At 41.1% G+C, this 72,089-nt stretch overlaps 3 protein-coding genes and 1 long non-coding RNA gene across 7 annotated transcripts; 3 read left to right on the top strand and 1 right to left on the bottom strand.

Annotated features, from left to right (window-relative positions):
• The first annotated feature begins 1,406 nt into the window (after nt 1-1,406).
• On the top strand, nt 1,407-16,254 carry LOC111265996 (ATP-binding cassette sub-family C member 8). Of its 3 annotated transcripts, none has more exons than XM_086970763.1 (22): nt 1,407-2,191; nt 3,910-3,983; nt 4,386-4,497; nt 4,781-4,948; nt 5,080-5,169; nt 5,485-5,622; nt 6,047-6,207; nt 6,684-6,771; nt 7,035-7,169; nt 7,497-7,659; nt 7,802-8,088; nt 8,208-8,455; nt 8,703-9,156; nt 9,651-9,903; nt 10,999-11,112; nt 11,658-12,078; nt 12,271-12,519; nt 12,762-13,045; nt 13,308-13,645; nt 14,100-14,388; nt 14,774-14,970; nt 15,503-15,624. In XM_086970763.1, the coding sequence occupies exons 1-22, from the start codon at nt 1,529-1,531 to the stop codon at nt 15,533-15,535; spliced, it is 4,959 nt and encodes a 1,652-aa protein (XP_086826889.1). In that variant the 5' UTR covers nt 1,407-1,528; the 3' UTR covers nt 15,536-15,624. The 3 variants fall into 3 exon arrangements, with proteins under 3 accessions (XP_086826889.1, XP_022698850.1, XP_086826890.1); XM_022843115.2 differs by having other exon boundaries at nt 1,408-2,191; nt 15,563-16,254; XM_086970764.1 differs by having other exon boundaries at nt 1,408-2,191; nt 7,976-8,088; nt 15,563-16,254.
• A 1,389-nt stretch (nt 16,255-17,643) lies between these two features.
• Mcm7 (minichromosome maintenance 7) lies at nt 17,644-21,046 on the bottom strand. The gene is made up of 2 exons (XM_022843138.2): nt 20,880-21,046; nt 17,644-20,209 (listed from the first exon to the last, which is right to left on the bottom strand). The coding sequence occupies exons 1-2, from the start codon at nt 20,926-20,928 to the stop codon at nt 18,060-18,062; spliced, it is 2,199 nt and encodes a 732-aa protein (XP_022698873.1). The 5' UTR covers nt 20,929-21,046; the 3' UTR covers nt 17,644-18,059.
• Nucleotides 21,047-22,854: 1,808 nt separating this feature from the next.
• Nucleotides 22,855-32,831, top strand: Nadsyn (NAD synthetase). 2 transcript variants are annotated; one of them, XM_022843153.2, is made up of 13 exons: nt 22,855-23,414; nt 23,741-23,801; nt 25,215-25,308; nt 25,575-25,705; nt 26,058-26,234; nt 26,664-26,910; nt 27,497-27,729; nt 27,845-27,968; nt 28,174-28,390; nt 28,761-29,090; nt 29,471-29,679; nt 30,266-30,384; nt 31,363-32,831. In XM_022843153.2, exons 1-12 carry the CDS (start codon nt 23,330-23,332, stop codon nt 30,377-30,379), a joined length of 2,022 nt encoding a protein of 673 aa, XP_022698888.1. In that variant the 5' UTR covers nt 22,855-23,329; the 3' UTR covers nt 30,380-30,384; nt 31,363-32,831. The 2 variants fall into 2 exon arrangements, with proteins under 2 accessions (XP_022698888.1, XP_022698881.1); XM_022843146.2 differs by having other exon boundaries at nt 22,858-23,414; nt 30,134-30,384.
• Nucleotides 32,832-66,034: 33,203 nt separating this feature from the next.
• LOC147753907 (uncharacterized) lies at nt 66,035-68,676 on the top strand. Its single transcript, XR_015313255.1, has 3 exons — nt 66,035-66,138; nt 66,497-66,750; nt 67,386-68,676. It is a non-coding gene; the product is annotated as an uncharacterized LOC147753907 (long non-coding RNA).
• Nucleotides 68,677-72,089: the final 3,413 nt, after the last annotated feature.

A 72,089-nucleotide genomic window follows, 5' to 3' on the forward strand; every position in this document is an offset into this window, starting at 1 on the left:
AACGTAGAGAGGGCTTGAGATGGTAAAACGATGCAAATAAATCATGATAATTAAAAATAGTTAAATTAGATAGTGGGATTAAGGCTAAGCGACATTTTGCACTGTAGTGAGTATCAAAGCAATCGTAACTATTATATATATATATATATATATATATATATATATATATATATATATATGTTACCTTGTCGAAAAAAGTAGATAAAATATAGATATTTTATCTTTTTTTTTTCAACAAGATAACAATTTTTTCCAACAAAAAGCATTCAGAAGCTGATTAGACACTATAAGCATTGTGGGCCATTGGCGTGCGATTGCTACGACTAAGTAAGTTAGATTTTCTTGGGCTACTCTGATTATTCCATGCAGGTAGTGCTTTTTCTTTACCAAGCGAGATATCGAAGACGCAGAATGATTCTATCTGCTGCTGTTTACCTGAGACATCGTTTCGAAGCTCTATATTTTTCGACACTGGAATTTGCAATCTAGAATGTAATAAGTGTCACCTACACCTCAAAGGAAATTTTTAGCTGAAAAGAGCTAGATTATTACACCGCAAGCTGGCCAAGTTGCTCACTATCAATGTGGTTGTGGAAAAAAGACGCGAAGGGCTATCAGGAACGTACAGCTTTATATTTTTGTAATGCAGTCGCACTCACTGTGATATTTCGGTCAGCTCCCTTCTAAATGACTCGTGACAGCGAAATTGAGCTAAATACACTAGAACATAGGAACGTCACTAGCGGTGTTTGGCTTCTCATGATATACGCATGCGATTTCTTCAAACTAGTACGGTTCAGCTTTAACGCTTAGATCGAGCGCATTCCTAACCTGAATAAACCTTAAAGCACGATACCATACTATAAAAAAAAATATTCCAACCTATTACGCTTACTGTGGACAGTAATTTTACACTTTACAGCATTTTCATCATTTCAATATTATGAAGCATGTAAAAATTCCTAAGACTTGCCTCAAATGGCAATAAATTGCGACAAGAATGTCTGTCGCTATAACGTATGGCTTAGATTTATATTTTGTGGGGAATGGTATTCTCTATGAGAAAGCTCTGTTTCCTATTTGAGTATAATGTTATAGCTCATTTTCTAACGACATTATTCGCCATCGACGTTTTGTCTAGGGGAGAGTCACTTTTCAATCTCTCAGGGGCAGCCTGCACCGAACATCTCATTTCTGTCTTTCAGTACGAAAATCTTAGTCGATTCATTCGACGTTTTTTATGCTTGCAACCATGATTGCTTAGTTGTGCTGCTCGCATATCACAACCAGGATGGCAGGGTGCAAACACGTGCAGACATTTGTTTTGCGTACGCTTTAAGAACGCGTTCACCGCTGTTTTCGGTTGAAGGTTTTCTCCGTATACTTCTCGTACACACATCATTCGTGCAAGGGCTGGCATGCATCTGTGTTTGGGTGGCTAAACCATTCTAACAACTGTAATTGCCGAGGTGGTTTATGCAGTTCGCGCCCAGCGAAAGTGGGTTGGAATTATTTTCGTGAATGTGCAATGGACTGGAATCCAAATGATAATGGGCAACCCTCTAAAATTATCAATGGGACTGATCAAACGTCCACGTCAGTGTTTTGGCCTACCGGAGAATCAAGTAGTGGTGGCAAAGCTCTATCTCAGCAGTTTCTTCTTCTATGTGCTCACAGTCATGTACGTGAGTGCGTGTCGAATCTCGCTCTATCAGGGGTTCATGTCGTGTTGTCTTTAACTGTCCTGGCATTCTGGGCCTTTGCGACAACCTTATATAAAAAAAAAGAGCACTCGGGTCGGCTATTCCCGCTACATCGGGCTCGGTGGCTGCTTACGTTGCTGCTGATCGGATTGCATCTTATCGAATTGGGTGACACGGTCTTACTCACAAGTTATAAAAGTAGCGAGCCTCATTACGGAATTCATATGATGCTCCATGCAGGAGGCGCGCTTCTTGGCTGCGCGGCCAGTCTCTTGATGTTCGCACTCTGTGAGCGAACCCATCGCTGGAGACATCTTAGCCTACTTATAATCTACTGGTTGTTTAGCTTTTCGGGCCAATTGTTCAAACTGTTGGCGTTAACTGATAAAGGAGCGAACTGGAAGCATTTGTGCGTTCAGTACACGTTGGTATCGGCCGCGCTCACCTTCATATTGCTAATGCTAGAGTTGGTCGTCTTTTTTATGCAGGTGAGTTTATCTGCAGATTTTCGCTTGATATATATGTATACGTGAAATGTATGATGCGAGTTCAGCTTCAAAATGTACGAAGTAGAAATGTATCTTACCCAACGCTGCCCTTTATCTCGTGCTGTATTACGTGTTACAACACTTTTCTTTTTATTTGGGAAAGAGTTTTTAATGTTTATAGGACTAGAGGAGAAAAGGCACAGATTTTAAGGCATGCTTTTAATAATCCGTCTAAAAGGACTGAATGGGAAAGTCTTAGTAGTATCAATGGGCGTGCTAGTCCTAGTCTCACTCATAATTTTGAATCTTCAAATGCAAGAGCCTCAATTCAATGTTCTTCCTCTCCACAATGTTCAAATAGTATTTTATTAACGTTACCATAAAATGTCTGGTAATTGCACTAACTTGAATCGCAATTTCTTGTTTCTCGTTATCAGCGGCCGTGCACACTGCTTACAATTTCATTTTTTTGACATCGAATTTTCATAGTCTTTGTAGATGAACTCTTCAGCATAACTATTAGCATATTGTTTCTTCGATTTGAGGAGTCCATTAAAACGGTTCATTTAGAATATTTCATGGAACCCTACATGTTTGCAATATTCAAGATGAGTGGACTGTCAGGGCAATAATATTCACCAAAAGAAAGATAGGGTACAGCTGTCTTTTTTATTAGTTGCCAAATTGGCGCATTGCGAAGCTTTCGACACTAATGCTTGCCCACTCTTAAATTTCCTGCAAAACTTTTCCCGTTCAGTTCACTAAAGACCATAGTTTGACAGAAAATACGTTTCTAGCATTGTTAGGTAGGGCCAATGGCCATTCCACATTTACGTAAAACACACAATTCTGTGGAGAGATTTCTTCAGCCAAACAAAACGAAAATGATCAGTTGTTAATAAAGTGAGTACAGCTGATCAAGAAACCAATCGCACATTAGAATTTCTGGTTGAAGCTCGCGTGTCAAGTGAGTTCATAATGGTATCGAAAAATTACAATACTGAAATCAATTCAAATGAATCTGTTTCGTGCATTAAACAACAGTGCAGAGCTACGAGAATTTTAGAAACAAACAAAAATGTTCGTGATCGAAACTCCGATCTGTTGTTGAATCAGTCATAACTTGTTCGTTCAAGCACGGATGTCACACATGGGTCATCGGAAGACAGATTTTTTTTCTAGAAGAGTGCGAGGGCCGGTCGCGAGTAATGGACCAACATTAATGAGAATTCTATAGCAAATAAGTTGTTTTAGCAAAAAAATCTTGTACAATATAGTATGCTCCTATTTATGATCATGTCTAAAATAGGATTCTACTGTGTATGGCAACTTTTTAGTAATGAAACATTAATTCAAGGGACGACAGCTGTTTCTCAAACGGTAAATAGAAGAATAACAAAGTTTTCATATACATAGTTATTATAGCATGAAGTAAAACCTCGATCCAAGTTCTCAGATACAAAGTCGCATGCTGAATGATAAAGTGTATCGCAGCAGTTCAAATCACTATGCGTTTTAAGGGCATAGTATAGCTCTGCAATATACAATTTGGCATTTTTCAAAGGGTTCATATCAAAACAATGTTTGAATTTAAACCTATGCTAGGCCTTGCGTTCTTCCTACTTTCTGCAATTTAGAAATACTACCAATGTCAAAAATTATTGTTAACCAATATAGGGACGTGTGCAGTGAAGACCGATCTAATATTTACTTTGCAGAGACGAGAGGCTAACCGCAGCCATGCAAGGATTGAGCCTATGGATAACATCCCATGGGAGAAAATCACTTACAGGTAAAGTTACGAGCGTGAGCGAATTGCATACGATATGACTCTTTCTGCAAACGCAAATTCATTATTATTATTTATTACATTATATATTATAAAGTACGCATACATATCGGACTTTCCTCTAGGACATGTCAAAGAGTGAATGAATTACTGCTCTTGCTTATTTGCTGTCCCGAAGGTATGCAGTATGAATGAAGTGATCAGGGATATATATATATATATATATATACTAAAGTCACGTGGCTTGTCTTTACAAAAAAAAATCAATTTTTAAATGTAGAGATCTGTACTATTGTTTGTATTGATGCATTTGGACGTTAGAGGTTGCGGTTTGGCACCTAAGCGGTAATTCTATTCTGCCCTATTACTACTAGTTCGTTACATTTTTATGTTCGTGATATCTAGGTATTCGCTGGCTCCGTTTTTCAGTCAAGTGACCTTCTCATGGGTACTACCACTCCTCTGTAAAGGCTTTCTTGCCCCACTGACGCAGAAAAATTTAGGCATACCAGCTCCAGTAAGTATAAAATTGGTTATTTTTCTTAATAAACTAAGGTAACAGATAGATTTAAGCCGTTTTATCTGCTACTAAATAAACGAAGTCAAACTAAACAAACTTCAGTATTAAGCATTGAATAATTAGCGTCGATGAAAGATTTCAGTGCCATCAGATTCATTAAATAATATGTTTTTTTTTGCATCCAGCTAACGAACATTAGGCTCGAAGTTTACACGAGCCTGTGGACTCACCAGTCCGCATATAAAGCTTAAATTATACCAGTTTGTTATGACCCTTTTAGGACCACCAAAATGTGCATCTGCACAGCCACTTCGATCGAAACTTGCAGAAAGAATTCGAGCGGCTGCGTCAAGCAAAGTTAAGCGGTGAGGTCACGTCACGAATCAGCCTATGGCGAGTATACCTGAAAACATATTGGCAGAGGTACTTCTTTGCGATTTTGCTCAAGGTACGAACTTATCCGAATCCTTTTGTAATTTTCAATTAAAATCTAGTTCATATTTTTGGGCTGTAGATAGAGAATTTTCGTGACTGAGCGATGATCCCGACATAAACACTCTTTAGTATGTATTTTCACAGGTGTGCGGCGATATTTTGGCGTTGGTTGGACCGTTTTCAATTAAGTATATTATCAAGTTTATTGACTCTGAGCGCTACAGACTACCTGATGTAAGTTAAATGCGATCACTGTTTGAATCAAGACATCTATAATATCGAAAAAGTCCTCATTTATGATCGAAGTGAATCCTTATTCTTAGCGTTCCTCTCAGGCTATGCTATAGACTTCCGATATGGAGACTACCAGACTATTGTTTTTTCTTCTTATTGCTCTTTACACCCAGACACACAGATATTCGCAATAGTTGTGCTACTCGAATGTCCATATGATCACTTATGTACAATCAAGTACGGTCAGTGTTGATTTTCCTTGTGAAAAAGGTTATTCCCTTATATAAAACCTATGTACGTCTGTTGTGTCAGCAGCACGAATTGCTGACGGTGTTTGATCTCTTCGAAAATGGCTACCTTTTGGCGGTCGCTGTTCTCTTGTCCACCCTAGCCCAGTCCACGTTTGCTAACAACTTCCAGCACATTGTTGCCATGGAGGGCGTGCACATTCAGGTCAGTCGGTAGCACATGTGGGATCTAAGCGTATGGAAGATAAAGTTCAATCAAGGGAATGGAATACAATATGCGCTAACATATTTGATTATATGTATCTTTGCATATTGTACATTGATGTATGTACATTGAGCGTAATCAAATATTGAAAAGTATTATATCAGTTAAATGCAGATGTAGTTACTACATTGACACGTACCTTAAAGTTTTGTCCTCCCTAAATAAGTGAACATAATACCATATCAGTTGAAGAGTCGTCCTGTAAGAGTAGTCATGTTAGCTCAATACTAATAAAATAAGCATTAGCTTCTGAACAACCCAGAGGAAGACCTACATGTACCATAGGTAAGCTGTCATACGAAGCTCTGTAATAAGAACTGTCCATTTAATTGGAGAGCATTTTTTTGGTTTCATCTAACCGCAGTCAGCATTGCGTACGGCTGTTTATTCAAAAACTCTGCGTCTCCGTCTACAAAGAGAGGAAGTTGGGGATACGGATTCTGGAGGCGTCATCGACTTTTCTCACGAATCTCAAGAAAGCAAATGGAATCCAGAGCAAAAAGGTCAACCATATATATCGATTGGGTAAGTGTAGTATATAAATAATTTATCAGTCTATAGATTATGCCACCTTATAACGTGTAGAACGCGGTTAGTTAGCGACGAGCAAATCGCGAGAACAAGTTAGTAGAGCGGTAATAATACCACCATATTACCGATAGTAATAATGCCAAGTATTTATTTTAGTGTATATTCACTGAAAGAGATTATTTCTACGCTGTGGGCCCACTAATAATAGATCAGAAGCTAAAAAAAAATTATAACGAATTGTTCCTTGAAACCAACCAATGATCATCAACAGAGAGCACAGTGCAGAGCTTTAGCCTTTCAATCGCAAGTTCTGTAATAGGAACCGTTTACTTTTCTGTATCAATTTTTCGATGGCATATGAGTGCCTTCATCGGTCAAAAATTAATAATTAAGTCAACCTACCAAAAAGGTGAGACAGTCAAATGATAAGAATGGTTTTACTTATATTAATTACCTACATAAATTGATAGGGCAATCGTGAATCATATGACGACGGATTGTGCCCAGGTTATGCTGATATTCACGAATGCCCACTACCTGTGGATGTTGCCCTTGAAGGTAAATGTGCAAATTATACTATTAGGAAATTTATTTGAGACACCAAGACTTGCAATATATATATATATATATATATATATATATATATATATATAGTTTACAAATTTGGGTGTATAGAGTAACAATTAGCTTTTCAAATATTTGACGCCTATCGTCATTTTAAGATTGAATTACCATTACTAAAACAATGTTTGCACTTTATGATATTTTAAAACACTTTCTGTTTTATCTGTTCTTTAAACACCCCCTGTTTCTCATATCAGGTTGGGCTTATACTCTATTTAATCTATGATGTTCTTGGAGTTTCTGCCCTTTTTGCGTCGACTATACTGCTGGCTGTTGCTCCAGTACAATATACAATATCACGAACCATGAGCCACCTCCAGACACGCACCATGGTAGGTTTAAAGTTATGAGTACCGTGCGCTCTGGCGACACATGTCATATTATGTTGCGCTCTGTCGCAAAACTATATATATATATTGTACCTTTATGCGGCATTTAATGTTAATGCATGTATATATATTAACGGTAAGCTTCTTGTTACAATATTCAATTGAGTCAATGCGCTCGGTTGATCAAACGCAACAGGTTCATGTTGTTGGAAAACTGTTTGACAACAAGATGTCGTTAAATTCGGTCAAATAAATAAAGTTATGATTAAAAAATAAATACATAAATAAAGATGTAAAGGAGCTTCATTTATTTTCTTTTATATTTTGAAGACAATTTCTGACGAAAGAATGAAAAAGACAACAGAGCTCATTCAGGGTCTCAAGCTTCTAAAAATTCTTGGATGGGAGCAGACCTTCGTTACGAAAATTCAAGAAATTCGCTCCCTTGAAAGGCAGCTCCTTCAGAAGGACGCATTTTGCGCTGCCATGAACAGTGAGTAGCGTTTTTTTTAATTAGAATTTTCTCTGACCCCCATAATCATACAGTAAGTCATTGCGGAATACTCATATGATTAGGTCTCCAAATGATCTAGAAGATTGTCACGATTTTCATTATTTGTTGTGATTGACTGCAGCGTTCCTGACAATGCTATCATCGGTTCTGGTTCCCCTCATATCGTTCGCTTTGTACACATGGCTGGGGGGTCACCCGTTAGAAGCCGGCGCAATATTCGCTTCTCTATCATTATTCAACCAACTTACTTTGCCGCTATTCATTGTTCCGTTTGCTATTCCCGTTTTAATCTCAGCTGCTGTATCGACGCGACGTCTTGAGGAGTTCCTTAGTCGACCGGAAATAGAGACTGCTGCACCGTGGAGTCCGGGGGAACCTAAAGCGTACCAGGAGTTAATATTGGCACAGGTAAAAACAACTATGCTTGATTGAATCGATACATTTATGTAAGACATGAACAGACTAGACAATCCTTGCTAGATAAGCCGACCTCTCATAATTACGTTCTAATGGTGTCGATTCTGTAGAATGATGACGCAGATACAGTAACGACTTACGCTGACAGCACTGGACCAACCACCCGAAATTTCGTCAGCATCACAGGTGGCACTTTGGAGTGGAGCAAGGGCTCTGAGGTACTAGGAGATCTCAATCTGAAGCTTCCTGCTAGTAAGTTCACAGTCATCGCAGGAACTTGCGGATCCGGAAAAACGACCCTGCTCAGTGCAATATTAGGCGAGCTCGAAATGGCTAGAGGCAACATTGAATGGCTAGAGTAAGTATGAAAAGAGCTTTATCATGATCTGTGCCTGCAAAATAGGTAAGAAGGTATTTTTATTATATATATATATATATATATATATACATATAATTAATTATTAGTAGGTCATTTGATTACACCAGTTCTTGGACATATTTTTAGCAAACAAAATAATCGCTATTAAAAGAAGCATATATTTTAAAGAAAAATATGCAATACGAAATTAGAGCATTGTATCTATGCCTGTATACATAATTTACAGCAAAAGGATGACCTTCGTTGCATATGTTCCACAAAAGCCTTGGCTTATTAATACGACACTGCGAGAGAACATTACCTTTGGGGCACCGTATGACTATCGGCGCTACTGGAAGGTCATTGAGGCATGCGCACTTGAGGCGGACCTTGATGCGTTACCTGGGAAAGATCTAACCGAAATCGGCGAAAGAGGCGCAAATCTTTCTGGTGGTCAAAGACAGAGAATTGCAATTGCGCGTGCTGTCTATTCGGAGGCACGACTTGTTGTTCTCGATGATCCACTTAGTGCGTTAGACGCCCATGTTGCTCGAACGGTCTTCGAGAATGCCATTCTTAAGCTACTCGTTAAAAAGCGCAGGACCGTGGTAATGGTAACCCAGAAGAAAGATCTATTACCACACGCTGATCATCTGGTGTTGTTGCATAGGCGTAGAATATGTGCCCAAGGAATGTATGAGGTAAACAAGGAAAATGCACGCAAAGATGTTGATTTCACTTTCTACCAGCCTTTAGTAGTACTAACTGAAAGCTCGTGCATATTTTGCGTTTTTTGACCTGTTAGCTACAGTAGGTTAGGTATATCGTATGCTATCCCTGACAGCTTAGTGGATAACACGTTTTTCTGTTAATCTTGGGAACAAACGATGGCCTAGGTTCGAATACGGACGTAAACATACACCATTTGCTGGAATGTTTCACAACGATGCCCAGGACGCACAAAAAAATTTCTCAGGCACATAGCATCACGTCAGTTGGGATAATATAGGATGAGCTTAATAAAAGCTTAAAAATGCGACATATTATACGATTCGAGTCAGGTTTGTCAACCCTATTACCAGAGCTAAGGTATTTCCTACTATGTTAACCAAATGCATCCAAGTGATTTATGTATGATAATGTTTTGAGCTTTTTTGTATGGCTTTTTGTTATGGACTGCTGATTATCGCTTAAGGAAATTCGTGTAAAGAAACCAGAAATGTTTGAGATGCTTGACTCTGAAGGTGATTCAGAGCCATTGCCTCCACCTGTGGCGCCTCGACGGGACTCATTGAGGGCTCGTTCACGTTCCAAGCGAAGAATGTCGTTGACGGAATCAATGGAAAGAAACCTCGACACTGTTTACCACATACCCCGGCGAATGCAGGAATATGACCAGGGCAACGTGAACGTACTCGACCATGCAAGTTGCGAAGCAAATCGTCCTGGTACCGTAGCGAAAACACAACATATGATCATCTATTCGTTAGCTTGTTTGTATTGTTTCCTATGTATGTATGCTTATATGCATATAATCATATTAGCGTCAAATCGACAAAATAGCTAGTTGCTGAATCATTTTTTTTGTGAATTCAACAATCTGGGTGAAATATCATGAATAAAAAGTACATAAATAAAACTTCCTCCAACGATAAATATGATTGGTTATGGGATCAAGTTAGAAAATTGAGAAAGGTAGTAAATTTGCGCGCAGTGCATTCAGCATGCTTAGTTTAACATGCCCTCGCTCGGCGATTTCTATAACGATTAGGATTGCTTTAAGGCGAAGATCATTTTTGTAACTAAATATTAGGCTTCTCCTAAAAGGGATAATAAAATATTAGCAAACAAGTAGTATATATTAGAGTAAAAACTATTCGGAAAATAACTGGAATAGTTTTTGTATCGGCAAGCAATTATATGAAGCTACGAAAAAGGAGAAAAACTGAATTCCTTTTTTTGCATGGATCTGTCGATTAACTTCTGACTTGCTAATTTGATGTCTAGTCGGATACTGAAATGTATCGGAACAAAGAAACTTCGGAAAAAAAACCTTTGTTGTTAAGGCGACCGTGCTTAGTGAAATCTTCCTAGTGGAAGGTTAAACAGTTGAAAGCTTATGACCAAAAAAGACCATTCTAGTGTTGTCAGGGGATCTGGAAAAGGCAACATTACCTTTACGATGGCCAACGGCTGATAGAATAGTAGGCACGGACCCGGAAACGGAAATTATTTCCATAGAAAAAGCGTTGCTTTTTATGCTAGTTAAGAAAATAAGGACACTACATTTATCGATTTTCAATAAAATTGCCCTATTATATATTCGTTTCCTAGTGCTGTGTAATTTTATATATATATTCATATATATTATTAATATTAATTATTAATATATATTTTATATAATATATTTTAATGCAATAATTGCGGTAAACAAACCTGACCACATATTTATGTGTGGAGATATAGTGATCTTACTTTGCAAAATGTAGGTTTCGCCTAGTTTAGTATCTTGTACACTGTATTTTACTTTTGTTCAATTTTAGATCGACGCCCATCAGTAGCGAGTGGATGTCAGAATATGGCGCTGGACGGTTCCGTTTCTCCAAGTACAATAAGACGAGCCTGCACGAACGTTTCTGCATCGAATCATGAACAAGGTATTGTGATTGTCTGTATGGCTATTCACTATTTTTATTTTTCATCTGGTATTTTCTTTCAACATCGCCCCATAGTCCGTTGTTTTCGAGATTGTAGATACAAAACACCTGACATACAAGGGATACACCGTATTATTTTGCTTCAAAATTTATAAGCTAACAAAGATAAACAATATATAAATTATGCATATGCCATGTAGATATAAGTCACTTGTATTTACCTTTCGTATGCAGTTTAAATCAGTTACACATCTCCCATCCGGAACATCAACACTGTTCAACACTATTTGTCAACAATGTGCTTCATATTGCTTCCCGTGGTAAGCAATAAAGTTTTATTTGTATGCGTCTTCTACTGTGTAATATATTATGAATGACAGGATGATAAAGATGTATTCGCATACTGCCCTATGAAGAGCTTAGGCATTACCTCTACAACGACTTCACTTGAATGTTCACATCGAGTATCCTACATAATGTGCTTGTAACTTCAAAGAATGTTTTCATCAGTTCTGCATTGAATCTACTACAATTTCACGTTTCAGTGAAGGAGGCAACTGCGCTGTTGACAAGCAAACAGGCGCTCCTAAGTTATTCTGGCAATCAAGAATTCGGCCGTCTGACCGAAAATGAAGATCGCTGCGAAGGCTCGATCTCATTGAGCGTTTACGTCGGTTACGCGCGAGCTTGCGGCCTGTTAGCTGTAGCTTTAACTGTATTCTTTTTTGCGGATATGCAACTAACTAAAATGGCTAGTGATTTCTGGCTATCAGCGTGGTCTCATTTCAATCGCAAAAGTACCGCCGAATTGTCCAAGGATGCAATTGAACGAAAAAACTGGGAATATTTGTTTTACTACGCTGGACTCTTACTTACCAACGTCGCGTTTGCATTCGTAGCAAATCTTGTTGCTCAACTCACGACGGTCGCTGCCACAAAGCCGCTTCACGATAGGATGCTTAAAAGGTATCAAAGCAAACAAGAGTCGTATGCTCTGACCAAAGTTGAAATGATTTCAGACTTCACATAGTCCGTGATTGATTAAAAATATGAATTATTAAAGCACTGTTTTATTATTTGATCGCCCTATCAACTAATCAGACATGCCCGTGTATTGTTTTTATATCTCTTTTTTTTATGGTTCGTCTTTGATTTCAGCGTCGTTGCATGTCCACAATCATTTTTCGATCAGAACCCTGTTGGACGTGTCCTAAATCGTTTTGCTGGAGATCTGAACGTCGTGGATCGGAAGTTGCCCATAAGTTACCCTGTACTTATCCGCTTTATTCTGATTTGTCTGTCTGTGGTACTTGTTAACGTAATAGTTACCCCCGTGAGCTTTGTTTTCATCAGCATTAGCTTCGGTGTCTATTGGTACCTACAGCATTTCTTCAGAGCCAGCTCAAGGTAACTATTAGCCGATATTGTTTTATTTTTTAACTCTTTTTGCATTTATAGTTGGTTGGTAACGCCACTTTACACAACCACTAATAAAGATAACCACGTGTTAGCAGAGATGGCTTATTCTTGTACTACTATAATTGTCACTAGCCTCATAATGAGATACGTTCAAGTTTTTAATAAAATTGCTATTTCCACCTTTGTTACACGGGCTCCTATTCGTTCTTTTTTGTTTATGGCGTCATTAGAGAGCTGCAACGTTTAGAATGCATCACACGATCTCCAATCGTCTCGCACTTCAGTGAAACCTTAAATGGACTTCATACGATCCGTTTGTACGGAAGACAGGCAGGTTTCGTTCATCGACTTCATGAGCTGATCGACGCAAACAATCTCGCCGTCGTTATGCTAAACTCTGCTAACTGCTGGCTCGGAGTATCTCTTGATTACCTTGGTGCTGCCATCCTGTTTCTAGTTATTACTACGAACATAGTGGCTGCTCTCGCGGGATACATCGCCCCGGCCGATGTCGGTAAGCTTTGTGAATTTGCAGTTTTCGTCAATTCAGTAATTAAAATCAAAGAGCTTATTTCGGGCAAAGTGTGTCCGAACCTTATCAAAATGAACATTCCTATTAAAGCCTTTGCACAAACAACGTTCTGCCAGTGTCCGAACAAACTGTTGGTCTGACCGGCGTCGTTCTCCCGATGCCAGAGCTCATGCCAGCTGTGTATACCGGCGCTGCGATTTTCCCACAGTGTATACTTGTTTTCAATGTGTTTGCTGTTCTTTAGGATTAACGATGACGTATACGCTCCTAATACCACAGTATCTGAACTGGGTTGTAAAGAACATGACACTTGTGGAGATGTATATGAGTTCTGTCGAACGAATCGAAAACTACGTCAGGCTGCCCTCGGAAGCTGCATATCGAGAAGAGCAAGCCAAATCCAGTCAGCTGATCCCGTTTATTTCCATTGGTGGTCCAGGCAGTCCAAGCAGCCCTAATTATGCGAGAGCACGATGGCCACACTCTGGTGGAGTGGCATTTGAAAATATTACTCTCAAATATGACACTTCGAACCAACCTGTGCTTAATGGCGTCGACATAGTCATTAAACCTGGGGAGAAGGTAAACGTAAAAAATGTAGGGAAAGATTTTTGCGTTAATTTAATTATTATTAGCGATTGTTTTGTGATAAGAAGATTAATGATATTGCACATGGATTCTTTGGATGCGAAAGATCACCTTTGATCTAGCCATTGTTTGAATAAATAATTATCTTTGAACTAGTCTTTTTCAATGTACTAATCACATTTGTAGTAGTATCACATTTGCAATCTTTACTCAAATGTATGCGGCTAATTATTAGTTATCGTGTCCCAAAATGTCTAGGCACAAAATTATTGCAGTGAAATATTGAATTTGTTAAAAAATATCTAATTAGTAGATATTCGATTTGGTTTGTTAACCCCGTATGCGATCTGATGAAACTGCTTGACTTCGATACTTCCGCTAAAGATTATCTGCTCACTTCAGACACATCTATTGAAGAGTATCATTCGATACATTTAATTAATTATAGGTGGGCATCTGCGGCCGATCAGGTTCGGGAAAGTCTTCCCTTGTGATGGGCCTTTTCCAGATGGTCCCTTTGACACAGGGTAACATCCGTATCGATGGTATAGACCTCGCTAAGGAAGATGTCCACGAAGTCAGGTCCAGACTATCTATGATACCTCAAGATCCAATACTCTTTGAGGGATCAGTCAGGTTTAACCTCGACCCTGAAGGAATTTATTCAGATGAGGAGCTATTTTCAGCTTTAGAAAAAGCTAATGTCAAAGACATTGTTATTGAAGCCGGCGGATTAGGTAAGCGTCTGCCGTTGTTTGGTATAAAATAATTTTCATGACAATATATATTTGGTTTATTCCTCTTTGAGGTGAGTATGTTACTGTAAAAAAGCAGTCAGCTGTTAATGGCTAGAATTCGTTTGGCAAAAGTTGTGTCTTAAACGACAAAGAATATCACATGGTTCCGAAATGAAAAACGTGTAGAAATCCGAAACTTGAGTGTCTTTTTATCTACGAAGATAGAAAACAGACATTGGTATACTTAAAGAAACGACAAAGGTTTAGTCAAAATTGGCTTGACCTTAGTTGAAAGGATTTATTAATCGTCAACCTCGTATCTCGTTTAACATGTTTGCACTACCAACAACCATTTATGGACATTTCATGTACTACGTTCCTGCAGATGCCGAAATTACAGAAGAGGGTTCAAATCTAAGTTCAGGGGAAAAACAGCTATTTTGCTTAGCACGGACAATTCTGCGTCCCTCGAAAGTCCTTGTGTTAGATGAAGCTACATCCTCATTAGACGTTTCGCTAGAGGATAAAATGCTGGAGATTATACAAGATGTTTGGAAAGATGCAACAGTAATCGCAATTGCGGTTAGTATGATCTCTTTGCGTTTCTCAAAATAGGTGATCTAATTAAACACTGCTAACTTCAGTGACTGATTGCTCTTCAAAAAGTCGATTGCAATTCACCTACCTTCTAAAGTTAAGCTGTGTAAATATATGTGGTGCATATTAGGCATCACACCAGACATCTGCGTTTCAAACCGTAATACGGGCAAAAAAATAATTTATATGTTCCCCTGTCCCTGATAGTAAATCTGATACTGCTTTCATACAACCTGGGGGCATCTTTTGGATCACAAATTTACAAGCTTTCTATTGAGCCAAAAGGTAATTGAATATCAGTCGTTGACTGCTGTGATGAATCAACAGAGTGTCGATGAAATCCCGAAATCTGTAAAGGTGGGCAGCAGATGCCCTTCATTAATTAGAAGAAATATAAATTACTATGACCTAACTAAACATTCCGCTTGAAGTAAAATTTAGGCTTTCTTAGCAGCCCTGTTCAGTAGCTCTTTTATGTGTTTTATAAAACCAGTGTTTTCCCTATATGCCCTTGCAGAATATCGGTGTACTCATCTGCAGCGTCATTTAGTATATACCTGTTCTATGAATTTTACAGCACCGCGTGACATCAATTGAGCGATTTGACCGTGTAATCGTTATGGAACAGGGTTCGATCGTCGAAGAAGGCGATCCTAGGATGCTGAAAGAACAGGAAGGCTCACAGTTTAGAGCACTTCTTCAATCCTACAAAGCCGCTACTGAAAAAAAAAAGGATCACTTATAATTTTTGAAGTAAACAAAAGTGAGCTTCTTACTAATACTTAATAAGATATGATGCTAAATTTTCCCTCCAGCGTTATGTTAAGCCAAGCTATAACGCATCTTAATTAATATATTTCACACTTTTGGGTTACTTAACTACGTCGTTAGTTTATTACAAATAAAAACATCCAAAGTGCTTTTAATCTAAATGATAGTTAGTCGTCTTAAGTCTAAGGCGATAAATTCTACGCATAAATTATACGAACGAGGACGAACCGATACCTTGTCGCAGCACAGACGAGCAGAATGTCATAGATAACCTTAAAAAACGACTTACTTAAACGTCAAACGGAGTTATTAGGGTGTTTACAGAAGCTCACTTTAAGACTGGGTGGTTATATTCTAAAGTAACAATAACAGAGCTCCAGGAAAGGTATTAAACTTTGGATCAGGGCAGAGCTATAGTGGCTCTTTAAAATGGCTGGAACATCCACTTGCAATATCGAATTTATGTATGTAAATAAAATTAACACTTTGCAACTAGTACCGCACTTCTTCTTTATTGAAATCCTTATTTTAGTCAAATAAATGTATTATGACAAGCATAGATATGTGGTGCTTCTAAAGGATAATTACCAATTACACAGCATAAATAACTGAACCATAACGTACTCTTCTCAAAAATTATTCTATTAAGCGTAAATATGCTCAAATTTTTATGCGTTAATATCTCATTTGTAAAACACATATATTTTTAATACAGATATATTATAACCGCTAAGCTATGTAATTATCGTTTAGTATTTTAAATTTACTTGACTGAAACAAGCCATATATAGCCTGTTTTTAATTAATTTATTATTATTGCTTAACATTTAATTAGGTTAAACTACGCTCTTAAATATTTTGTGCTCGTCACTTTGCATAAGAGATCTGGTCAATATATTTAGGGCATTAATTACTGGAGAAGCGATCATAGACGGTATAAACCTGACTCAAGGTCTTCGTTGACGAACGTAATAACAATGTAAAAATGCACCAATGTCCTATGCATTAAAGTGAAACTTGCATATGCATAGCACAACATAAGCATACTTTAAGTATTATTTATTATTTAAAAAAAAAAAATAACATGCACTAAGTAGACACCGAAACATTTTTGGTGGATCCGTCACTTTGTGGGGAATATTTGTCTTATTTTGAGCAACAATCGTACATTTGTAATGTCATTTGACAACGTGTATACTGGGCAAGCTTGCTATAGAAGAATCTCAAGGTATCTACCATACAAAAACTTGTTTGCATATATGTGAGTTATAAAAATGTGGAAACACAATTTCTGGAGTAAAGGAATTAAAGTCAGCCCGCACAATCGGACCCGTGTTTGTTAGAAAAGCACATCATGAAGCATAAATACAACATCTTCTAAAGTTTTTTAAATGATCTTTTAAAGGAATGTTTGAGTAAGCAAATTTAGCAAACAGATATTGCTAATAATAATAGTATTATGTGATATATACTTGCGTGTGTTTGTATGAACCATCCATTGATGTCAAAATAGCATGCTTTATCGACAAAAAGAAAACATTGTATTGCGATCTTTTTAGGAATTAGAAAAACCGAAAGTATCTAGGAAATAGAAAAAGTAAGTAGCGGCATGTTGGTCGAAATTTAAAACACAATCCGACTATTTTCATGTTCAACAGCCTGTCTTGATGATAGGTTTCTACACTAGAATGCACCCAAGAGAAACGAGTAAAAGTCGCTCTAGGTGAACTAATCATGACAATTAAACATTATGCTTATCAATTATCAGTAATGACATAATATACCATACGGGGGGTGGGGGGGGCATAAAGTGGATAAAATATTCTAACCTTCGACAATCCTCGCAATTATAAACTATATGCATGCAAAGGAAGGAAGCTAAACAACTTAAATTTTATTTACAAGAAATTTATTCAGCTTAATTTCCACAGCAAATTACTGCTTAGAAGTAACACTGAAACTAGTAACGGCAGATCTTGCTTGACATATTTTTAATCATTATCTAAAGTCTACGCGCATAGACGACGCTTGAAATTATTTGGTTTACATTTTTATTTGTCATTTATGAGGTTAGTCCAGCGAACTAGCGTCCACAAAGAATTAATAAGTTGGTTGAAGTGTACAATAGGGCGCTATCTAGATTGGAAGAACATATTGACTTATGCGAACATGACTAATCTATACGTCACTCGAAAACTGAATAACATATTCTATCAGGGATATTGATTTTGTTGTAATAATATACTCTATGCATTCGGCAGTGGATAGAGCAGAAATCGATGGCTACATGACTACGTGTCATTTTAAACGAATTGTAACCTAGTTCCGTTTTGATTGAGCTGCCACACGTTAAGCTCTTCGTATTCCTCGATAGCCTTATCGAAATCTCCTTGCTTGATACCCTTTGATATACAAAGATCAAGCAGCTCAGATATTTTTGCCGAACTTGAGCCAGACGAGGAGGCGAATTCTTGGATAATTTGGTAAACGCGATCGACAGGAGTCTGAAGACGCCTGGCGCCTGCTCCTTCGACGCGGTCGTGTAGTGAGGCCTTGGACGATTCCATCAGACGCAACGCTTCATCAACATCCTCTTTCTCGACTTGGTCGCTAGTACGCAGGCGGGCGAGGGCGGTAGCCAAGCGCAAAATTGCTAACAGAGTCCTGGGCGACATGAAAGTGGAATCATTCCCTCCACCACGAGCCTCCTTTCGTACCTCAACATAACCACGAACAATGTACTCAGTTAGGTCTTCAGGGACGAAAGGGTCAATCTTTTGACAGGTCGCGATGTAACGGCGCAAAAGGCGCATGTCCAATGGCCTGAAATTGAGGGGCGGCTCGCTGCAGTTCTTGTGCACGAACGTAATATGGGCGGCTAATCTCTGGTCAGCTTCACGGTCAATCTTGTCCTGGATGAGGTATAGCAAATCGAAACGAGAGAGTAAAGCGGCGGGAAGATTAACATTCTGCTCAATCGTACGCTTCGGGTTGTAGCGACCGTACAACGGATTGGCCGCAGCTAGAATCGACACGCGAGCGTTCAGGGTTGTCATGATGCCAGCTTTGGCAATGGAGATGGTCTGTTGTTCCATAACTTCGTGAATAGCCGTGCGATCGGTTTCGTTCATTTTGTCGAACTCGTCAATGCAGCAGATACCACTGTCAGCTAGGACTAGTGCACCTCCCTCCAAAGTCATCTCGCCGGTAAGCGGATCCTTCATGATACATGCCGTCAGACCAACACCAGAAGAACCACGTCCTGTCGTGTATTGGCTACGTGGGCAAAGACGTGTGACGTATCCGAGCAGTTGTGACTTAGCTACTCCAGGATCTCCCATGAGACACACATTGATCGTGCCACGAATGTGCATACCTTCAGCCGGTCGCTTGTCAACACCTCCCACTAGCTGCAAGAGAAGGGCCTTTTTCACATCGACGTGGCCATAAATTTCGGGGGCTATCGAACCAGCCAGTTTATCAAAAAGATCGTCCTGTTGAATCGCCTCCATTTCTTCATCGCTTAATGGCTCCTCCAGAAGTTCGGCAGCCTCTAGTTTATTCATGCGAACAATGCTGTGAGCTTCAACATAGGTGTCTGATAAAAGACCTGAAACTAGCTGACGGAAACCGGCCTTCAGCATTGGAAGGTACACGCCGGTAATTGCGACGTGATCACCAGGCTGGCATTGACGGGTGTTTTCTCCGCGAGCGTACACAACCGTGGTGCGAGGCACGTCTCCAACCGGAACTTGATCACTATGTTCTTGGATGCGGATCTCTTGGAACTTGATGAACTTCGAGCCACGAGTCTGTAACGAAAGTTTTCCTCCGGTCTTATTCGTGCGGCAATCCTGTGAAGGACAGGTTTCGATAGGTGTGAATTGAGTCGAGTTGATCGGCTGGTACGTCTCGGCTCCACACTGGTCACAGATATACGTTGCTACAGACATCAGCGGCTTGACTTCGGTACAGCGCGTTACCACGCCTTTGACACCGACCAATTTGCCAATAAGGCGTGCTTTCAACTCCCGTACTGATATCAGTTTGTGTTCGCTAGGAAGTTTGAAGGCAATTTCGAAGCGCTTGAGCAATTCCGGCGGGTAGTGATTGCGTGGATCGCGGACGGGATCTCCGGGTTGTCTCTGTCGAGCCTCAAGCATTATACGATGCTCAATGTAAATATCAAGTGTGTCCTTAGGTAACGTGTCTCGGGTTTTCATCTGTGGCAAAAGGTCATATACCGCATCGGAAAAAACTCGCTCATAACGATGCGCGTTGTCAATGATGGCCTCGCTTAGTTCGGCATCAAACTCGTTGATATCATCGAGACTGATTGTGAGGCCAACCTGTTCCCTGTGAGCGATGTCCCGCAATTGGTCAGCGTAGACACGCACTTTTTTGCCGCGATCATTGCGTATGGTGAAATCTGACAAGAAGCTTGTAATACGCTCTGTAAGAGTAGCAGAGGAACATATACAAAAAGTTATATAAAGATATTTTAGAATATTGTAATGGCAGGCCTACTCTGTTGAGACGACGGCCAAACATTAGGCCACACTACTTAATGTAAAGCTAAATGCATATCTCAAAAAGTAGACTTAATTATAGCCTAACCTTCTTATAAATATCAAGGATTAGACTGAACAAAGATAAAAACAAATTTATTGATTCTATAGATTTATGTATCTTACAATAGAATGATTATACGTTGTATCGCATGAGGCATAAAGCGTTTAACAGCAAACTCTCATTTGCTTTGTTACGATAGCCCGTACTTTTCTTAAAGGCTCAAATTAGATAACAATCTAAAAAATTCGTTTCGAATGTCCTATTTAATGATATTCATAGGTAACTTCTGAGTATAAATAATATTCTCTTTTAAGAGCATTTAAATAAACGATGCTCAAATATGGAACGTGAAACGCTAAAAAAGGTGAGCACGAAGAAGCTTAAATGTACAAAGATATACCGTGCTGCTCTATAACAAAGCGTTACATCCTGAGAACGATATAGAAAGCAATATACTTTGCCAATACACGTTACCGAATTCGAAAAGCTGGTCTCAGTTTTTTTATAGTATGATAAAATCTAAAAAATGTTAGCATTTTGATAAAACTCACCTTTTGCTTGAGCGTAATCCCTTGGGTTAAACTTTCCCGTATCTGTCATTTTGTGCCAAAGTTAACAATAAACAGTCTTTTTTTTTGCTAAATGCGCAATATGCACTGAAATTGCGGATCAGCGCTCCCTACTGATGACCGGTTGTAAGGCGAACTTAGCTTGGCGGCAAAATTTTGGCGGGTTTTCCGTAATGTCTGCTAAAACATCACAAAAGCACCAAAGCGCCTGTTGGTATGGTACCACAAACAAATGTTTGTAAAAAAAGCTGCATTGACGATTGTGGAAAAGTAGATCTGTCTGATCGGATTTCTACAGGAACATGTGTACATGCTAGAGCGCTATGAGAATAAGTATGCTAGTGGCATATAGTTGATCTGAAGTTTTTATGGCTTAATTTCGAATGTTTGTTTTATTCTTTTTTAAACTTATGACTTTATATGCCGTAAACAGGAATCCACTAGATTTTAAAAATAATTTTGCCTTTTTATAAATTTCACTGGTTACAACGACGTTTGGATATCGGGGATATTTGTCCGTGTCAGCTGAGTAGATTTTCAACACTCATCTACTCCCATCTCACCGATAGCAACATTCGAATAGATGTGCTGTAGATGGTTTACGTTTATTTATCAAAACGATTAAGGTAAACGCTTACTGCCTACCGTTATTTTGACGTATAGTTATCTACTGTCTAAAATATTTATCTATTTCCTTGAGCAGGATGTGAAGATATAAAATAAAAATGGAGATAATACTAATTAGCAAAGTTGAAATATATTTTTATTTGTTGTATATAAATATGAACTTAAATATAATGTTCTGTATACCAAACTGCTTTCCAACGCTAAAGAACTCAAAATTTAGATTCCGGAATGCTTAATTACCAAATGTACATAGCAGCAAACAGAAGACGTAAGTGCCTCCATCATAGGTGTGTTCCATAACTGAAAGGTTTGCTTGCTGATAATCTTCTATTTTATTATCATTATTATTGTCGCCTCAGCCCATTTAACGGCAGTAGTACACCCTCCAGTACTTGTTCACCCTCTTAGCCTAGTCCCCGTATCGGTTAGCCGCAATCTGGGAAGATGTATGTTACCGTTCAGACAGTCTGCGTTTTTTCCCTTTCCCAGCTATAGTGAGGGCGAGGAAAAACGTGAAAAGACGGCGTTGCTTCGGATTGCTCTCTAACTCGGCCAAACGCTCCTCACATTTCTCGCGTATGATAAAACACATCCTCAAAGATCACACACACGAACATATACTTAAGCATAAAATATAACTATCCAAGGGGGCTTCGGTAATTCTGTAAATGTAGCTTGTGAATGCCCCAAAGCTATGTATATGTTATGACTTTAGTTAAACTATATTTAAAAAAAATACGGAACGGGCTGTGACTATTAATTTGAGGAATTGTGTTATTAAATAATCATTCAAGTACTTCACGTCTCGTCACTATATATTTTGACTTTGCTGCACTATATTATTTCCGCTGTATATTTTTATGAATTAATCTATATAGGTAGCCCTTTTTGAGGACGGCAACTTCAGTTGAACACGTATATGATCTACCCAGTAGCCATGGGTCAATCAACTGAATTTACCTCTCAAATCGAACTTGGAACACCTGGCTCGCCGCATGCGGTTTTTTTTACTGAACTTGAATAGTGGCACTTCAATTATGAAGTCAGACTGACCCTTATTCACCAGAGCGCTTCTAGGCCGCTGATAGTTGACACTACATTATTATTGCGCTATTACATGGACCGAGAATTGGCACCGCCCCGAAATTTAGGTTTCTTTTTACTCCAATTACCACCTGATTGTAGGAACGGGCATCTAGTAGTAACGCGATAGACTGCGAGGATCGCCAGGCGAACAGATGAGGGTTCCCTTTCCCTCATCATGAAAATCATCATCTATCAAATCATTCCGTTTAACTCGTTACTATTTGGCGCCGTCACCATCAGTGAAACAGACGGAGCTGGCGACTGTCAAACGACGATCAAGTCACCAACTTTGCGCCGTCTGCCTGTTTGAAAACATTAGGGTTGTCGTCAGGATCACCTGTTTTCTATTTGGTTCTATTCCGTTCGTCAGTTCTCGTGTTGTCTGTGTTGTGTTGACTGTATATGTCGTTATTGAATAAAGCCCTGTTCGGGACACCCGGAGAAAATATTTTTATGGGAAGAACTCTCTACAGGGACCTGGGACTTTGTTGTCAGCAGGCTCAGGACGTTAGAAGTGGATGCGAAACGAGCTGGTGGACAAATCGACCGCCAATTTTTACCCTCTCGCTTATCCGTATTAGTGTCTAGGTTATTTTCACGGCTGGCCAATTTCATGCGCATTTATATGCTTCTCGGGGTAGGTCGTGGTTCGTTTTGTGTCTGTCTATGCGTGGTGATTTTTCGATAGTGTTTCGTTATTGGAGTGCTGCTGATACAGGATGGCAAGTGTTCTGTGCGTGTCGGGCTGTACGTTAAACCAATGGGCTCTTGATTTCACTGGAAACTACCGGCGGATCTTGGAGAGTAAGTGTAGAAAAGGATGTGCCGTTGGATAATGAGCCGTGTTTTCTAGTGCTAATAGAAATGTAGTAGGTGAATAGGAACAGTACTTCACGTTTTAGTCTGTTATTAAGAAAAATACAGGGTAGAATAATTTTACTCTCAACAATAGCCTGTTGTAAAAATGACCGAGTGTTTCCAGTCGATCGGTATCATCGTTAGTTAATATATTAATACTTGTGTCTCTACTGAACCAAAACCTACCTACGCTAGATATTATACGTGAAGCAATGGTGCGCTTGTTATGTTGAATAATATTTATATGAGTATTAACTGTGACGCATTTGCAGGTATAAAACGTGCGAAGGCTGCCGGTTCAAAGTATCGAAGTGGACCTGAACTTGAGATACCGTGAGTGAATTTTTTATCCAATAAGCATCAGTAGATGATCAACATCGGAAGCTGTATACCATTAAATGGCCATGTTTGAAACAAATGCGGCTTATAACGTTCGCCCCCAGGCAGAAGTAGACTGAAATATTCTGATTGTAAATGAGTAGGTGTTTGCAATAAAATTCGACCAGTTTACGGACTTCAAGGAAACGAAATACAGTTTTAATTCTGTTTTACAGGCTATCCCAAGTTACTTTACAGTATTGGCTAGTTTGGGTTGCCCCATGAATGTCTTTATAAAATCCTTATTTGGATTCGCCTTACTGTGTCAAAGTTAGCCACAAAGACGTACTCCCTTATAAAAATATTACTTTCTGTGAATTATCTTTTGCCGTATGTATTACAGAGGATAAGAAGTCGGAAACAATAGAAAGTTTTGTCTCTTCTACTAACAAAATAATTTGCAACTTCTCTCCACATCCATCTATGATTAACCCTTCTACATCATCCATTTACCAAGGAGGCTAAGGTCGATCATGTCAAAAAGTTTAGTTCTAGATTGACCTCTTGGAACCATTCAAGTGACTCCGACGTATTTTAGATATTTATGACATGTATCAAACCCTTGAATCAACGGGAGGAAATTTAACATATTTACGAAAGACAAGTCTTGAGGCTGAAACAGAGACATCAATTTCTTTAGACAAAAGAAACATGAGCAAACGTCGAATTAGATAGTAGATAATAAGACTGAAGATAGCGGAGTGATCATAAGATTTATTTATTTTCGCGCTCTTACTGTAAAAAATATAGAAGTAGCAATGTTTTCAGTGTTGTTATGTTATTAATATGCTAAACGCACTTCAATAGCTTTCAATTTATTATGGTCAAATAATCGTCAAGTACGATTACTCGACGGCAGCATTGATCATGGTAAAGTTATAAAAAGCTTCACACTTGCATACTGTGCATCCAGCTTTTTAATTGAATCCCAGCCGAGGCTAACTCTTAAGGCTTTATAACTTCGCGAGAGAGAAAGTTGCTATAAGACACGCCCGCGACGGACAGGTAGAGCGTATGAATATAAAAACAAAATTGTTCCATAGAAATCAGTACCTAAGGCCTCACACTCCCTTTACCTGAAAATGTGCTGCACATACTGGCATCAATGGTTTGATTCATAAATGCTAGTACATAGAAAAGAATTTACAAAAAGCTTGATATTCCTGTCTAAAGATGCGAACAGATTATGATAAGTGCGGAATATTTAGAACTGTTAAATCATGCATAGTTCGATTTAGAATGCTTATTCTCTAATATGCTGGAACTAATTTGAATAGAATGAAATTATTCAGTTCAAGAACCCATTTCATATACCGTTGAATGCCTGTGATCACAAATCCCGCCATTCGTTACATTTTCCTCTTCCAGTGGCTATGGATGTGCGGATCATTTCTTCGAGTTCGACACAGAGCTCCATTCGTGGGAAGTTTTGGCCAAGCTTCTTGATGATTCGTCCACATTTGTAAGACATAAATTTTATGTCACAGTCGATACAGATTAACTTATCAGACCTACTATTTATTTCACAATTAATTCATATTGCTATTTCCGCCATTGTGACGACTGTCCGGTCTTAGATAGATTGACATTTTGCAGTTGTTTCACATATTTAATTGTATAAGAATATATAAACAAAATTTATTATCATTATATAATAATTACGTAACAAATTATTAAATATGTAATCATTTTTACACTTCAGCCAAATCGCATGTTATATATTTTCAGGATATTATATGCGATGTGGGAATGGCCGTATCTTTGCGCGGGGTTCTGTACAACGTCCGTGTCATCTTTCTTAACAAGAAAATTTTGCTTATTCGTCCTAAAATGACCCTATGTGATGACGGAAACTACAGGTATACATGTTATTATACTTGATTTTCGTCATCTTTTTGTACTTTCTATCAGGAACTCACAATTCCGAACCATGGAATGTTGTGGATTTAATTGAATTATTCACGTGTTCTGCGCAAATCGTTCGTTATAAATGAAGCATACTGATGAATATTTTAATAATGATTGTTAATAGTTTTCAAGCTAAATTTTGTATTTAATAGAATTTCTTTATTTTAAGAGTGCGGTCTTTGCCCAGTCGTTAACGAGGTGCCACAATTTTTTGATTCATTGTCGAGTTGAAAATTCAATACAGCCGACAATTTTTGTTGGCTTCTCGCTGTATCGAAGTGCTAATTGAATTTGTTCTTATAGAGAATCCCGGTGGTTTACACCTTGGCGATATCGAAAACATACTGAGGAATACACCCTACCGCCGATGGTGACTCGGCTTACCGAACAGGTCAAAGTTCCTTTTGGGGACGCTTTGCTCGAGACCAAAGATTCATTGATAGGCTATGAGATCTGTGAAGAGTTATGGAATCCGAATAGGTTGGTTGACGAAGCACTGTTAGTATCCACACATTTAGTTCGATTCTTGTTCTTTGAGTACTTATTAGATTTCAAAATGGTACATTGTAACATATATATATGATATCTACGGAATTACGCACAGTTTAGTTAAAAATTACCTCATTTATAGCTTAATTTTGAATAGCATTGAATTCATGCGGAAATTCAGGCTGAAACTCACGAAGACTTTATATAGAATATTAGATTGGTCAAAGAAAAAGGACTTAAATTTGTATCGAACTCTTGTTTTTGCATCCTCTGATACTGAGCAATGATTGAGCATGTAATGCAAAAAGAAAATTGATCCGTATTTACATGTAGCAGTGGTAAAACGATTTGCCTAGCCTTTCTGTGTATATGAAAAGTTGTTACATGTAATTTTTTACCGATTTAAACTTGCAATTATAGCACAAACATTGACGCGTGCTTGTGTGGGGCAGAAATCATTTTCAACTCGTCCGGATCATATCATGAACTGCGAAAACGAAATCTCATCCGTGATCTGGTCGCATCTGCCTCATTGAAGTCAGCTTGTGTTTATGTTTTTTCGAATCTGCGTGGCTGTGACGGGGAACGCGTCTATTACCAAGGCTTGTCAAATATAACTATGAACGGGCGGTTTCTCGCTGTCGGCAAACAATTTGGTCTTGAAGAGGTATACGTTTTATAATCATATAGTTTCACATAAGCATGGCCAAAAAATCTTCTCACTTTGGCTTTGAGAAGACGAAAAGAAAAAAAGGAGAAATACGGCGTCATATTTTACAAATATTTAGCACGCCTAATGTATCCTTATAGATTACTATACCTAAGCATCTCTTGTGCGTACCATATTCGCTACTTTTAGGAAACAGATCATTCATTAAAAGCGAGATGTCAGATTATATTATTAATTAATGATTTTAACCAGCTTCTTGAAAATGCACTAATGTTTTTTTATCGAAAAAAATCTAACAATGTAAAATTCACTATTGCCAACAAATGATTGACAATATCAAATTATTATATAGGGTTTAATATCTACATCCGAAATAATATCAAGAAAAGGACTTTTTCAAAAGTAGGCTTCGTTTCAACAAGGACTTCTAAACATTTTTGTGTAATTTTTTTTTTATTATTATCATCACTATTATTATGATTTTAATATTCCTGCTAGTTTCAAGTACGATGATGCATCAATGTTCACATAGCTTTTCCTTTTTTCCTAATAACAAAAAGTCAATTTCTGATGCATTTTGCAGGTCGAGGTAATAACGGCCAAGTTCTTCATCGAGGACATCCGAGCTCGACGTGCGATATTCCGTTCCCGAGGATGGGCTAGTACAACGATGGCCATGTACCCTCATGTCCGTGCAGATATTTACCTTGTTTCAAGCATCGGAGGAAGTGCTAATACACCTATTGAATGGCCAGAAATGGTTGCTGAAATGGAAATTTCTTTAGGACCTGCTTGTTGGCTATGGGACTATCTCAGGTAAGCACTTTCATGCATGTTCTTGTAACATAACAAATGGGGGTTTGAAGATTTGCTTTGTTTCCTTTGGTTTCGAAGGGTTCATTCTCTAACTTATTTTTATTTCCGCCCGTAGGCGTTCCGGTCAAGGCGGTTTCTTTCTTCCCCTGAGTGGCGGGGTTGATTCAGCCTCCGTGGGTACAATCGTGTATTCAATGTGCACCCTCATCGACGAGGCGATCAAAGCCGGCAACCAGGAGGTAAGTTGTATCTCTCAAGTGCTTTACCCTTGGGAGTTTACAATCGTTTATAAATATGATGAAAGACTTGTTCAATGCTATTTTCCCTTAGTTGGATAAATGAATGTTAGATACCCATTCTGTCGCGTAAAAAGCGTTCTCTTGCTTAATAAGTATTCATCCTCATTAAGCCTCGATAAACCCTATAATGGTCTGTATTATGAAGGTACTTGGCGATCTGCGAACTGTAATTGGCGACTCGAAGTATATGCCACCGGAAAGTAGTGGTGCACGAGAGATTTGCCAAAAATTGTTGTTTACTTGTTATATGGGTACTGAGAACTCCTCGCAAAAAACGAAATCGGCAGCGAAGAATTTTGCTTCTCAGATCGGCGCCAGCCATCAAAGCATTATTATTGATACCGCCGTCAGGGCGATTGTTGGTAAGTTCGCATTTAATATGTATATCATATGTGCATTAATATACGTATGAGTAATGGCTTAGTTTTTATATGCAATTGTTTTCACTTGGGACAAACAACGCATATTGAGGAGGGATAATAGATGCAAATTGACGAGCGTTGGAATTTACCATAAAGATTGCCAGCTAATGCTTATGTAATCGATTTGCTTCCTTTTTTCAACACACCATTTTTATCTATAAAATATTTCATAGCTTTTCCCATTGGTAGTAACGATTAATGATTCGCAACGAAAATCGTCTCCTCAAATAAATTTCGTGTTTGACTTTATTTTTCTAGATCAATAGATATGTGTATTAATTCTCGTTCTATGCGCGCTATATTTCCGTAGCAATATTTGTTAGCGTTATGGGTGGACGAGTGCCAAAGTTCCAGGCACACGGGGGCTCCACTCGTGAAGATCTTGCTTTGCAAAACGTTCAGGCGCGAGTTAGAATGCTTTTAAGCTATCTATTCGCGCAGCTCCTTCTGTGGGGAAGCGAACGGCCTGGGGGATTGCTTGTTTTGGCGACGGGTAATATGGACGAAGCACTCCGAGGGTATCTCACGAAATACGATTGTTCGAGCGGCGATATCAACCCTATTGGGAGCATCTCGAAGACAGATCTTAAAAAGTTTCTACGATTTGCTGTCGGCCACTTTAACCTTAACTCGTTGGAAGGTAATTCAAATACGCCTCGATTTAGAGATAAATAATCTATATTAATTTTTAATCTTTATTTTATTTTTAGTCAGACTAATATACGAATATATAGATTTACATTGTTCCAGTTTTAAGAACGATCACTGTTAACCGCATTCTGATTCTTATATGTGCAACTAAGTTTGACATCGTAGGTTACGACACACATTTAGATCAGTACAACTTAAGGTACATTTTTTAATTTAAAAAAATCATCGTGACGTTTATCAAGCTGACTTCTCATTCAGTAAAATAGTTCGTATCTCACATCTAACGTGTAATTTATGCAAATTTATAGAATAAGATTAACGCTGAAAGCATTTTCTCTAACATAGGTGCCCTTGATTGGTGTTCCACAGGCATTTTAGATGCTCCTCCGACGGCCGAGCTGACACCTCTGCGCGAAGGACAAGTGGTGCAAACTGACGAGGCCGATATGGGCATGACGTACGCCGAATTGTCGACATATGGCAGCTTGCGAAAACAACATGGCTGTGGACCTCTCGCTATGTATTTGCGAATCACCGCTGAGGAGCCCTCGGCAAGACCTGCGGATGTTGCTAGGAAAGTTAGTACAAACAGAACTGATTACCACTGCGTCAAATGAGATGGCTAATGGAGTTACTAAGTATTGCATTTTAAATGTTGGATAGACAAGCGAGCGGTGCCGGAAAACTTGGCAGCTGAGTTGATAAGATTCATTCGCTATAAACATTTTTTTCACTAAGTAACTAGTTCGAAGTCCAGTCAAAGGCACGCGCCACAAACGGGTATGAGATGCCACAAAGCTTCGTACTAGCAATCTGAGATTTGTTAGCCCACTAATGCATCTTGGCTATTAAAATAATTTTCAATAATAATAATTTTCAGAAAAATGCTAGAATACTCAATAAATCCATTTTAGATTTTTAGAAAGAGACTCGTTTAGGTCCGATGCAATAGCATTAGGGCTTACAGATATTGTATCATATCCTGAAATATTGATATTAATACAACGTGTTTCTTACCTGTTGGTATTCAAGGTTAAACATTTCTTCAAAATGTACTCAATTAATCGCCACAAGACAACTGTATTAACGCCAGCATACCACGCTGAAAGTTACAGTCCCGACGATAACCGTTTCGATCATCGACCTTTTCTTTACAATCCACAGTGGAAATGGCAGTTCAAGAGTATTGACCGCTACGTTTCACAAATGGCGATTTCATCTCACCCTCGGACGCTACTTTCATCTGGAAGTCTCAGTCGGAAGCCCGAGCTTGTTTAATTTGTGTATGTTTTCGTCTTCTCAATGTTGAAATCTTAACTTTCAATCAATTGGAAATATTTTTATTCTTGCCACAAAGGCAAAAGTTTTTAAAGCTTTTATTTGACTTTATTCAGACTGCGTAATTCTTTACTTCCTGTAGCGGTTATTATATACTGCTCAGTATCACAAGGGCGATGAGACCACCTTTTTTCTCCTCATCTTTCTATAAGGAAATAGCAGCAGTATGACAAGATATATTTATGGTTGTTTGTTGTCGGTGTGTAAAAAAAATGTTAATTGAGCTAATTAGCGTCCCGGTTGTGCGAGTTGTCTGAGTATAGAACGAGGACAAATAAAGTTTCTCATAGACAAACCGGACAATTATACTCGGCTTTGTATGTGCAATAAGAGTCGAGATCCGTTCCTATAACAAGGAGGAAGTGAGTGAAAACGACGAAGAGATTGTCGTATGGGGTTGTGACATCCCCGTGCCTGTTTTTTGGTCAATGAGTTAGTTTTTCTCTGTTCATAAATATAGCGCAAACCAAATGTTTGCCTATTTATGATTTTTAGGCACCATCGGCCCGCCGGTGTATTTTTGTGTCAGTGATACGAACACTGCCAAGAACGCAGTATATAGAAGACATATATATATATATATATATATATGGTGTTGGGACAAAATTGATGTTGTCTTTCAGCTGCATCTAAATGAAAACAATAAAAAAGAACGTTATCGAGACGAAATTTTTTGCATATGCAAGCAGAAATAAGCCTGACAAGCGCGTTTATTTACTATGACTGCCACTTTGAGTTTCTCGAAAATCTAAAGATATAAAAAGTGAAAAAAATCAAAAGATGCGAGCGAGCCCAGAAAGGCGAGCCGTTGTAGCCTATATAAACAACCGTATAAACAATTATCACTTGCCGAGCCTCTAGTATTTTCGGATTATAAGACATGGCTTTCTGTTTTCTTTTTGGTAAATTTTTGATCCTTTTAGTTTTACCTCTACTCCGGCTCTGGTGGTCTAGGAAGAACGGTTTTCTTCTAGTAGTAATGACGAATCAGAATGCCCGATACGACTAACAGTTCACAAGATTGCGCCACGATTTATCCCGTACGCTCTGTATATGTATAATAGATATGTATCTGAATGCTTGATATTGTTCATTTGACGCACTGTTACGAACCATTGTTGGTGAGGGTTATATAAATGATTAACGCCTTGTCAAAAAGACATTCATTCTCCAAAACAAAATGCCTTATTTAAACGAGTATGTTAAACAGATAAAGTGCGACGGGATCGTATGAGTTACTATTAGCATTACTAAAATAAATAACGTGTTACAGAATAAAGGCTCAATTATTTTTTGCAGTAATCGCTTTCAACGGTTCTAATTATTGCTATTTTGCAAGCATTACCTCTATGATTTTTAACCATCTACCAGGCCATCTCAAAGACGAAACACAGTTTTATTAATATTTTTGTTTGTGCTAGAGAAAGTAATTTAAGGAAACTGATGCTATTCTTAATAACAGTCTGGCTACTTAATATTAATCTGAAAAACGAAAAAATGTATGACAACTCTAAATAGTATAGCAAAATGTGCTGTTCCTAGAAAACCTCTGGTATTAAAAAAGAGGCCGGAATATGATGAAACTGGATAATTAAAAAAAATCCGTTTGAAAAATTATAATAATTTCACGTGCTACAGAAGAACGTGACCGTTTTCGCTTCTTAAAAAAATTAATTCGTTACCGGTATGATTGTTTGTTTAGGACCTAAGAGTACAAAAACAGTCGTCGAATCGTTAAAATTACCTATTAAATACATTACCATTACATACGAATACATAATATGAATATTTATTTAAAAGGTCTAGAATAGGCTTCTGAAATTTCTAATCAATCAGCGCATGAACCCCATTAATCACATATTGATTAGCCCATATGATATATTTCAATTGAGTTATAACTAAGATTACTGGATGTATCGGCTAGACCTGCAAGCTTTTCCTGAAACATTGCGGATGATCTCCTATCGCCATCTAATTATCACTTACTGATACAATTTTTTTTGTTGGGTTTTTCATTGGAGAACCCCGCCTCGGTAAACCATTGGGGGCCAAAACGACACGAAGTTCCGTTGGATTTATTACTGATCAGTTATGCGTACATGTTGCTTATATTGTTTATTCGCCTCATTTGTGTATACTACACGAGCATATTATAATGAAAATAGGGAACTCGATTTTTTTCGACACATGAGTACGGTTGCTGTCATCATTGCTTACTACGTTCCAATACGTGCTATTAAATACAATATAACTTATTTTGTACGAACTTATGGAGTTAATGTTTTAAAACTTTCTGGTATTTATATTAGCGGTCCGCATTTCTCCAAAATCGATTATAGCACTAGTAATACGTGCAAAATAAATACTATAGCATTTTGTTGCTGTCATTACACGAATATGTATTCCTTTCATTTTTAAATAGCCATAGTGCGCTCTTACCATAACACCTCTGTGTCTTGAAATCAAACATCCCGGTATCGCTACTAACTCGTTCCAGCCGTTACTAGGGTGTAATGTCGATAGATAAGTAAATATCAGCTTTAAGCTACTAATTTTTAGGATAGCCTAGTTGAGTCCCTGTGATAACTTAGTTAAAAACGTGCTTACCTGCTATAAAATGAAGAAATTTATATTACGTTCATCAAAAACCAATGTCCGCCTTTTTTCAAAAGCTCCTTTTCGCTTACTTTATCCACTTCGATATAGCGGTTGAATGCGCTCTTGCTTTTTGATTTGTTCGTTGTGTGGCGCAATTTGAGATAAAATTCACGTCCAAACAATGTTCCTAAGGCATTTTCGACACCCACTTTATTTCGTCTTTAGCCGAAGTTATAGATAAAATAGAGTAGGTGTCGAAATAGCACTACATACTTACTCTGTGTATTGGGTTTTATAACTAAAAGAACTGCTTGAAGACAAACGCAAAGATCTCATCTAGAAGATACATCCTATTCTCAGCCAATCTAAGTTGACGAAGACTTCGGATAGTACTCATTAACCTGTCGTGAATATAGGATGCAAATACCCGACTCCCGTCCATCGCTCTTTCATTGAGGGAACTGCAACGTTACAACTACATCGTATACAGTATATAATACTAATCTGGCTTCTAGCCATGACACAACAAATTGTTAGCAATGCCAAGGGTGTCTATTTCTAGAGCACTGGTGAATGCACCATTAGGCAGACCATTTCCTTTGATTTTAAAGAAGTTGGTAAAAGAGTTGTCCTTATGTAGGTTGCGGAATATCCACCCGTCGTTTTCTTGGAAAGGTGCAGTACATAGGACGCCTAATTGTTATCTAGAATTAACATCGGTGTCATCCGGAATAATCTTAATAGATGTGTTTGGTTTATGGGATTTTGTCCAAATAATATCTTCCTCTTTAAACATTGAGAGCTTGCGTGTCCTTCCAACCAAGTGTAACGGACAAGAAAACATGGCTTCTCATCATTTACCAGCATCGCATCCGGCACTGTGCAAAGCGCAGCCATAATAGCGGGTTCTTTCACAGAATTGTTAGGTTAATAAAGGGCGCCGTCTTTCTCTATACGAGGAAAAACATTATTTACATTTAGTGGGCCTGGAAGGATTTTGTTGAAAGACGCTTGAAACTAACAAAATGGTTAACAAGAACCTGTGTATGGCACAGATACGTTGAAACAGGTCTATAAAATAGAAAAGAGTCAACAGACAAGAGTCGTTCCCATGGTAGTGCAGTGTAAACTTGTTTTTAAAATTAAACTCATAAAGACGCGGCGCCTTATGTTCGACACGGGGCCTAGAAACACTTTCCCTCGTGGTAGAAGGATCCAGGCATCGGCAGCAATGCCTAGCGCTTCAAAAACTCGACACAAGACTCAAAATATTTCGAAACGAAGTCATCGCATCCACGGCCGTGTCAAATGCCACCTGGCAAAGATACGAAAATCGTCTTGCAAAAGCTTGACTGGTACTACCATTAAATTCAATCAGCAGGTTGAATGAAGTTCGTTACTTCATAAGTGAGTCGTTTCAGGCTAGCTGATTTCAGTGTAATAAACAGTTACAATTGTTTTGTTATAAACCTATTGAATAACGTAGGCCTTTAATATTATGTCCCAATAATCCGAATGCCCTGTTTAGTAATTACGCAGCCCTTCTCTAATGCTTAATGGTGAACGTTGTAGTAATAACGATCCCGTTCATTGGTTCCCACTAGCGGTCACAAGCCGTTGATAAGCTCCTCAAGTGGGCCAGGTCCGTCCAATATGCGTATTAAAAACTAATGCAGAAAGGCAATTTTTTCATACATAGATATAAATGCAATACATAAGCGACATATTTGGATTATGGCATAGAGGCAAATTTTGTTGCTAGGCGCAATAGTAAACATAGATATGCCGTTGACATGCCTTAGGGTCGATTAAATCTGCGACAAATTATCGCGACCTCATCTATTAGCAGAGCTACAAATATGCTTTTAATGTGTGGCATTTTAATGAATCTGAAGAAGCATTTAGCTTCATGATTGAATGCTAGTCACGCCCTTTTGAATTGAAATTCTTCCTCTGCAAAACTTGTACGCAACTTAATCATCTTACACTTGTGAGCTGACTGTCGAAGAGAACTGCAACGTAATTGTTACTTGGAAATAAGCAAGCGTTCAATTGCTTAATCTATTAATATTTCTTACAGGCTCTTCAATAAAAACACCATATTCCAATGGCGCGAGGGTTGCGGATTTCGCTAAGTTTCTTACTAGTAAAATGTTATCGTTCCCTACGACATGTTTTATTTACAATGAACTCACATTAAATTCGCTAGTAACGATACTTCCTCTCTCTCTCTCTCTCTCTATATATATATATATATATATATATTAGGCAGTAGCGCAGCAGCATCTCTTCAGATAGAGTAGAACGAGCAAGTAACAAGAGGTACCGCCCCACCTCGTTCTGTCCCCCTTTTTTCTTAGGTGAGCACCACCCGCGAGCACTAGTTAGAGCTGCCCCTCCCCCAACTACCGTCCCATGATGGCATAGAATGTTGTGTAGCAATGGCGGTGCTGATGATCTCAATAACTGTATTGTTCATGCCAATCTCGCCTTCGTTTGAGTATTGGTACTGGCCATGCTAGCGGGGGTGTAGTGGCCGTTAGGCCCACTCTTCCGTACTTAACCAGTGCTAACAAGGCGGCGCCCACTTCGTCACAGGCTAGGATTCGACGACACCACATTGCAGCTGCTTCCAACAGCAGCGACACTACAGCGTCCTCAGCACGTGTTAGCGGCACTCGCAGGCAGGCCTACTACACTACACAGTAGGCCTATGATACATGGCAATGTGAATCGTTGTACTCACTCAAAACCGGTGGTAGGAAGAATTTAGTAGCCTACGACGACGTTAACCACTATTTCAGCTTGATAGTAGGTGCGACGACCACACTGCCCTACGAACGGGTATGTAGTGGCATCACACTGAATGTGATGCCACAAGCGCAAGTAAGCCTGCAGCTGGATAGTGGTTTAGGCCAGCGGTCCACCACTAACTATCATCAGCCTGATTCGTTGATGTGCTGCCGGATTGTCGTTCCCCAGATATATCCACCCCTCCTCCCGCTCCACCCCGCTCTTACATGTGCGCACATATACGCACACTTCAAGAAAGATACACTGTTCACCAATGCTGAATAGTTGCGACACGATTCTGGAGGACACGGAGGCCAATTTAGGGTCAATCGTCTTAACTTTTAGATGGCCATATAAAATGCAAGGTGTTTTACCGTAATCGTACAACAATTCCGTGGCAGTAGTCTGCTTTATAAGTTTATGTAATACACGGATAAGACTTGTTTCTCCGCAGCCGGTTACTTGCTCATTTCCTAGCTAATTGTAACACCTCGGCTGGAGCGTGGATAAAAGGAACCATCTTCGGCTATATTGATACAATTCTACTATAGGATCTGGTAATCGAAATGCCAACTGGGACAGTGATTTTGACAATTTCTTCGGAAATTCAACTGCTTCATTAACACGAGTGTAATTTTTATAATACGTTTTGGTCTTAAAACTGAATGTTACAAAGAAACCATCTCATTGTCGAATATACATAAAGTCTATGTGTATGCTGCTATTATAAGATAATATAAAAGACGAACGAACAATTCAGCCAGTTCAAGTAATAAAAGATCAGAAACCAAGGGGGGGATACTCACTAGTCGCTTCCTTGGATAACCTGTCGGAAGCGCGTTATTACCAACAAACGATTACATGTGATGAACGCTAACGATGGACCCATCTTTGCCGAGCTTGCCCAAAATCATTCCATTTACCGTTAGTAAGCAATTAGTTTAGTTTATGGTCGCTATGGCCACTTTATTCTCAGCGACTAGTCATTCCCTTTCGCAAACCCCAGTTCTAACTCTGCCTAGCAGTTATCACTCGAAAACAAGCCAATGTCGAATTCGATAATCTTTGGATACCCTCGTGTTTTGGCACTCCTTTAGTATGGACTTAATAAAATAAAGCTATATTCGTCTATGCTAGAAAATGTCCGAGCACTTCAATGTTACCCGCCAATAGTTCTAGTACGAGATAAATTTATGTCGATGCAACGCATCGGCAAAAAGTTGCATGCCTACATGTACTAGAAGCAGTTCCGAGTGATGCGCAGTAACTTCTTGAATACCGCTAACTTTGGCTCTTTCGATTTCTCCTTCCCCTGTTCGCTAAGACGCGGCTACACGGTAGCAATTAATAGTTGAAAAAAACCGAGGAAATATTTTTTCTCGTGCCCAGTCATGCGCACAGTGTTGTCTTCCTATGTTTCATATCTATGTCTGTATGTCAGCGGGCGTTGTACTCATACCAGGTGCACGGGACGAGCCCAAGCAGGGCTTGGCCTGTCGCCAGCACAGCCGCAGTTGTTGCCGAACGCGCAATCCACACGAGATGCGCAGTCGTCCGAGTGTAAGACTGCAGGCCTCTGTGCAGAACGAGCTAGCTCGGATTTTGTCGCGACTATCTTAGCCGTGGCTGCCAGGTGCAGTTAACTGCACGCAGCCCGTGCCGAAGAAGCCAACGGGAGCAGAGTAGTTAGGTTAACACTGGCGGCTGGTGCCGAACGCGGATGCGGAATCCTGGGACAGCATAGAACCGCGCAGTCAGGCAGCGGCTGGCCAGTCTCCAGCACCGAGTACCGAGCGGAACCACCAGCCGCAAACCAACTTCGATCTCTTCCGACCCAGGCACAACGGATCGTGCGGGTTATCTTTGGTTTAGGGTTGGATCGGTCGTTGGCTTGAACTCCTTTTCCTTCTCTCGCTCCTGCGCGCGAGCAGGACCATCGCGACAACAACAATAGCAGTAGCAGCGACAACAACTCAACTCGTAGCGTTCAATAAGGTGCGACGACTTCGTAACAACGGGATGAAGTTGATGCCTGGTGGGCCTGAAATCGGTAGTATATACACTAGCACTGCCGCGAAGCATCATGCACTAGTCGAATTGTTTCATCTTTCTTGTGTTTTTTCTTTCATCCTTTCCTTTCATCCGATTTTACCAGGCCATATCATCGTAGTAATAGCAGACTAGTGAAGGGTGTCGTTCCATGACGCGGAAGATTAACAAAGAATAGAATAAAGTGACCTTATGAAATTCGAGATTATCTAAAGCATGCCATCAAAAAATCAGTCTTCGAATTGGTTGACGGTGCCACTTCGTTCATGAGCTGAGTTAGCGATACGTATCGACGTATAGAAATATATGATTCCAGCTAAATCATTCAAGTGTATTTATTTATATATCAATAATGCTTATGGACTGGTGTTCAGTTGCGCGAATAGCGGCTCTACAACATCGATATTCTACTACCAACATTATTTTGTTTGACAGGAAGTTAGTAGCAGAGCAGGCTGATGATGTCAGGGTCAGTCTATGCAATTGTATTTAGCATGGTTAAGGATCATAGCGGTGTGACAGATAGTTCAATGGAAACGATTAGCTTGTAAACCTGTTAACTGCTGCTTAAGTTATCAGTTACGTACTTAGATATACATTTAAATGTTCAGATAATATTTATTTGATTTTTGTTAGAATTATTATCGTACGATACGGTGAATTTATTTTGGCACACGATACTAAGTTACTATGTATAATGCGTACCGCATTTAAAACCATAATCTGACACATATAGTACATGTTAATTGGGTAGTACTATCTAGTCGAGTACTGGATTCGGTTTCTCCATATTGTTACTTCTCATGCGTTTATCAGAACACAGGGGAGTATATTTAATTAGCTCGATCTTCACTTTTCGTCAGTGGCCTGCTTAGGCAAGAATGCCGTAGACGTATACGCAACGAATACGATCGATAAACCCTTCTTTGACTGCGACCTATCGTATGCCATAATATACGATAAAAAAACTGCGCTTCGGTGACCCTCCTTGGCGTGCCCATGCCTGTGATTGCCTAATAGTGGACGTGGGTAAACGTGACAATTTTGCCGTGCAAATTTTATTCACTCAGGTTTATATTAGGCGCCGTTGAGTAGACGATATCGTCCTGTCGAATAGGGTAGAGGATGTTATTTTTTCAAGTATTTCTTTCTGTTTGTTGTTGATGAGGTCTGGAGTCGCCCACGCCCGAGAGTCCTTGCCCGGGAAATTTCTCTGTCCCAATCCACAAGTAAGGATCTCAGGGAGGAGGAGTACCCCGCAGTTAAGGAGAAACTGCTGCTGCGTTCGTTGTTCTGAGTCGGTGAAGAACGTTACAGCCCTGAACTTGTAAAGATCGTCACTATATACCGATGCTACAGGTGGTGCAGTAGTAAGACTTGTGCTCGTTTGGGAAGTAAGGGATAATTCAGGCTGCTGTGAATTGACGTGCCTTTTATTTTGCCAGAAAGGTTTGCTACGACACCTGCCATAATATCGTAATCATTATTATTATTATTATAATAATTGTTTACAGATATTCTATAGGTCAATGTCTGTGATAGTAGAAACTTTCGATGCTGCTGTTGATTTCGTCAAGGTTATGACTTTGCAATGCACGTGTCCAGATGTACAGACGACTCTGTCGCGAGCGGAACACTTGGGTTTGATTTCTGAGAGCGACTCGACAAGGGCGTGGGCAGTTCCGGGACAACAATGGTGGTAATGCATGGCTTAACACATACAGAGAGACACAGATAAGACACGCAATGAAAACGAAAGACGAATACGTGCAGTAAGTTACGCCTAAGTATAGACATTACATTATGCAACAATAATGCAAGATTGTTTTGAGAACAACACTCATATCTATTATGCAGCTATATTTATCATAGAAATGACTAGGTAGACTTAATCATTATGTTGACAATGCAGGACGATACGAGAAACAGTTGTGTACCATGAAATCTACTTCATTCTAGCTGGTACCTGATAATTATTAAGTAGTGTCAAAGTCAAATTTGGCGCCACTCCTGAGTTTGTTGATATCGTTCTGAATTGCCGACAGAGGCGGAAAAAACCCTTGACTCAGCTGCCACCTGCCGTGCTTATTACTGTCGAATGCTTTTGCCTACAGTGGCTACCTGCTAGCTGCACGATCGCTGGCAATACTGCAACAGTAGAAGATGTGGTAGAGACGTTTATTTATTCAGTGCGCCTGTCGGTGTTATGGTTTGTCGGAAAGCGATTGTTAAGCAAGCGTGGCCAGCATGAGCTAGTTGGATGTATAGTCGGGAAGGTTACGGCACAACTATACAACCTACTACCTCGGCTCTGCCAGTGCACTGAGAACGGCGAGCAACTTTCCTTTTGCGTCTCTTTCTCTTCGTTTACATTGTTTCGTTCTCGCCTTCGCCAACACAACACACCCTTCATATCCCGATACGGTGTACTCACTGTCCTGCTCTTCATGCAGATTCCCCCGAATTCAAACCCCCTTTGATTACCATCAAAGAATAGAAGCGGCACCTGGGAATAGTTCGTACAGCAAAAGCAAAACAAATATGCCATGAAATATTTATGTAACCGATTTCTTCAATAGGTATACCTTAAGATGTTTTGGTTTTTTTTTAGCAGGTAATCATAACTCGTTCGTGCAGTATATATATGCATGATAAGTACGAGCTAACTGTTATATATTTGGTGAGAACATGATTCTCAAGGACGTAATCTCTAACTGCATGTTTTTACTATGACTGTTTGACTTGACCCTATTAAGTGTGGTAATATATCTAATGCGTAAGGTGGGGTCCAGAAAACGGGCAAAAGATAATTTATGTAAGTAAAATTTCATAATGGACATATTTTGTCACTAAAGGCTATAAACTGAGATTTTCGTTTCCTGCGTTCTATTGTGCACCACAAATATGTCTTATTCCGCTGAAATAGTAGTAGATTTTGTATTTACAATCCTGAGGCGTCTTTGGTCACTCAGTAAGTTTTAGCAACCTTCCATATTGTATGATTCTGTTTTCGAAAAGTTTCATTTTATTAAGCATTTTATTAAGGATTTTATTAAGCACATGAGCGTTACCATAACATGACCCTTGATGTGCCGATCTAGCACTGCAAAACTATGGGAACATATGTATTTTTTAAAAGTATTCATATTTTTCATCTCTATTTTGCTTCCTATCAATTGGGAACCATCTGTTATCGCCAGATGATTTAACAGCGATAGGTAATCGGACCGCACCACATCGACTTTAGTATGAGGATGGAATCCTAATGAATGTACCGTAGCCTTTCATTCGTCTGGCCGAACACAAAAGCAAAATGAAAATTTTCATCACGGCTGTATATTCCTAGTAAACAAATTAAAAAAGACATCAACATCTCAATACTGATTATTTATAACGTCTGCATTACTAAACACCGGTGACGTTAGGATTTGAAATTGACCTAGTGTTGAATTATAGATTTGTCGGTAAAGAATAGAGAAGTTAACAATAATCTATATGTAGTGGAGCTCACACACACCTTTAAGAATCAGTTTTTCTGTATTTCTATTCTAATTGAATAATTAAGCAGTTCATTGTTCGGCCTGCTTTCAGCCTACAAACAATTTCACAGCAGAGAGTATTCTAGTAAAACAATGACAAAAAAATCGTTTGACTATTTCTTTCTTGAAAAAGAAAGCTTTCATCTTTCGTCGAGTTCGAACCGGGTCGTGATAGCGACAAAATCGTACCTGGCTACAAACAGAAAAGTTGAAATCAACGATTCAAAGGAAAAAAAGCTACTGTATGTATCGGAAGTGTATGTGATCCTCAAAATATCTCCGATCGGCTGCGAACCGACTCAACGTTTCGTTATTCCAATAATACAAATCGTGGAATGAAGCGTCTACCGCCATTACGGCTAGTACCCGCTGGACGCGTCGTCATGTTGTGAGCTTACGTGGCTAGAGTCAGGTACGGCACGAGATCATCTTCCGTTTACTCAAACTCTAATATTTGACATATGTATAAAAACGCTTGTCCAAAGAAAGGAATATTGTAGAACATTGCCAGCCGCGAGCATGGAACAGCGGAGCGCGAGATATGTTTCGCCTGAAATTGAACAAGCGATCAGTGGATAATGCGATCAGTCCGACGAACATCCATCAGGGAGTCGTCTATGGCTCCGCCTTTAAACGGGACAGGCAAAGGTCACTGTATGACGTTGAGCAGATTCGTTGTGATGGATTCGCCGCTACGAGAATATATATATAGAGTGGAGTACAGATGAAGTATTTCATCAATGCCCGCATTACGCGTCTGTGTAAAGAACAAGGAGAAACATCGTGGTAAATTCACCATTCACTACTATTGCTTTTTGAATGCGGTCACAAATCCCGATCCTGTTCGCCGTTACATACTATTAGGAAATGGTTGCGTCCGATTCACCCGATCGGAATATACTGGAACTGGATCGAGAGCTCGACTGAGAAAAATTTACCCCTTGCAAAACGCTTCAATTTTAACCAGATGAGAATCAGTAACCGGCGCAACGTTATTTAGCATGAAAATTACTAAACAGTTATAGAAATTTGGATGTTTTCGAGAGAACCAGATTAATGGCCACTTGCACGTATCTTGCTGCGAATGGACTGGGCACTAAGACAACGCAGTCAATATTGCCCAGACTACGCTCTGAAATAAACTGAGTTTATACTGCCATTTGTCTGCTTCCCTGTTTTTCCTACTCGAGGAAGCTCTGTGACCCTATATTGGGTACCGAGATTCACTTTCAAAGAGAACTAGTATACACATCATCTAACAGCAAAATCTATAAATAGCACAACGAGGTAGTGTTATGCAATACGGAAAAGGCCACACCACCGCTGATCTTTTCTGGCCACTAGCGCGTTTGGTGCAAAGCTGTTATTACGGCATCGTTTTTTTTAAATTCACTTGTCTGCCGACAACTGAAAGGTCTAAGCAGTGAAGACCGGCTGGCTTCGTATTACGTTGCTCCGCTCATGCGAACCCAGTACGAATAATACTTCATCACCAGGTCGAACAATGCAATTAGTCAGTGAAGTCCGAACCCCTCTCAACTAATGCAAACCGTTACGGCATGCAGTTGTACATCGGTCACAATACGTGCGAACAAATATGTCATCAATAATTCAAAAGCGATTGCGAACCTCCCGTGAGGAATTCGATGAGCGCGCGAGGACGTAAACATGGAAAAAACGCTTGATAGTCATCGACGGTACTCAATGACAGCCATCGAAACTCCTGATCCTAATTGGCGGCTCATAACAGTACAGGTAAATCCTTATCAGTTGAATCCACTTATCAGCTGAATGCGGCTTTGACTTAACCATTTCGAACACTTCTAATTTTAGGTATCGATGCGCCACGAAATATATGTGCATATCATATCGAAGACGAATTAGGGTAAAATGAAGCGTGTTAATTGTAGGTATACTTAAATACCCAGATTTCTTTTGTACGTTTACGCCAAGCGAACACGATAGATAGCATGCTTTATTGTATAGGGTGAGCGACACGTCCGTAGCTGGATAATCCCTCGGGCCTTCTCCTTTGCCTGTTTCGACGATTGAAACAGCGTGGGCTACCCGAAAATTCGAACTTGTCTGCTCAAACATGAAACACAAGTTCGGATGTACGGGTAGACTACGCTAATCAGACAGCCCATATCTGAGCTCGGCTGGTAATCGCGGGGTCGCTTGCAAAGTCGAACGAAAAACCTTCATAACTTGAACTTCATTTGGGTGAAGTCTCGAAGAGGCCTGTTAATGGCGTTGGTGTCGTAGAGCTACGCCGCCTAAGCAGCAGACTTGAGTTATCTTATATCACGTGTGGCGTAGCAGTATCGTCAAATACTTAATGTGGATGTCGATATTTCTCTCATTTTACCTGCAATTGAGAAGACAGCGGGCGATTAAGACAAATTTCGAATTAGATTTTACGCATATGATTCTTTATTTGCCATGTACGCATAGGCAAAACAATAAAGATACGGTTAAAGAACTATTAGATAGTAGTTGAGAGGTTTTTCTCCGAGTAACGGAGCGTTTATATTGTTTAGCACGACGCACTCTTATTTACTTGTTTTTCGGCTTATTACTCAAGACGACTAGGGCATAAAGAGGTCTATAATTTTTGAAACTTATAACGGACTGGACGTCTTAGACATCACTCTTCTCACTACTCATTACGAATGATATCCTTCTAATCTTTAGACGGTATCTGTTGAGTTTCGATCTAAAAGTTCCGCTTCAATATAAAGTTTATCTACTAACTCTGACCTCCTTTTATACGAAACGGCATTTCATCGAAGCTAGTTAGGCATGCTCGGGTTTTTAACAATTTCAAATAGTCTCGTTAACGGAGCCATTGATCATTCCACTAATTCTACAGCGCATTTTTATGAGAAGAACTTCCTACGATAAGAACAGCCCTATACGAGCGTGGGTGGTCGCGTTCACAGTTACAGGTGGGTACCTAACGCTTCTCACACTGAAGACGCTCAAAGTAAAAATGAGAGGCGGCATTATGTAATTCAAGTAACCGTGAAAATAGAATCCTTTTGCTCATTGAAGCCCACTGTGACAAGGTACCAAGTACAGATGAAACAAAGTACTACATTACTTCTTGATTAAAACCGAGCTCAGTTCTAGAGCACTGCCAATCTCGTAGGAGGTGTATTCCTTTCCATGGAGAGAACTAGTACGCGGCGTGCATTCAACAACTGATATGCTACAATTGGCTATTAGATGGGTACTTTGATAAAAATTTAATTATATGGTTCTTCGTGGTTGCCAAAGGTATTGATGTACTATACAAAATACGGTCGAATCATTAGGTGTCGTTAGAAATTACAGTCGGGCTCAATCCTACTCGTCATAGAAATCCGTGCCCATACAACTCATCCTTGATTGACCACAAGTCAATCATACTCTATAGAGCCTCCTTTTGCGGTTTCGCTAGCACTTATGAATTTAATGATTGGAAGGATTAACCTGGCCTATTTTCAACATAAATGCACTGTACCCCATAGTTTCTTCTCTCTAGCGTTGGCAATTTGTATTGCAGTAGCAGAATCATCAGGATAAGTGATCTGTTATAGAGGCGGCAAACATCTGAACTATCCAGCAGCTTTTCATACTAGCAAAATGGATTTTCGCATGGTCTTCCGTGCATGAAGTAGACAGCATAGCATATCTAGGATATATGCGCAAACAACTGCTACTACATATAGACGACGGCTGACATCTCGGGAAAAACCTGTTCGATTCTCTTTCCACTGTTGCCTTCTAATATACACTCTCAAGCATAGGAATCCCACTTCGTCTATATTTTGTGCCTATTCTATCTATAGCATAGCCGTTTTTATTATCGGCATTGTTGCAAAGTTGACGGTCAACGCCACCATCAACCTCAGCCATCATCTCCAACAAATCGATTTTGAGTCACCTGATGAGGCACTCGATTTTCTTCTACGTTTGTCCAGTAGTAGTCGTAGTTTCAATTGGCTGAAACAACCTCTATCTTTACGTTCTGTTAGCTGCCTCTGGACTCAGCAACCCCTCCCCCCCCCCCGACCGTCCCAAAGGATACAAAACACAAGATGTCTAGGACGATCTATTCTCGTACATAGTACCGTTCTAAGAGTAGATATCTATTGGTTGATCAACCTCTTACTGTACTGCTGTTGCTTCTACCGAGGGACAAAGTAGCTTAGGACGTGCTTCGGCTCCGGGCATTGTTTCCACGGCCATTGCTTGCTCCCAGGTTTCAGCGAGTGAGCCGCCAGTGCCATCGCGAATTGGCCGATGAACAGGTAAACGAAAGGCCTGTTTCCCTTCATAGGTTGCTGAAGCTCTGCGAATGACGCTGCGGCTCCGAGAATGCTACGAGAACTTGCTGATGAGTCGGGTGCGGGAAGATGCGCGGATTTCGGTAAATACTCGGGGCCAAGTGGCAACGATGAGCAATTCTGGAGAGTAGTAAGTGGTTGTCTACTGGCTGTCGGTAGTGTTTTGGCTGCGGATTGGAGCGTTGGTAGTTCAAAATACATCCGTGTACTCCCGCTATTAATTTGCGCTAAGAATAGTCTTCGTTTGACGGTGGCGAGATGCGCAGTTTCAAGTAGTGCTAGGAACAGCGACTGGACCGGTCGTCTGCGCTGGCCAAGTCTCTAAGAATATACATACTGTCCTGGTTAGTGGAAACCCGGGCCTATGAGAACAAACTAACGGTGAGCTAGTGACACGAAACAGTAATGGCGTCGTTTGATGCCGGGAAGCAATTAGACCACAAAAAGTATGAGCAAAAACTACTACAGCAAGATCTGCGTAGTTTCTTGTCAGACAGGACAACACCTAAGGTTATGTGTTGCACTTGCAAACCAATGTGTCCGGCTAGTCAAGTTGACGTTTGATAGAGGAACAATATGAAAAGCAGTTGCCATGGGTGCAATTGCGCGTGATGCCAAGACAACAGTGCTCAAGAGCTGAAATGATCTATGTCAATCTATGCAACAGTTGCATTGGGACAAAAGCGAGAAAGGTAACAGCTGCGGCTGAGAAGTCAAATCACGCATCAGGACCAACTGTAACAAAGAAAATTTGTCGATGGGGTATCTTGCCCGTTGGTTGCTTGCATCAGAGTAGCTAGAGATCGATGGGGAATTTTTATTCGATTCATCATTATCTCGCGCTCCGTTGCCTCTGTTTCGGCTGCTATCTGCCCTCGTAATCTTACTTAGGTTTACTTAGCCATGTGATAGGACTCGTTAGGACAGGATAAGGGAAATCCCCTTTCTTCGTCTGTGAGGACAGGACACATTCCTTTCTAACCAAGCCATTGAACAGCTTCAGCTATCAATTCTCCCAGTAAAATACATACAACTAGCCGTTACTCTTAAGCTTATAGCCATGTACGCTAACGATCGTGCGCATCATATACAAAATGAGATTGTATGGATTTATTTCGTTTACTTATTTAACAAAAATTTATGTGAGATCGATGATCACTGCAAACCGTTATGTCTGTATCACATGCGCTACTTAGCCGTATACATCCATGCGAAGCCGGCCGACTTGTATTCTAATGCATATCTTATCTAAATGTCTTCTATCTCTTGACGTTGAAATAAAGGATATAGGCTTAACTGGTCCTATTGGCCTGATAGTGGCATCAACAACTGTTATATTCCAAGCTTTTTGTTGATCTGTCCAATCGCTCATTTTAACGCGCTCAAAAACCTCACAGAATGTTTTGGGTTTGGGCAGCTAGATATAAAGTTGACTAAACCTGGACAGCGCAGGCTGAAAATTCTCGCGATTCGACGGCCTCAACCTGGCCTAGCCTTCTATCCTCTGTCCTATTTCCCCGGTTAGCGCTGCATCTTCGTCATCGCAAAAATAGCGGCAGCGACGGCAGTCGCAACAACCTTCACCCTGGCTGATAAAAACTGCAATCTATGTAAATTGGTTAATAACACAATAGAACCACCCCAGTGGTGACTAGCACCCGTTATTTGTTTCTCGCCTCTGAGCTTTTTCTGGGCTCTCAGCGTTCTGTCCGTCTGCTTCGGCATATCAACTGCGGAGTCGCGTCAAGCATCGTTGGCAGTGAGTTAGAAAAGAGTTAACGATTTGAGTGTTGCATACATACACATGATGGAGAAGTATTAGGGACGGCTTCTCTACAACTGTGATGGGTTGTCTAACAAAGTCCCACAAGGTGCAAAAGAGATGGAGAAACGCGACAGTCTGCCTCCTGGAGAGACACCTTCTAGATAGCGGCGGAACGATGGCCTGGCTATACCTCAGGCTATGTAGATGTTGTTGTTGTTATTGTTGGTTTGATTTTGGTGCTAGTGCGTAACTAGATGAGTGTGACCCAGGCAGTCGGCGGTGCGGAGGTGCCTGGGGCGAGGGGGTGGGTAAGTGACTAACTAAACGGCCTACTTCTAGCCTTCTTTTTCGGTAGCATTTAAGTTAACTGCCACAGCTTCCGTTGTTTGACCAGCAGTGGTTACAGCCTCCCGAGACTTCAGTTACGGAGCCGAGAGTAGACGATGCCAGTTAAGCTAAGTTAACGATAGGAAATAAATCTAACTATGTTAGACGAGCAGCACAAACAGGTGTGGCAGCGACCAAGAACGGGCCAAACGTTTCGATAACTGTGGAATATTTACATAGTGCTTGCCGTTGAGTTGTAGTACTCGATTATAATACTCCCTAATAATTGTAACAGTAGACATTCTTATCAGATAGTAGTAACAGTAGCGTATTATGTTGGCAAAATCGGCGCCGTGACTGTTGCACTCAAATAGGAAGGATGGTTGGTTCATCGCTTGATGAGGTAGCACAAATACCTTAAGCTTTGGAGGTCATCCTCGACCACATACTACACATACGTCAATCTTTAGGCTTGAATGTCATCCTTGGCGTTGCTTAGCTAAACTGGTCTTAAGTTTTCATTTTAAACAGGCGGTATGTTACGGCAGAAGATTCTTGCGTTCTTTTAGTGAATGTGTCAAAGAGTGGGATGATTACGCACGTACATTTGTCGGTTAACAGGGCCACTTGCTATATATATGTGATCTACACCAAGATATAACGAAAAGAAAAATAACTTGTTGATGTAAATAAAGTCTTGATTTTCTTTAAAAATGATCTGGTCCTTATTACTAACCTCGTCACTTCTCCATACCCATTTCTATAACCGTCTCATAAACACAACAAAACTCACTAATGTTTCCGTCGTAAGGCTTTCATTTTTCACCACGGGAGACTCCTCCATCAACCCTTCTATCGGTCCATCGGGGGGAGCGGGTCGATGGAAATTCGTTCCTAAAATCTACCTTCAAACTATCCCCAACCAATTCACACATGGGAGAGCATCTGGGCTGGCCGTGGAGGCTTGCCTGCTGTCACAGACGAGCGCGAATTTTTTTTCTAAAAATACCAACTTGGCCATTTGTCCCCAGACCAGCTTTAGTTCTAGTATATAGCTTGAGAATAGCCTCCATTTGCCAAAAATGCTCTAGGATTTCAGTTTTACTTCTTTCACATGATTAGCGTTTTTTTCTAGGAGAAAAAGATCTCCGGATTGACGGATCAGCGCACAGGCATATAAACCCTCGTACTGCTAAAAAGTCGTGCAGAGTTAGCTTCCGCCGTTCGTGACCGATTTGAAGTCGATCGAATATCTACGCTCTAGGTATGGCTGCATCGCTCTTTCTAAAGGATCGACGGGTAAAAAGAAGGGGACTGTTGGTGAAGGGTTGATCTGGTTCACGAGCGCCCTCTGGCCGCTCATCTGGATGAGTTCGATGCTGTTCGTTGTCATCGTCTACGAGTGCCCAACCAAAACCAGCATCAGTGCACTCTGTTAGCAAAGCTTCATCAGCCGATGGTCGAACGCTTGAAATTTGGGGCCTCAAATTGTGAAACTTTAGGGAGAGGCAACTCCAGCCAGCAACAGCGGTCGCCAACAGTAAATATGCGATGTATTTTTGGGCCGTTTTTGAGTTTTACTCATCGAGAGCAGTGAATAGAGAAAAATCTAGAGATTTGCATCGCAGCATTACATGATTTTCCTACTTTCAACATCGAATTCGTCGGTCGCCAATACAACTAGGTATTATCGTGCATGTCGTGCATCAGCAAAAGTACCTACATGCCTATAGACTTGTGGTTGTGCACGCAAAGATGGACGACGGCTACCATGTGGTCAGCTTATATAGTGCCCAGCGAGCAAATATTCCAATATGCATCCAGCAAAGGTTCTTCGAGCGAGATAGTTTGGTCTACCTTATCGAGTTGACTAAGAGTCTATCGAATGGCTTCCTTAGCTACAGTAATCGCTCCAAAAAAAGACAGTTGGTTTTCGGCAGGCCCGCGCCGATCAAAATTCCCTGATAAGAAGTGGCTGGCCAACTCGGCCAGACGGTAACTGTGTTTGAGATCACTATCCTCCTGCATATTCGGTCTATTTTAATAATTTATGACTGTATATCATAAGGTGCGCACGCGCACACACATGATTTCCTCAATGTATGTGTATCTACCGTGGTCACACTGCTATATATGACACTCTTTAATGCGTGTGTGCCAAAAGTGCACCATCGAAGAAATACAATTCTCTATACATGTGTATTTTGAGCATACAACAGAAGATATCATACAGATATGGCTTGACTTTCACGTTTTTTGTTACCTCTATGCGAGGTCAATGCGTCCGATAAGCTAGGTGCCGCATATTAGTTAGTGGTAGGCCTGAAAATATCAACAATCTAAGCTTTTTGAATAATAACCCAATATATGTGTATATAGTTGTAGTTTCCGTTGAGCTTTATCTAACCTATTTTTTTATTTAATGGAATAGGTCAAGACTACCCCAATGGACTACTAGGTACCCAGAGTCAGACCCAATTATGTATGTGATCATGATTAACATTGTAGGGCACTTTATACTCTAGCTAATACATCTCCTGTGATGCCATTACCTATAATTAATGCATGACACTTCTGACCACATTAGTTTGGGCTTGCTAGATTCGATTTGGGTTGCTACAGTGATCCATACCTATGGTCCATTATCACCGTGAAATCGTTTGTTCGACACTTCCGCCCAGCCGGAAGCTCTAGAGAGATAATAAATGATCTACTGCAAGGCGTAGTCAAAAAATGGGACAATTACTCGGCAGTTCAAGAAAGATAACCTCTCCAATGGTTGGCTTTAGTTCGTATTTAGTAGGTATAACATTGAACTAAAAAACAGATAGATCAGTGTTGCTTCCTAGGAGCATGAAGTAACGCTTGAATTTAAATGCTACAAAGGCAGCCGGTGAACGGCTTAAGCGACGGAACCAAAGAATGAAATCGAAAAATCAAAAGGTGTTTCCGGTATCCTTAGCTAACTGTGCCTGTTGCCAATACGAGCTGGTTTCGGTGAATCGCGATGCGACAGGAGTTGTAGACGGGTTTGGTGAAGACACCTTCTTCCGCTAGGGATTAGCCATATCTCAAATACCGACCATGTCTGAATTGTAATGTCTTCTAGTTCTAGCTCTTTCTCGTAGGCTTCGAGTCGAGTAAGAGCTTTTGGTCGGGCATTCACGGCGCGAGGCCGTAGACCAACAGGATTCGTCGGCCGAATATAGTCGCTTGCTGAATGTGTCAAAAAAAAGTATATAACAAAGCCTGTAATCAGTAACGATACGAACAGCTGACAACGAGAGCTGAACTCTGGAGTGGGTTGCTTGGCTGTAATTTGTACGTACTCATATATTTGTCTTCTCCGGCCACAACGGAGCGTGCTTTTATGTATAGGTGTCCTTCAGGATTTCGACGAATTTCACGCGATGAGCTCTGCCGGCTCGGAATGAACGCCGGAAGCCTCGCCTCGCCCCGCGTTCTCCAGAACCCCTCAGGAATCTAAAGAAGAAGCCGAAGGAGGCATTACATGACGCGAGAACGAGGGATAAAACCACAGGAACAAGATTGCCGAGCGCCTATCAACAAAGTTTTCCTACACTACAAGCCACAAAATGATCTGTCTCCGGTCAACAATTTTAAAGGGAAGGGTCTGCTCTTAAGCCTAGGCTTCAGTGCCGAGTTCGCGTACGAGTAAAGCTAAGAATGTGACTTACTGACGTCTGAATGCCACCAAACCTTCATGACATTGTTGCATAATGTGTAGCAGTACTAATCGATATGAGACGTAAAGCACGGAGACAAGAACCATGTTTTTCTGCTCAGAATAAAAAAACAACGTATTTTCGAAGTTTCTAACGACACATAAAGAATGTACGCGTAGAGTTTCTTGGTTTAACTTTGAATGTTCAATGGTATCTCTATTGATTATCAAGTAACATGCCTCGATTTTTTGTTTAAAATAAATCTAGCCGCAGTAACACGTAACCCACCAAAGCGAATACGTAACCCTAGAGGCTTGAAACACCTTGGGATATATCGCTAAAGACCTAGGATTCATTGTGCAACTGAACATACTTTGTTTTCAAACTAGAGGGACAAGTTAAAGCAGTAACAGATGAATACCTTTAAACTTCCAGCTTCGATCTCGTGCTGGTACGCCATACAAGGTACAACAAGGTTGATCAATTCACCCGCAATTTTGAAGATTGGACTACATATGGCTACATATACATAACTCACGTATATACGAATTGGAAGGCATTGCTTTGTAGTTCGCCAAAGCGGGTTGCTGATTTCGCCTCCTTTGCTATACCGTATAACAACGAAAGCACCTTTGCTTTTTTTTTAGGAAGCAGGGCAAATATAATAATAATAAGTAAAAAATAAGCTAATGGCAAACATCCTCCCATTGGACTATCAGTGAATTAGTTTATACCTGCTGTACAGCTGCACGTGATAGGCGATTTTAGTGAACAATCCCTGACTCTATCTAATAGATCGTTTAACGGTACATGTAAATGTTACAAGGCGGTATGTGCAACGGAGTTTGCTCCCGGTACGCCAGGAACCCTATCCAAGGCCATTCGCTCTCTAACCTCCCTTAATCTAGCTATCCCGTTACCGACCCGAGCCACTTTCCCCTGAACCCACCTACTCCGTGGGGGTGCACTACGACTCCACCAACAGTTGAGACGGGTGCGGAGAGGTCGCTTTCCAAAACCATTGCCACCTTCGTCATTTTCTTTTCTTCATTACATCACCGCCTACGAGAGCTCGTGAAATAGCAGTGCTCGCAACCCTACATGATTTGATCAGCAACACCCAGTATACAGTACAATTGAATCATGCGTATGGATATCGTTCAATTTCAATGCGGCATCCTCAGATAATTGGGTTTCGGCTACTGCGATACGCGTAAACGAGCTTTCTAACGACAGTCTACGCCACCACAATCTACAAGCGGGCTCTGTTGTTCTACACATCGTTTAGCATATGACTTCTACAAATATAATATTTAACTGTGGATGACAGTGGCGTTCTTGCTGATCGCCAAATGTGCAAATATCTGTCGTCGTTGCATTAAAATTCCCGTTGGTCGTCCTTGAACGCTCAAATATCTTTTTCTCTCTAAGCCAGTGGGTCTATATTCCCAACCTAGCGGCGCACGAGCGTTCGTGCGGACGCGCCCGCAACACCAATTTCGGAGCGAATGGCAGTCATTCAGAGGAGCGCTGTCGTCCGAGTTCTCTTGTTCTATTGGTCTCAAGGTTCGGTTTGCTCTGACCGAGTGCGTGACGAGTGCATAAGTGAAATCAAGCCTTTTTTCCAGTCCCTTCATTCTAGCCCGTGCTAGCTCCTGTGCTCTGAATCCGCCTGCTGCAAGCGGTGCGGTAGAAGCGAGCTTTGCTGTAGATATATCTACATGTACACTTCTATTGGCAAAGTCCTTAAGCGTGACTGGTGGCGGCCGCTGGATGCTGAGGACCATTGCAATTTGCGTCGCACCGATATGCTCGCACAGACACGTCTCGTCTCAACTATCAAGATCGAGGCACACGCATCAGTGGTGCACTGCTGCACGAGTACAGGCGCGGTCGAGTGTAGGACGACCTCGCGCATACGAAAGAGGCAGTGAAAGAGTAGGATCAAGAACGGGTTCCAAGGTCACCGGAGACACACCCCTCGAGAAACCTCATTTTCGAGCCTCAAGATCGTTTAGTTGTACTTCGTCTGCCAAAATCGAACACACGACCATCGCGCGATTGTCTATTCGACTGATGTAAGCGAAAGAAGTCGGCGCGAGCCATTCATAGGCAGGGCCACCGGGCCGGCTAGACCTACGCATCTCAGGTTAGGCCTTACCCGGTTCACAGGATCAACGGGTCACTGGGACAGCGAAGAGACCGGCGTGGAGAGAGGGCGAATAGAGACGAGAAGGCGCATACAAAAAAATGAAAACTATTGGCATCGGCAGCCGTTTAAAAAATAGCGGTGGCTAAGCTCTCTAGGTGTGGTACCGCTCTGTACAGGTTTGATAGGTTCGATTTACTTGCACGAACAGAAGACCGAGTCCGAAGGCCCAAGATTCGATCAACATTGAGGGAAGAAGTAGTTGAAGAACTGGTAGGCGACGCCAACTTCATGGCATCACTAGCAAATCTGTACGTGAATTCGGTCGCGAATGTGAAGCTCCTACTTTGCCGAGGCAATCGACGGCGGGAAGAAAGAAGAAAATGGATACGCGTTTGTAAGCGTACGCCGTTAAGTTGATGATGGTAATACCAGTAGACGAAGTGCATAGTATATATATATATATATAAAAGTACACGGGCCACGTGATGAACACGGCCAAATACGCAGCAGCCTTATAGAAGCAGTAACCCGCGGAATAAGAAATAAGCCATGAAAAGAGAGCCCAATTGGCTACAAAGGAAGACAACGAGAAAATATGCTACGATGTGGTCGGGCGCGCGCGTACTGGCGCTGGTTGCATATACGACAGCTTGACGCGACAGAGAAACCTGCCGAACCAGAAAGTCAAAAATCGTCGCTGCCGCCTTCTGCGGATGAGTGAGGTGAAGGTCGATTTGGGAACGAACGAACGGGGTTGTTCAGTCTGCGCGTAAGAAACTTTAAGCCACATCGATTCTGCCGCTGTCGCTGTTGGCACGGGCTTGCTGCACCCTTATTTCCCTTTGTTTGTCTCTGTCGGAGGGTATTTTCTCAGTACTTCAACGAGAGTTAGTTCGGGTGTAAATCGTCCCTTGAACGAGACTCTCATACCTGTGTAACATCGAGGACACAGTTGCAAGCAAAGACTGCAGTGAACCTTACAGACTCAACAGATAAGAGGCTCGAAGGAGAGGTGTGGCACAAAGCCCACGGCTACATTCATTGGACTATAACCGATGAGCTTTGGGTGCCCTGAGAGTTCTTGTAGAACACATAAATTGACTAGGTGGGTCCATTGATGCTCTCGTTGTAGCTGAGCTTAGCGCCGGTAGCAGCAAATGAGGCACGGAAACTACAAGGGTCTGTACTGAGCAAGATGTTACAGGGAAAGGGGTAGTTTGTTATAAAATCTATCATCTGTCATTAGTAGGCATACATACGCATTCATCTGCCGCGATCAAGGTAATCCAGCACAACGCTGACTTTAAGTTTAGCGAAAAAATATACGACAGACTTGGGCGACTGTTGCTATTGCAGTCTTGGATTTATAGATTTGGAATTCTTGTACTAATTTCTAGTTAGACTAAGTAGTAATCAGCCAAGTTGAAACGTATGTCGCTATAAGCAGAGCTTTGATGGTAGGCGCACGTATAACAAATGTTCACATACGCTATTGGTTTATAGCGCTTGGCGTTGTGGGAACAACCATGACGGAGCTATGATTGTGGCGTAATGGTACTACGGACGAGAAAGTAATAACACGTTTTATTTATCCCGTACATACCGGCTACTTGATGATACTAGTGTATTTACTGTCTGATCTCCATAAATATAACATACACATTAACGAGGGTATCCCCCCTCCCACTCCTACCTTGCCCTAATCCTCTGTACCGTGGTCGTTTACAATATGTCCTGAATGTCTTTCATGAATGACGTCGGTAACTGCTATTTAATAACGTGGGTGGCATCGCATAGCACAAATCTATCTTTTCAAGGGAACACGATGCATCGCGCTAGCTTTTTTGCGTGGACCAATTATCTTACAGAACACGCATGGCTCTTAAGAACATTGATCACCCATCGACTGAAATAATCTATGCGACATCCCGTAACTTACCGCGACAAATAAAGTCCTGATAGTAGGCATATCCGTGTAAAACAGCATCGGAACAGAGAATATTACCAAAGACATGTGCATATGGACGAGGACATAATGCTAGCAGCTTTCCTTATACTTCCCATCGGTTTTCCGAATTCTAACACGTCGAGATTTTGAGAGGCAGCTGGCAGCATCGACACAGTTGACGAGGACCTTTGAATTGTTAATCAAGCTGCCCAAATGAACGCTGGCTGGTCAGCATCGTCACTTTTTGATATTACGCTGTTCGCCATTGTTTTGTTATTCCCGGATCCAAAGTTAGTTGCGGTCTAGCCTGTCGATTCCTCTCGGCAGATCAAACAAGCAATCGTTGATCATTGGGCCCGCTGTCGTTTCAAAAGCTAAACCGGGACGCCGTTCAAGATCAGCCTGGCAGCTCTTGCCTTTCTTACATTCGTGTAGTGTGTGATAGCCGTTTCTAAAAGCGTTCTCGAATAACAAACGTCGTACGGATACGTTGCCGCCGCCGCCGCCGCCGCCACAATGGCTACCACAGAAGTTCGAGTTTTTTTGCCAATGAATCCACTGCCTCCGCTAGCCGGCATTCACCATGTACCCTCCAGGTCAACGAGTGAAGGTCAACGAGTAATCGCTATTCTACTTACGTATACGGTTGTAGTTTGCTTTTTGTTTTCTCTTACTTACATATATATAACAATTGGCAGAGCCGCCTTACAGATGGGCAAACGATTCGGTACACGAACAAACAAAATTTAAAAACATTAGATGTGTCTTTGCGACAAACTGTTCGTGCAAGCACTATTCGCTACTCTGGCCGGGAAAATCCTAAAAATTAACTTACGTAGCCAGAAACTGCAGAATCTATGGAGTAGCGTTATGCTGAAAAATTAATGTTTGGGCATACGATACTTTATAAGTTGTATTAATCATAGTACTAATATATGCTTATGGGATGACGCCCATACAGACGCAAATAGAACATGGAGCTAGCACGATTATCTAGCGCTAATTCGTTTCATAAGAAGATTAGCGCGCTGCTTTTTTCATTCGTTACGCTTATATGTGGAACAATGATAATTCTCCAATAGAAAAATCTTAGCGTGCTTCCGCAGTTTATAGTACAATATAATAGGTCAGCGCTAGCTCGTACATCTGATATTACGGTGGCGTTGTTATTGAGCCGAACCATAGAAACCACTGGGAGTACGACTTTTGATACCAACCACAGGTTTACAGCCACTTACGACCTATACCATGTAAAAATTCCCTGTTGCTGCTGCCGCGTAGAGGCGCGTCTAGCGATTCAACAGACAAGCCGAAACAACAACAAAAACTACATCAGTAATGATAAGACGTCATTAGGCCAACATGCCGTAGCGACTAACTCTTCCCTTGTATAGATATTGAAGCGAGTCGATTAAAACGATAACATAAGCGGCCTGTCTCTTCAGACGAGGCCGGTGCTCAGGCTACAGAAACGGAGGCTACAGCAAGACGTGTATCGTAATAACATATCGTAGAAAAGAAGGTGTCTAAAAGATCAGAGAGAAACCGTTGGACACATAATACTTTGTTTGCATCAAGCTCCAGATATTATGAACGGTTGGGGCATCAATAGACAGGCTGCTTCTCCCCCCCCCCCCCCCTGTTTGCCCCTTTCTGTTTAGCTTTCGGCCAGTCGGTTCGAATAGATTTTTCGCTGACGCATTGACGCAGCTCCAGCCAAAAAGACGAAGAAAGCAAGCAGACACGCATGCACGCACGCACACCCAGGGATTGTACGCGTCTGCTTATACGGATAACGTCAAGCGACAGAATAAAAAGATCTACTGAGCAATAACTTCAGACACAGGCCCTGTTTTTCAAGTAGAACAGGTTGGATAGATCAACGATAAATTTACTTTCGCATAGGTATGGTGCCGAGAAATGGCGCCTTGTGAACGCCACGACTGGCCCGCACAGAAGACGTCGAAGTGCTAACGGATGACTTCACATGTCAAACAAAGCCTCGCTTCCTTACGGTTGACTTTCGATAATATCGATTCGCGCTACGAAAGGAAAAAACTTTAAGGTGTAATACTCATGCCATGGAGCAGTAGGAAATACTTTGTTGTATATGTAACACACAAAGTCATGAAGCCTGTATAGACCTGCTCTATCCATAACGTTGATGTAGCGATTACGGGACGGTACATAATTATAATTACTCATTTATGAACCTTGGCGAAGGTATAATATCGCGGTGAATAGCTGATAACTGATCAGGAGGTCGCGAATATTTTTATTTTTTATGCGAATTAAGTTTCAAACGTACCCCTATACTAAAAGCAGGTATTACCAAGTTAGTATTACCAAGTTCAGGAAGAAATGAAGCTATATAACGGGGGTAATTGTGAACAGTATAGAAGCCATTATTAAGTAGAAAGAACTCACGTTTTTCGCATGCGGGCATATCGAGAATAAGCCTGCCGCTCTTATATGAAGACAGACGACGTTGCTTCAAGCTCGATTCCATAGAAACGTTATCACAGTTATGTCTTCAGTGTTTGTTTCATGCGTTTTGTTCTTGCTGATTGTCAACAGCATTGTTATTACCGGTACACTTAGACATTGTGGTATATTCACAGATCTTCTTAACAATACTGAAAACTACCTGTAATACACAGGTAACATATCTCACAAAGGAGTATTTCGTGATGTGTGGTATGATTATAGAAAGCCAACATAACGACAGTCACCAAGTAAATACCGCTTCAAGCGATATATATATAACAATCAGATGCACACCGATTCAAAATACACCTCACACTTCGTCTAAAGGCGCATGGAACTGTCATGGTACGTTGCGACTATGAGATTACGTGCCGTACGGTGGACGCAGCGTTTACACGTTGTTCGTCGTTTCTACCGTTCCCATTACACTCAGAGATCGACTGCGCCACGAATACGGATGAACCCTGCTGACACGGTAGTCCCACCCCAGACTAGCTCACAGACTCTGTGCCTGCCACCCAGAGATGGAGTGCGCCAACTCTTGAGAGCGTGCCTACAGGTCGCTCCCCCCACAATGGGAAAGGGAAGCGTTCTCGCAAACTCCGATCAGCCAACCAATCACCGCAATTGGTGGCTGATTCACGATGCCAATACAAGAAGTGGTTGGACTTCAATAGGCGAAGCCCGTTCTACTACTTGCTGAGCGCCCATGCTGTGGTGCGACACTGGCAATTGCGTATTCAGTGCTTAGCAGATGCATGAGGTAGTCTACGATGCAGCTGCCGTACCTGTATCTTGACCCTGTTCTGTCAACAGAGAGGGACTAGAGCTGCGTCGCTTTATGGTGCTATACAGCAGTTACGAAGCAGGACACTGAAAATTCATGCTGTCATCCTTGCGGAAAATAACCTGTGTTTTGTTTGAGAGGAAAGTGCTTGACATCGGCTAACTTTTTTTCATCTGGTTTAAAGCTGGAGCCAGAGCGACCTTTAGAGATGATGTGCGCTCTGTGTACGGCCTTGAAGACAGGCTATGGGTTTTTGCCGGATTTTGGCCAGACGCTATTCGCTTCCGTTAAATTCTGATCGGCCTTGTTACTGTAGGCACAAAAGCGCCCTTACAGAGGTTAGCAACTTTCTGCTATTATCATATGCAGCTGGCACGATAAAACCCAATTCGAAAAAAATACGGGAGGATTTGCCCATGACGACGTCTGCATCGACAAGCTATGGAACAGCGATTGAAAATACTATCCGTTACTATGAGCGGGCGGACTTTTGCGGTAGTCTTTGTTCGTTTTTGTGCCTATCCTGATGCTATCCTGATGATGAGCATCATCGGATAGTCCGTGTAGTCCAAGGATGTTTCAGGTTTATTAAGCGCCGAAGCCACTACCGGTGTCGTAAATACGGGAGCAAACCCGTCGCTAGACTGCATGACTTCTGACGAGACAAACAATGGATGACATGTCCGCTAAAAATCAAATGTCTTCAAGGCAGTCCCAGTAGGACAGACTGAATTTTCCGGATGGAATAATCATCTAGTAGACTTAGTTAAGATCTGCATCTCTCAGGACGATAAAAATTTGTGTCCGTCGAAAATCGAAACCCAACGCTTCACAGTATGCCATCATATAGGCCACAGCTTGCTTGTCCTATAACGCGTACCGCCTAACCGAATAGGAAATCACAGGTATCGCTTCTACGTTAGAATTACCTTTGAATTTTGTAACTGGAAATATTTACATGGGATCGAACCTAGAGTGTCTCTTATGAGTCAGTTGTGCTTGAAATATTCCTTGCCAAGGTTCGGCTAACTAGCACCTAGACAACAGCATACATGTCTAACAGTAACTAGCAAGTGCTCTCGCCTTAATACCATCTCTAGAAAAATATATTACCAAATCTATTACAAACCAGCAGCAGTTTAACTTAATGCGAGCTCACTGAATGCTAATTGTCGAAGGACGGTTTACGAAGTACTTGAAGTAGAAGTTACACCCAGTTACGAATCTTGAACAAGTAGCGCCCAACAATAACAGCGACTTTATTGTTTCGCTTTATTTGGTTACTGTAATGTTTCCCTATCTATCTCGGTTGATAAAAGTACGGCATAGAGAGACACGACACGACAAGTTGCGAACATATCGCGCTGGTGATTAACCGTGCTAAAGATGGACGCCACGATGAGCAGTGATAAGTGTAGATTCTAATATAGTTGGGCTCGCGTTCTCGACGACAAGTGAGTACTGCACGGCAGCGCCTGTTGATCGCATTACTTCGAATTTTTCGAGCCGTGGCGACATAGGATTCAAATGGACGAAATTATCAGTGTTACTTAGAACATGACTTTTTCGAATGATTATACGGGAATAACGTTAACAGCATGGCCTCGGACATTTGAATTCGCAGCAGCTACGAGACCCAACCTGTACAAGGAAACATATTTCCTTCCGATTACGAGCTGGCTAAAGAGATGTTGAAACGAACTACACTATACACAATATATGCTTGTTTATTTTCGTAAATATGTGTATTCAGCTATTGAAAATACGTTTGTGCATAGATACTCGTATGTTAGACGATTACAGGTAGGGTATCTGCTTACGGCCATCTGTTCGTTACGCTACGTCCGTACAATGGGACAAAATCTAGTAGAATCGCTTTAAACATAATTGCGGGAGGGATCAATTTCAGAAGCAAATTACTATGATCTTCTATTCTATGGTGTACTTCTGTCCTGTACCAAGATGGCGATTGTATTGCTAAGCTTCTTGGCCTTTAACATATAAGCAATCCAAACGAGATGTTTCCTGGCACCTGTCAATTAATTACCTAGCTATATGCAATCTGATTTTCAGCAATGTGGAATAGCTTTTTTTTTTAAACTCTTTAGTTCTAAATAGATTTTTAGCAATGTTATATAAGTTATTGCTAATAAGTATTGTCAATTGTAAACTGATTTTCTGGGAAATGGGACGGAAACAAAACGAAAGCCCCGCTTACAGACACTCACATGGCACAGAGCGGACTCGGGCCCGGGGAACGTTACGTTAGCACTCATTTATTCATTCGAGAGGAAAGCTGACGGCGTAAGACGGGCCAATGAGGCCGTGGGACTCTCTGTTTGAGATCGAAACCACTACAAAGAGGCTTTTATACATACGAGCGCACAACAAACATCAAGGCACGAAGCTTTTAGTATCAGCATAACGGTGAGAGCGGCCGTCGAGTCACGTGACCATTGTCTGATACGCGTTACCCTGCGCGACCAGAGGTGGTTATTTATGACCACCCGTGGCAGAATTAATGGCAAATCTCATTCAAATAATGCCGAGAACCGTTGTACATTTTCACTAAATTCTGAAGATTCGCAGTGCTATGCGATGAAGACGTCATGAGGTGATGTGTAAGTTTTTGAAAAGCAATTGCAGTTAATCTTCAGAACTGAAAAAATAAGAGACAGAGAAATAGAACAAAGAACAAGGCATTGGTGAATCATCACCGTCATCATCCCTGTTATGTTTTACCATCAGAAGACCTGAATCCTTAAGCTGATGGATTAAATTTATTGCCGAACGAGTAAAAGCGGGCAACATCACGTAAACTGAATAAGTTCATCGAAAGTAACTAGTAAGGCGCACACACATTACAATTATTTGCTCGCTAGAATTCTTTAGGAACTCAGTTATTATTCAGTTATTTTCAACACGCACGTTTCTTGAGTAGCTCTGATGCTCATTATCGTAATTGTTATCATTCTCAAATCTTCAAAAAGCTGTGTCTTCTACTGTATGATTTTACCGAAACCGTTAGCATAGAGGCTTACTGGGCACGGTGATGAAGCTAAACTCGATCGGGTCGTGGGGTAGAGCCAGCAACGGCGCAGGAGGCGGAGCCAAACACAATAGGGCGGAGGGAGAGGTCGAGGGTCAGCAAGTCAGAACTGGGAGCATCGGACGACCCCCGTTGCAGGCGTTCTGCAGCGCCGGAGGTTCTCTCTTCGTAGCTTGTGACCGGCAACTGGCCATAGCCGGCTTAGGCCGAGCGAGTGGATGTTGAAGAGCCACGGCGCCTGTTGAGGGCGGCCAATACGCCGCATACTGGGGTGGAGGAATAGGCGGGGTCAAACGTGCAGCGAATTCGCGCCCACACAAAGTAGTTGCCACAGTTTCTAACAACAATAATGAACAGCGGCCACTACACAGACAGAGAGATTGATAGACAGGTAGGAAACCAATCATTACAGGTTGAATGAGACCAACGCTAGTTTTACTGCTGAGCAGTACAACAAATAGAACTGAAACAGTTGTTGATGGCCAGGTCGGTTAAAGAGTGAACGTCTAAGTGATCGACGCCGTAACTAATTTTTTATAGCAGAGGACAAGGCACAGGCACGGCTACAAAGAGGTGACAACGTATATGTTCAGTAGAACTCGCCGCTATATTTACATTTGATCTCGGTCGCTGGTGATAACCAAGACAAGTAATGCTTTTATGCGTGTTGGAGGTTCTCCCATAAAAGAACTGGTAAAATTTGTTCAAGGGGCGCAAGCAATTACCTATTTCGTCAGCCGTTTGTCAATTTACAATGTTAAGGTTGCGTGGACAGGCATCAAGATATTATAAGAAGCCATGTTAAAATTACTTAGTTATTTACATTTATGCCCCTTACGTTTCCAGTTAATGTATAAGAAAATAGTCGGGATACGATAAATGTATCTATTACCGGTAAACTGGCCAAAAGCATACATACATTTAGCCATAAATCAATAAAATACTATTTAGCATTAATTCATTCCAGGTTAGGAATGAAGTTGCTATTGCATTTCTGCGGAAAACCTATACTAGTTCAGCTCACTCAACGGCTATAATACTACGGCCATGAGAGTTGACCTACTGCACAACAAAAAACTATGAAGATAATACCTAAAATGAATAAATGGGCTATACTTCAACTGCATTTTTGAAGAAAACAACAACAACAATATTTCAGGTTTCGATAACAATACGTGTGGGGTGACGCCGAAAAAGGCTAAATCCCTTTTAGCAACAATAGATTGGTGGTGTAATTCACAATGGCGGGTACCCATTTACGAGAAGACTTACCGAGGGAGCCATCCATTTCCAAAGCGCATGTTCTGTCCTGATACCTGAATTTCGTCGTACAGAGGCAGGGCTCTATTGTCGTCAGACTACGAGTAACAGTTAGCGTACCGGCAAACTGTATGTTTTAAAAAATGCAATTCGGGTCGGAACACAGTTGCTCGCGCACCCAATCGCGCGTCTATCGAACGACTTTTTTCACGACAACATTGTACTAAGTAAACTCACCTCGCAGTGTAAAAGCCTTCGCTTGAAGTAGAAATCTTATGATCGCAACATGATTTCTGCTATACTACCCCCAGCCGAACGGTACTCATGCTGGCTGGAGAGAGTTGTTCTCGGTATATTCGTAGTGAGTTCGTTGTTGGTCACTAGCAATTTTCAAAATAAAGCTATGCATATGTAAGGGTCTGTGCAAGCGTGGATAGCAAACCTTAATATATGGGTCACCGGGTCGCCTTGTGGTGTGGGTGCTTAACTGTTGCCACGAATAAAGCTGAACTCGAGCCCCAGTAAAAGTAGTCTAACTAGCTTATTGAGTCTGTTTTTTGCACGGGAAACATCCAATATTCAAAGCTTCTAAAGAATCGAAACAGTTTCGCTTTGGATATGCGAGGGGATGGGGGTGCGGGGGAAAGCACATCCCGCAGTCGTAGTCGGAAAACAGTTGAGACTATTTGGCGAATCGAGTGGGTGCCAGTGAAGGCTGGTGTGAGAGGTATGTATAGTACTTTTATAGTGGTAGCGGTGCAGGCTTCGAGAGTTAGTCGGTCGAGGAAAGTTGCGCAGCTAACAAAGAAGTACTTTCACTAAATCGGGAAAACAGGCAGAGTTGATTGTTTAACTGTATTCATTGATAGATACGGACATATATTGCGGCCTGTTTTGTTATAATCGAAACAGACTTTCGAATTGGTAAGAGATCCGGTCTAGGACCGAAAAAACTGCTCGCGATATAAGGCTCACCAAGCAAGCCGTTGCGAACGTATTGAGATCCTATATATACAAATTCCTGTGAAATGAATAAGCTGGACTCACGCTTTCTGTTTAGATATTATCTCATAAGCGTAAAGCGTTGTAGGGCCTTATGACCTGGTATGACACTCGAACCGGCTGTCTTTAGCTCTGTAGTAGAAGATTTCACTGTTCGATGTATCGCAGCGGACGAAAATACTCAAGGGCAATAGAACTTCCCCATTAGCTGACATATGTGCCGGGAATATATTCAACAATGCGTCTTTGAGAGCAACGAGATTATCGATACTTCTATGGCTGCGATGATAGACATTACATATATCTAGCGCGCCATCATCATCATCATCAACCGAAAAGATTAGGTATTACAAACGAGATGTATGGATATCCCCAGAAGCTTCCTTTTTTATATTCCATAGCTGTCAGAATAGTTCGAAAGCAATTCTGTTTTTCCATCACGTACGTTATACTCAGTCTACTACATAAACTTGATTAGCCACAATTGGCTAGATGTTTTAACTGCATAAGCGTTTTCATAGCTAACAGAAGTTTCGGAGTCCCACAGTGTTCTGATCCAACTTCCTTAAATTAGCTAATTTATTGTCTGAGGCAAATGACAACGAACAGTTTCGTAGAGAATATTCATAGCTTTGTTAGTCTGTGGGCCTGAGTAGTAAATTCGAAAAAACAGGGCTTGTCACAAGATACCTCTCTTCATGCCGCCGTCATTTCAACAGTTTTGTCAGCTAACAACGAGATGTACCTTTTCGTCCCGCAAATAGGATTGCCTTTAAAGGAGTGCACCACAGAACGATCGTGAAGCGATTCCAGTGTCGTCCGATTTTATGTTAACTTAAGGCAGTAGGTCCATAAATACAATTTATTCTTTCTTGTTTTCTGTCTCCGATTGACAACGGAATCTCTCTAGAACAGGTCGCAAGTTTGTATCAAGTCGGGTTCAGCCTGAATATCGCGGGGGCCCACATATGTGCCCTCCTTGGCGGCGTTAGAAGGTCCCGCCGCTGTGTGTGACTATGAATCAAGTCCACCACGCACTGGCTAAGAATATCCAACAGGAAAATGTAAATAAATTAACATGATGAAGAGCGATGCATACAATATTTTCTCGGTTTAATATCGAAACGTGTGACAATGACGCAGATAGAAATGTCACCATTGTTAAGGGATCAAGAAATCGTATGGGACGTAAATCAGCGACTCAACAACACCTAATATCATCGATCAGACCAGGCCGATGGTTAAGCAGCACGAGAGTTTTGTTGCTATAAGCGAGAAGTTCGTTTCGTGTGAAGAGCTGGCAATGACACCGAAGCTATTTACTATATTGCGCTATTATCTATAGCGGCAGTAAGTGACCGTTCATTTTCTAGAAAATGCACAGACATCAACGCGGGTCAGTGACTATCGGCCGCCGCTGACCGTGCGGCCGACGATGACAAAATGTACACAAACAGCATGTAATGTGTACCCTTACCAGTTCAGCTCGCAGCCTCTGTAAGCGTTAGCCGTCTGCGGGTACGCCAACTGGTAAGCTGCGATTTTTCTAGCTAAACAAACGAGCTGATTATAGATTACGCTGTCCGCCTCGAGCGATAAGTAGCGAAATCATTGTTGTCACACCCCGTTTAGCCGTCCGGAGTAGCAACAAAGTACAGGTTATTTGGAAACAGGCCTTCGTGCGAGCACTGGCTCTTCGCGTTGTGATATAATAATAATAAAGTCTAATATGAGCAGCACTTATGTTTCGTGGTTGGTTTAGTACCTATTGAACTGATTGTCCGGATAGGTTTGATTGTCGGTAGTCAAAGGGTGTCTTTTGAGTGCCGAGCGACTCTATATGCGGCCCGTCAATATGTTGGACTATGAATTAAACGCACGGTGCACTGTGGCTGTTGCTGATCCACTTTCAGAGGGGCAGTAACCGTTAGTATGGCCAAGTGGTTTGAATCTCGATAGAAGTTTACGCGTCGCGTGTGGTTGTAGACTTTTTCAAAGCAATTGATTCAGTCGACTCTTTTTCTAAATACTCAACCCTGTCACCCACACAAACGAAACAGTCAGCTTATAATTACGCGCGAATAAACCTACTTCAGTCTCGTGGAGCAGCGTTTTTCTAGCTCTGCTTCTTTGTTGATTGAAAAGAACTTTCTTCTTGCCTTCGTTTGCGTGTTGACGCAATGGACTACCAAGTAATAACATCGTTTTTTTTTAACCATGGCTCCTCAGTAACTTCGGACATCAAGGTTCACATAAATTATCTTTTGATCGGATATTCGTTTAGGCATTACATCTCGGCACGGACGCGAACGGCAAAAAAGCAAGATACCTGTTTAGGTTGAGAGTGTTCCTACAATATGCGATCATCAGGCAGATTATTGACGATGCAGCACATGGTGCCACAGCATAAATAGACGCAACTACCATATCTTCAGCAGGCGCCGTCGCTGCTGTCAGAAGATGAACGGTCCGGTTTTCCGAGAGGAATACGAAAGTACGCGAAGCAGGTTTTCTGCATTGCGTGCGTGCCTCGCAAAGGTGTGTAACAGTCGAAAACAATCGGACACTCTATGCGATTCGTGCGTTTCCTCATATGCGCGCGCTTTCCTTGGTTTAAAATGCCTTCAGTCTTGGCACATAATTATGGACAGGGTAAAGATTAAAAAATAGTCCCGAGGCTGAACTGTCGCCGTGGAGCCTATAGAAACAATTTATTTGGCATCATTCCGGCGCGAATCGTTTGCTGAGTGACAGCTGATGTGGGGGGCACTCGCGCCTTAACTCATATATAATGATTTAGCATCATAGCGCTGGCGCGCGAGCTAGTGTGGCCTGGCATCTTTACTGGAAAAGCCGAGAGAGTGAACTAGCCGATGTGAATGTGACGTTAAGTTAGCTTGGAAAATTTCTGTATTAGATAACTCTAATATTAACCTGTTTAGGACAGAGCGAAATGCGTTACTAACCTGTCTTAATATATCGTACGGCACAATAAAAACGCACTTGAAACACTGGACTTGAGAGTTTAGCATGGTGCTACTCCTAAGTCGATCACCATCGAATATCAGAAATCCAAAATGTAGGATATTAATAACTGAACGAAACCGGAACGTGTGCTTATTGTCCGTTGTCAGAAGTAGACCGACGCAGCCTTTTTTCGTTTCCTTTGTCAGCACGCTAAACAACGAGGGATGCTGGGATAGCTCCGTCATACGGCAAGCGGGGCCTGTAAGCCGGATCGCTAGCACTAAAAGCACCTAGGATCACTGCGCGGGCCGCTGGAATCTGTGGTGTCGGCCGTAGGGGGCACAGGGCCGACAAAACTAGAGAGGAGGGGGCGATTGCACGCCGACGCTTCATGCCTACAGTACCGGCTACAAACCGCGGACGCCAACGACTATCAACAACCAGCGCGTACCAACAGAAAGGGTTATTCAGCGGGCTGAGAAAGAAGGAAGCCGCTGCTGTAACAGGATCGCAGACAGGCAGACCGCCGTTCAAGACGGATCTCTATCTGGTCAACGCTTTTGAGCGAGCTAAGTGCCAGTAAAAATAAATCACTTTCCAAAAAAAAACATGCATGATAACTATACCAGTTGCAAAGGGAGGCTATCTTGAACAACATACCATACATAGGTTTTAATATTGTAGCATGGTATGCGTCCCGGGAGATTACTTACGATATGACCGAATCGTTTGCTGTTTTGTCTCTGAACAATATATACGCTTAGGATGTAAGGCTCGTGGTGAAAATAATCTTTTTTGAACAATATCAATGCAATGCCAAAGCTATACGTTTCACAATATTAATAATTCTGACGACCATAGTCAAATATGTGTATGTATATGTATCTTTGTATGATCATAATCCGGAGCTATGGAAAGCAGAAACTCAATAGAAGCCAGGAAGCACCTACCTGGTAGACCGACGATACGGCATAGCCAACAGAGGATATGAGTAGTTCATCTGAAGGGACTGATGGAGGTTCCGAAAGCCGAGAGGAGCTCGATCCGAGCACTGCGGGATCTGACGAGCGACTGAGATGAGAGTTAGCAACTTGCCAAATGAATCAAAACTCGGAATGAGATAGAGGTAGAGATCTCTGTCGAACGAGAAGATGCATGAGTACAGGAGGTGATGCTTGCTCTGAAAATTTGACACACGCCGTCGAAAAGTTGGTGATGATTTGGCGCTTTAGGGGGTCGTCACGCCATCTCGTTACCTCAAATCACGCGAGCGATCTGACCAACCAACCAGGGCTGACCGACGTGGTGCAAAAATTCTCAGGGGCTTTGGCGCGGTGCATGCGCGGAGGAAAGGCCTGAGACGACTGAACATATAACGTTGAACAGCCTCTTCTTATTTTGTGGTTAAGTCAGGGTCCTGTATAAGCACCATTTCTGTTGAACCAAAGGCGATGCGTACGATTTGTCAGTTTAATAAATATTCAATAAACGTTCAGCTGTGTCGCTTTTTTTCTTTTTTTTTTTTACAATAGTTAACGATGTAGAATAAATATTTTACTTTATTCTTTATTTTGTCATTTCAAAAATAATAAATGTGATATATATATATGGGGGAGATAGTGATCGAACGCAGAATCCTATTCATGTAGAAATATCACACAATCCAAACACAGATACTTGCAAAGCATTGGACATTAGGAAAAAGCAATTAATATAATTATTGTCTCTGGTATAAGACTTACACACATCAAACCTCTAATTAATCTATTTGAAAATGTTGCACCAGATAGTTTTTCCGAATTTTCGTTGCAGTTCGTTTAGGACTCTATTATGATAAAAAAGATTTTCATATTTAGTGTAGCTACATCTATGCATCTAAGAATTGCATAGGTAAGCATACAGTGACGTTTAGCTCAATAAACGACCAAGTCTACTCAAAAAGCCAAACATTTGAGCGGAGATCAGGATTCGGCGTGGGCCAGCCTGAATGCTATACTGCGTACTTCCCTATGCTTAGGACGCTCGGTTAAGATGAATCGGTGAATGTCGACATTGCTTGCGCAAAACGCCTTACTATCTTCCCCAGACCGTAGCGAGTGTTGCTGCTGCCGCCGCAGCGGAAACGACGGCCAGTGGAAATGCCTACAGCCATACCATCGTCGACCAACATCTATTTCGGTACTTGGTCAAGCCCCCAACGATTTGAGAACAGGCGACCGAGTCCGTTCACGCTTAGCTTTGGGGGCTAAGGAGACGTGGGGGTTGATGCTGGGCGCAGCCGCAAGGACAGCCGGAGCGGCTGCTCATCGTTGTGGGAAGACAGAGCATTCGTCCAAGAAGAAAAGTGCTCTTGTGGAGCTCTTTCGTTAGTTGATAACCTGGCTAAGGGAAGACATGGCTTGCTACCAGGGATCGGTTCCGCAATGGCTGGGGAATAAGCACGTAAGCTTGAGGATAAGAGAGGCGCCAGTAGACATAGGAGGTTTTACTTTAATCAGTTAATTTTAGCAACCACCAACAAGCGCCACCGATGCCGAAATAGTTCACTCGTGTCGACCGACGACCCAACCAACAGCTACACCCACCAGAGGGCTACCCGCTAAGGGGTGGCCAATGGGTAAGCCACAAAGGCTGGCATAAAGAAATATACCTTTAAAATCATAAGTTCGCTTTGGGGATTGTAGGGGCCGAAAAGAAGTGTGCAAGGGAACTACGATATGGGGCTTCCGTGGACATCCCCCTCGCAGCAGCGGGAAGATTTTGTTGGGAGAATCTGCCCGTTAGCAGGAGACCTAGCCAAGTCACTTTCGCTTTATCCCATTCAGCCAGCGGAACTGTCAGCTAAACTGAACTGAGACTCGCCATTTCCAATTACCGAGAAACAGATCTACGAACGTGAAGGAAAAGACTACCGGTAGGAAGGCTTCTCGCTTGTAATACTTGGTTGAGGCTGGTCGCATTCGCTCCTCTTAAGAAAACAGAGGTAGCGGTATTCACAACTATGGCCGGCAACCATCGAATGAATTCAGCCAGAATGGAAGATTTCGGATGGTCTGCGTACATGAATGAAGAAAGATGAGCAATGAGCTTGTGAGGATGTAAGGAATAGGATAAAACACACTTACCTAGATACATTTGGTGCTCGCGACCTATTTCAACCAATCACACACAACCAGGTGAATATATAGACCCAAACAAAGGAGACGTACTAGGTATATGCAGCCGTGAAAAAAAGATGGTGAAAAACGCACTTATAACACCTGTATTTATATATCATTAATTACATATAATAAGACAGTGCAGCATCTTCTGTTTATAGTAGTGGGAATAGTAAATAGGTATAACACGACCTAGATAGAGAAAATGGTTACCGGATGCAACTGGCATAAACCCGCTCGCCCTTTGCCACTCAATGGGTTCAAACGTAAAGTTTGTATCTATCAATAGCCGGACAGATATATTGCACTTGCGGGCGTTTTCGAGTTTTAGGGAAGACCCTAACACCTAAATGTTGCCTTATTTTAGAACCTGCAAGCTGTAACAAAATCATGTGAAGAGCCCCGAAGTAGGTGTGCTACACCTACAAAAGGAGACAAATCACAAATTTTTCGATTGGAGAAAGAGGCACCACAATCCTCTAAGAACTGGATACGTTTTATATATGCAACTCGAAAGATTACTTTGATGTATCTTAACTATATATATTTATATGAGGAATTCATATGATGGTTGTGTCTCATTACATTGGGCTTATCATTATACGTGGTAATTTTTTCAGTTAAGCGGATAAGTGTTTTTTTGTTCCCGGTTGTGATTATCTGTGGATATCGCCATTGTCCACACGAATATTCGAAGGCTGAAATGGGACGTATAGAGCCCGATATTGGGGCGAATGCAGTCGTGTGAAGCGTTGCCTTCAAATCAGCTGCTTTCGACGGCAACCTCTTGCCAACGATTCATCCAGCCGTCACTTCAGTCTTTTTTCTTTTAAAAAAGTTAACAATATGACCAAAAAAAATCTATAACACGTAACTGATAACGACTGAACAATAGTTAAGGTGAAGTTGCTGCTTGGAAATGCCAATACTTGATAAAAGTTATTATAGGTTACCTTTGGTTATTTATCTCGTTACTATTTCAAAATACGTATAAATGTAACGAAGCAAAAAAAAAAACAACAATAACAAGTGGGGAGTACGATACCGAAGCAAGTTTATGTTTAGGTACAAAAGTTTTAAAAAAATACATCCTTAAAATCGTTTGTTTATGCTTACCGCACGAAGATATTATTGCTATTACTATTTTTTCAATGTAATTAGCGATATGGCCTTTAGAAAAATAGGAAAGGATATTGGTGATTATTAGATGTAGGTGAAGAACTTATTCTGGCCCAATAAGCTTACCTTATTTCAATTAGCGCACTAATCAATTAAATAATATAATATATAGCTGTCTAAAGCTTATTAAAGACACTCATTACTGCTTATAATCTATTTTGCTTCGTAAAACATATCACAGATGTATCAACCTTTATCTGAGAATCAAACACCACACTTTCTTGTGGGGCCGAAAATCTGCTCCACTCCGACCAAGCATCGTGCCTGTGATGTAATCAACGGTGTGTAAATCAATACGTGTTGCAATACGAAAGATCGGCTCTTTCAAGGGCATCGCAGGCCCTTTGTAAACGTTCCTTCCTGTCCAGCGGATGGAAGAGACATTGCGTCTGTTCCAAACGGTTCCGCAATTAGCTTTGTTTGATAAAGGCGTCCTATCGTGATACTGCAGTCGATGAAAGGACAAAAGTGTTTTATTATCATTCGTAAAAGTTCAATGCGAGCATTCGGAAGATTCATGTTCCTGCACCCAGGTCCGAACCTATATTAGCTCTGTGTCCTTATCTTTAGCAA

The sequence above is a fragment of the Varroa jacobsoni genome, unplaced genomic scaffold, assembly GCF_002532875.2.
Source record: "Varroa jacobsoni isolate VJ856 unplaced genomic scaffold, vjacob_1.0 scaffold_111, whole genome shotgun sequence".
Classification (NCBI taxonomy): Eukaryota; Metazoa; Arthropoda; class Arachnida; order Mesostigmata; family Varroidae; genus Varroa; species Varroa jacobsoni.

Bases quoted from the DNA above. Each gene is read 5' to 3' on its own strand.
- LOC111265996 (XM_022843115.2), top strand. From the start codon at position 1,529: ATGGACTGGAATCCAAATGATAATGGGCAACCCTCTAAAATTATCAAT. The intron at 11,113-11,657 runs GTATTGTGATTG...TTCACGTTTCAG, and splicing joins TGCATCGAATCATGAACAAG to TGAAGGAGGCAACTGCGCTG. The intron at 14,389-14,773 runs GTAAGCGTCTGC...ACGTTCCTGCAG, and splicing joins TATTGAAGCCGGCGGATTAG to ATGCCGAAATTACAGAAGAG.
- Mcm7 (XM_022843138.2), bottom strand. From the start codon at position 20,928: ATGACAGATACGGGAAAGTTTAACCCAAGGGATTACGCTCAAGCAAAA. The intron at 20,210-20,879 runs GTGAGTTTTATC...CTACTCTTACAG, and splicing joins GGATTACGCTCAAGCAAAAG to AGCGTATTACAAGCTTCTTG.
- Nadsyn (XM_022843146.2), top strand. From the start codon at position 23,330: ATGGCAAGTGTTCTGTGCGTGTCGGGCTGTACGTTAAACCAATGGGCT. The intron at 27,969-28,173 runs GTAAGTTGTATC...TGTATTATGAAG, and splicing joins TCAAAGCCGGCAACCAGGAG to GTACTTGGCGATCTGCGAAC. The intron at 29,091-29,470 runs GTAATTCAAATA...GGTGTTCCACAG, and splicing joins TAACCTTAACTCGTTGGAAG to GCATTTTAGATGCTCCTCCG.